The sequence below is a fragment of the Crassostrea angulata genome, chromosome 2 (assembly GCF_025612915.1).
Source record: "Crassostrea angulata isolate pt1a10 chromosome 2, ASM2561291v2, whole genome shotgun sequence".
Classification (NCBI taxonomy): domain Eukaryota; kingdom Metazoa; phylum Mollusca; class Bivalvia; order Ostreida; family Ostreidae; genus Magallana; species Magallana angulata.
The window spans coordinates 19364559-19430349 of NC_069112.1; the positions used below are offsets into that span (position 1 = coordinate 19364559).

Below are 65791 nucleotides of genomic sequence, written 5' to 3' on the forward strand. Positions count from 1 at the left end.
TTATAAAGAAGATATTTCCACAATTTATTGGGTTTTTTTTTAGTATTCTTTCATTTATCATTAAAACCACACAAATTTATTCTTAAAATAGTTAAAAGTGGTTTGATTTTCATGAGATTGAAAATGTTCAATTAAAAACATTCGATACGATTACCTTAAAAAAATACACAAGAAATGCTTCACATTCAAATGGGCATATTAAATTACGTCGATTAAGATAATAACCATAAAACAAAAAGAAACAGCAATTGTTATATTGTAGGCGCATCGATAAGATAACAATTCTGTTGTGAAACCAGTATATTTTGTCTTCATTATCTCTCAGTCGTATATGTATATAGATCTAAGTTAACAAATGACCTATTTATGGTGTCAATAACCTTTCAAAAGCACTAAATGGTTAAAATTTAGACTATCTTTATCTCATTGAAAGGAAGACAGCTGCATCAAGACACTAAAAACTATCTAAATTTAAAAGTTTAAGATATGTTGCTTTTTTTTTACTGAAAGATAGTTTATAGTTTAAAAATCAACTCATTTTGAAGATTTAAAGATCTATGGTACATTTTCGGTCAAATTTTATATAATGATATATTATTACTTTTGTTTTTTGAATGCTTACAATGCTTCAGTAGTACATTTCTTATGATTATCATTTTAGTGTCAGCAGCTGGGTTTAAAGCAAGATACAATATTCACAAATTTGTGTTGTGTAAACAAGGCTCGTGTCATATGTTTGTTAACATTAGTTCAATATATCGGGAAAAACATTTCAAGCCGATTTAATATCTGCTTTGTTTTGTTAAAAAATTAACAGTTTCTACCGTTTGTGAAATTCATTTAAAGTCTAAACCTCGACTATCTTATTAACATTCAAAAAGATGGCATGAGCTTTTTTTACATAACAAAAAATTGTGAGTTCTGTAAATCGCTTACAACTTGACGATTGACACTTGAATTTTGGTTGACTACTAGAAACGTCTAACTAGAGCATTGTAAACCCTTAAATAGATCTGGTAACTAATTTTTTGAATGCATAGCATCCGGAATTGCTGTACATTTGACAGAGTGTTTATTTTTTTTAATTATAAATGCCTCTGCTTCCTGAAAGATTTATTAGTATGCCATTTACAGTCAATTGCAAAATAATAATCGAGTTTTTAATAGATTGCTAAATTGCTCAATAGGGTATTCAATGTGGTCAGGCAGGTGTCATGTGGTTAATCAAGTGTAGTTTATGTTTTCCTTTGAACTACACACCCGTTCATATTGTCCAAAAAATCACTTTAACACTCTCTTTTATTGTTAATATTTCAATCCATAGTATCTTAAAAGAATGTTCACCTGACCAGCACTGGATGTTAAGAACAAATAGGAAAATGTTTGAAAATGTGAAAGACATTTCCAAAGAAACAAAAGAGAAACTTATCAAGTATAAACTTAAAACGAGGGGAACTTTATCCAGGACTGTAAAAAATAAATAATGACATTATAGTACATGTATCAATTTCTTGTACAACATACAGTGCTAATAGTATTTTGTAAGGTTACTGCTTGCTTAATTATATTTCCAAAAAGCTGCTAGGGCTTTATTTACTAGTCAAAGCTTACATTTTGTCAAAAAGCTATTGAAAATCTACCGGTATTCTGTATTTTGCTATACAACTACTATCACTTATTAATTGCAATTTACAAGATTCTGTTTCTACATTATATATTGAATATACGCTAAATATTGGGTTCACATAACCTGTTTGGAGTTCCAGTTGTAATAGCAATGTAAAGATGTAAAATGGTTCAGTTTATGAGTAATTAGTTCACAGTCATCAATGAAAATAAAACAATCTCTGTTTTGAGAAATGTCACAAACAAGCCATCAATAGAATTTCGGTCGCACCATTGGAGACGTACGAGGGGTATCATAGAGTATTTCGGAAACCCGTCCATTTTCAATGACGTCATCACTATCCGATCGAAATGTCTGGTTTTTGAAATACATTTGGCTTGATGACATATCTGTATTATCTATTACGTCACGACTCCTTTGGAAATCTACGTCACTGTAACGTGTGTTTAACCGAGAGACAGAAAGTCTAGGATGATTCCCAGTGAGAACGGGGCTTCCTGGGTTCATTCTAAAATATTAATAAAGAAAAAGAAAGTTTAACCATAGTCTTTAATTAAAATGTCTTTTCCCATCATTACGTCACGTCAAAATTTCTTGATAAAATTTTAAAGGTAAATCTTTTATCATTAATTTATTTTGAAAAATCAATTTGATTTAATGCCAATACCTGGAATTGGATCTGAGATAAGAACTCTTTCTGAAATATAAATCAATAGAATATTAAACTTAATAGAATCAGACTAAAAATAAAGTAAGTTATTGAATTTGATGCATTGGTTTCTGATTATTGTATTGGAACAAACATTTTGAAGAATAAATATTGCTTCTTCTGGTCGCAATATTTAAAAAATAGTCATTTCTTTGTACAGGTGGAGTATGAATTCAACTTAAAAGATTATGATTAATGTAAACATATAAAGGTCTTAAAACACTTCAATTGCAGGTAAGTTTTGAGTACCATTGCATGTATCTAGTGCATTTCTGGACTCAATGCCGACAAAAACACAAACATTCATGCACCACATCTGCTAAACAAATATAGATATCTTACAAAGGTTTCATATTCCTTCTGCATACAAGTGTGATCAGAATGATGAGACAAATAATAAGGATGCTGAGTGCGGACAGAAGAGCAATGACCAGAATCCTCTCTGCTTCCGTCAGGTTGTTTTTATGGGTCGGTATCCCGGAAACGGAAACGTCCTCCGTCATAGTTTTAGTTTGTATGATTTTCCAATCTTTCCGTTGCGGTGATTTTTGGACTGCAGAAGAAAACTTGAGATTAAAACAGTCGTTGATACTTCCATTTTGTTATCTTTGGACGTTGACGTAGATAAGGTCTTCATCAGAAATAGAATAGAAAATGTTAAGGCATACGCAGAATATAAAATATTCAATGTTTCTAAGCCTATATCATTGAGACGTTTCCCCTTTTGTCGTCTGTCGTCTAAGATTTGACAACAAATCTAATGGAATGGAGCTGTACTCATTTTTTTTATTGATATAAAAAATGTATCCTACCATAAGGTAACCCGTCAAAACTCAGTACAAATCAATATTCATTATCCGGATTTCTTTTTATCCGTACCATAAATCTGCCTTTTAAATAAACAAATTTAATTAATCTTGAAGTGTTAAAATATTACACTATGCCATTTAACGAACTGCTTGGCTTAGTGGCTCCACGGAGACCTACTACCTAGAGATAAAGGGGTTCGAGCCACCGTTGCACTATCTATTACAACCTTTTTTTTTTAATTTGGTTTCAACTAGTCTATGTTATTTTTTCTATTTTATTCATCATGGCCGAAAATGCAATGACTTCGTAAAATGCATGGATAACATCTATTTTATTTCGTTTATAACGTTAGAAGGCTAAAGAACATTTTTAGGATGAAAAAAAGACTTTGAGACTGAGGATCAGAGAACCATATAATTTCTTAAAGTTATACAACTTATATCAGACTTAAATCAGAGTACATGACATTATAAGAACAATCTATAGATAAGGTACCATTGTAAATAGACATGTGTTATCTTCTACCATGCAGAAGGCATCGCTATCTGAAGAAGGAATTAAAACATTGGGGTACAGTTTATGTATCCAGTCAACCGAACATGCATAGAAATAATATCGTCTGAGTTATAAATACAATGCTTTGTAGAATTACAATCATATCTTTTAAAATTATCAAGATTATTGACTAAATATTATATCAAAATGAAAAAAAAAATTAAACTAGTTACAACAATATACTTACATGCATGAATGTTAAACCAATACAGCTATAAACAATAAACGCAGTACGGAGGTATAGAGGGTACCTGCATTATCTATCGTGTTGATGTGCATTCTGTCCCGGCCTATTATGTGATGATATTTGGATCAATGCCAAGTTTTAACAACAGGTGTGTAAATACCCAGGTAAAGGTGATATAAAGGTAGGAAATATCTCTCTCTCTCTCTCTCTCTCTCTCTCTCTCTCTCTCTCTCTCTCTCCTCTCTCTCTCTCTCTCTCTCTCTCTCTCTCTCTCTCTAAGTAACTGTACTGTGTAAACAGTTTTCATTTTTTATGGATCTTCGCATTTTGTATATATACGATGAACATAATTGATGAACTTTGTTTATACTGTACTTTTTATAAATAATGCTGTGCACCTAAAGTTAATATAAAATTATCATGATATTAATTTTGCTCAATAACTTTGTACATGTGATATTTGTGAAATAGTTTGTTGTACGTTTTATGAAATCTGTATTTTTTTACTTGAACGAACTTTATACTCACAAGTCAAATAAAACTTTGTAAACACTTGAATACTGTTTCTGCCCATCTAACGGTACCTTTATAGAATGTGTTTACGCAATGAGTTATACATGTATCTACTTGGGTTAATTTATACGTTTCTCTTTAATACAACTTGTATGACTGTTTGTATTTGATTTTTTCAATACATAGTAAACCAACAAACACTCGTTAAAACTTTTTCGAAATTATTGAGTATGTAGTCAGTGGTTTGCTGAATATTTTTAGACGGGGTCACGTGACCCCGTCTATTAGTTTACTGTCAGCCGAAGTCTCAAACCGGAAGGCACGCGTAGAACACATGAATTTGAGTCTGCGCGTAAGAAAATAGTGCAGAAAGTTTTCATGCATTTCAGTAAATATATATTTTAAAAACACGCATTGTGGAATGAGTTACGTAACTGAATGCACAACGCCGTTGACGATTCAGTTGGTGTACAAGCTCATTAATCAATAGAAGAGGTTGAAGGTTGAATCGAAAGTAAAGTAAAGTAAAACGCAATGTGCCATTTTTGAAAAGTCGTGAATTTTATTTCGACAATCTTTCACCTGAATACTACCAAACTTCATGCGCAAGCCGAAGTTCAAATCAGGACGGATTATACAAAGATGTCTTACATATTTAAAAATAGGTGTTTCATTGGTTCCAGTCTACTTGCGGTATGACTGTTGTTCGTCTCTGAAGGAATTTTGTACATAGAAAATAAAAACAAGTCTGAATTTGCCTTCTCGTTCGTTGGCTCTTTAATTAATTTAACTGGATTAAAATTTTGAACAATGGACTGTAAGCAAAATCTATATACATGTAGATTATACATTTTGGGTGACCAATATATCAAATAAAATATACAATCTTATCGACTAAAGAACCAAGTTAAATGTTAATGTGCATGTTGTCCGGTTTAGTTGTAATCAGGCTTGGGGTGAATTACATTGTAAAGTAATGCATTACATTACCATTTTCATGAATTAGGGCATTAAATTACCATTACCATTACTTCATTTTCTTTAAGTAATGCATTACATTACCATTACATGAGTAAAGTAATGCATTACCATTACCATTACTTTGTGAAAAGTCAATAAAGTAATTTAAAAGCTAAATAAAGAGTTTTTGTAGATGTTTCAAAAATAAAACATGCTTAAACATATTGACAGGTTCATGTTCAATATCAAAGACAAATTCAATGACTTATACAAAATTCCTGTTGCACTTGTAGTGCTCAAAGTAAGGTTGGTCCCGTAACATTTACACGCTAATTGCGGAGTTGCCAATCTCTTTTATTTATGTCTCTGATTTTTGGAGAATGATTTTTAATGAATTCAATACCCCGTCTTTCAGTACTCTCAGTGCTTTGATTTTTTTTTTTGGGGGGGGGGGGGGGGGGGGGGGTATCCAAGTTTTTGTATCTGAATTGTTGTTTTAGAACGGTTTCAATGGGTAATATCCGTGCCTATGACGGTCTTCCGAACATCGCAATTTCATCGCACGCAAATCAATGTTTACTGAACACGTAACTATTTCCACACTTATTTAATGATGTTCATGTACCTGCTGTTCAGTTTTTTAAAGTCAAAATTAAGCTATATAATGTTATGTGTATAAGTTGTTACAAGAGCTGAATAATTATATTGAGTGATCAACTGATATAGACAAGAATATAATAATTTGTACAAATCTTCTATTTCAATGGTGCTAGATGGTCGTGGCTATTTTCAGACCTTATTAATCTCCTTTAACAGAAGAACAAACGTTGTATTAAGATACATAAATATATTGAAATATTTATTCTAAAATACTAAAACTTATATTTTCTTGCAAAATTGACTTTTCCGTACAATTTGGTTTTTGAGAAAAAGACATCCACAGCATATAACCAGAAAAATATGATTCATTTTTGAGATGGGCCGATTATGGCCCTTAGAGCCCCTAGTTCTTTGTTGCGTGTATTCTGGTTGAACATAGTAAAGATAAAATTTGAAGTTCAAAAATAAGTTTATTAACACAGGAATGTAACAAAACATATTACAATAAAGCATTTTTTTTTTCAAAAGATAGTCATTAATGGTTTAAGAAAAACAGAGTCAGTCTAAACTGACATCAAAAACATGTATTTGTTTGTTTTTAAACATGCCCAACAGAGAAAGTTTTAGATTTGATAACAGAAAAATTAATTTTACTAAATTGAGAAGCATTGTTTAAACACACTGAATAAGCTCTAATTAAAAGGGAAGCAATCCAGATAAATTTGTTATTCACATCTTTTACTTCATTTTCAATAAATGATGCTTTGTAAACGTTGGGGGAAAAAACTTAGTGAAAAAATCATTGACAAATCAAATAAAAATTGGTAATTATCTGTTATATGTATTTCTGGGTTTAGATTATTACCTTCAAATTATCTTTTTTTTAAAATGTAACTTGTTTTAAATTCAAATCTATTAGAGGAGTAAGTCAGCCCTTTGTTATAAAAAAAATAATAACAGAAAATTTATACAAATGTTGGTATATATAAAAAGCATCCTTTTTTCACAGAGTTTACAACATTTTTCGACCAAAGCATTAAATATTAGATATTGTAATAATAGATGTACCACAATGCAAGGTAAATCCTATAATTACAGTGAAACCTGATTACAATGGATACAGATAAATGGGAACCTGCTTATAACGAACCCTGTGTTATTCCTTTAATATATTGCTCGACAGAAGCATTTATATCGTTATATAAAGATTTTTTTTTCAAAGGAATGAGAATAGTAAAGATACTTAATGTCCATATATAGGAAGCATACAAGTTAAAATAAATATGCAATTTTTACATTCAATATCAAACATATTCAAATAAAAATCTTTTTCATTTGAAGCAAAAAAATGAAAAACAAAAGACAAATAATCTAACACAAATACCTTCTATAAATTCGAAAGAGGCAAATTGGTATCATTAGGTATATTTACATCTTTATAAGAAAGCTATCACAAAAAGGCAAAATTTACAACTGTTGCAAGCACATTTCAACATAAAAAAAACACATTATAGACAAACATGTTTAAAGATGGCAAAAAATTAAAGTTCATTCAGCTAGAGGTTAAAAAACTGATGATTCTTTTAGAAATCTTATTACAAACAATTATCGGTCAGCCTCCAAATTCTGCAACTCTTTTGCTATTTAATTTTTAGTCGATTTTTTTTCACCAAAATTGACCATGATCAAGTTTCTGAATCAACATTCAAATATTCTTCAATAGATTTGTTATACTGTATATGTCAAAATGTTTTAACTGCAAGACTTAAAGTTTTATAATTTTTGGTAATCAAAGTTATCATAAGGTAGAGTTATAAAGTTTCCAAAAAATTACAGTATGCAAAATATAAGACAAAATGATACATAAGTATAATGTAAATGAATCCCTCCTTCCCATACTATCTTAAATCATAGCGACATGTATCCGACTCCAAGACAAATCTCAGAACATTATAAAAATATTATGCAACAATATCTGAACATTTAAAGAAGTAACCAAAATTTGCATACAACAAGAAAAAAGACCAAATCACATACAAAACATAAAACAAAAAGAGAAAAAAATAAGTCAAAAATGGTAAAATTTGTAGCATCTAAATATTGTACCTTTCATACAATGCATATCAGAAAGGATTACACTCAGTAAGCATAAATTCTTCAGCTCCAACAACCGCACAACAAAAATGCCGTAGAGTTTTATCATTAATTAATTTATCATAATTATAAGCATATAGTGGCAATGCAAGCTATAATATTCTGATCGTTATTAATAATAAGATTATAATTTACTTTAGATTCCTTATTTTACATGAGTACTTTATCCGCAATCCTGCCAAATTGTATGAAATAAAATAGTGAACTCCAAATTTTCAAAAAATGATTTCATATGTGGTTTTTAAATATTAAAAAATAATAATAAAATTTTAAATAAATATGGGTGCATCTTACGACTTTACATGAAAGTCAATTCCTTGTGTTTAATAAGGAATCTATAGTAATATTCAGATCTATATTGATATTAAGAATAATATATACATGTTGAATAAACACACACCAAACACCATTTAGGAAATGAGCAGTGTTGTGTGTTGTTCACTTATGGTTGCATCATGTTTTATTCCAGTCAAAATTGGATAAAGATATAACTGATGGATGGAGAGAGAAGTGAATGAATAAATTATGATTATGGATTAAATCACTTGTACATACTATCATTGCACACAGCAAAGAACAATTATGAACTTGATATGTGTTTGATTATGATATTAACTATATATGAATTGAGGTTATGAAGTAAGCTGACAACTAAATAGAATAAATAACTCAGTGAGTTAAAAAAAAACAAAGCTTGCAGTAACACCAGATCTTCGAAAAAAAATTAAACAATGGATGATATGGCTTGAATGTACATGTAGATTGATTATGTTAAGAACCCAGTATCAGTACGTTGTAAGAGCTTTTATTTGAACCATTTGTATATGGCAGAATAATGAAACAATAAAATATGTTCAAACCAAATGTATTGGGTTTTAACCTTTGAAGATTGCAGGTGGAATGATAGATAAATGAAAGATGGAAGATTGAAGCACTTTGAGGCATGGGGCAGACCACTAGATTGAAGATTCAAAAAAATTAAAAAGAAAAAAATGGATGTTATCGTGTTGAAAATATTCACTTCATCATTTTTTATTAATACAACCCTTAAAACCTGAACCTATCAAACAAATTCGCTCAAATTGTGGATCAATATAGTTCACCAACAATCTAACTTGTCTAAAGGTATCAAATAAAACCAAATAGTGTCATACAATAGCAAGAGAATGGTACCAGACCAGACATCGCTAAAGCAATGATTGTTTAGTATAGAGTATTAACACAATAATTGATCAGGTAGGAGTGATCAAAATACTAGTGTTTGTTGATGATGATGATGATGATGATGATGATGATGATGATGATGAAAGTAAAGGATAATAAACATTTTTTTTTTCTTTATGAAATTTCTTTTCTCCAAAATTTAAATAAAAAACAGGGACACACTAAGAATTTATACAGCTAAAAAAAATTCTGCTTGCATTTCCTTGTAGAAGCAAGTTTTATAAACAAAAACTTAGTTAATAAATGAATACATCTACCACAATGCCTTTAAAAAATGATAATTAACAGTGCTTTATCAGACACTGCATACTTTTGAGATGTTTTTGCTATGTTTTGAACCAAAAAACATAAAAAAATTCTTGATAATTAATGAAAATCTCATTATGGTAAATTATTTAAACACAACCATTATATTAGCATCACTTTCACTTCCAAAGAAAAAATCATTCAATGACTGAAGAGTAGAAAATGTCTGGTAGAAATGTGATATGAGCTGATTGATAATCATCCAATCAGATTTGTGGAGACATCCAAATGTTGTTGTCATGTCACTGCAAATCGTCCGATCAGATTAGTGATGACATCAAGAAAATTTTGTCTGTGTCACTGGTAATCAACCAATCAGATTTGAGGTTACATCTAGATGATGTTGTCTGTGTCATCTTCTGTCAGAAGCAGCTGATGCGCTCGATAACGAGATCCGCCACGTTTCATCAGAACCAGAATAATTCCGGCGATGATTGCAATCAACACAATTCCTCCCAAAGTTGAGCCAACGATCAAAGCCGTCTCTGTCAGAAGAAAAAAAAACCCAGACTGAAATAATTTTTAATAAAGGGTCTAAAAATAATTTAATATTTTTACCCATTGTTGTTTCCACACTTACAAAAAGTTATGTCCCTTGGTGGAAAAATATTAGTTAAAAACAAAATCTTGACAGGAAAAAAAAAATTTGATGAGGTTTCATTTTAAGGATTTCTAATTGCTGAATAAACATTAAGGGTGAACTTATGACTGAATATTAACGTTATAACCTGTGAAAAATATGTGTTTGGTTGCATATACTAAGGTATGAGCCTACAACCCTTAACTGTGCACAAAAAAGCATACTAAATAAAGCCCTTTTATTGTTCAGGGTTTGGGATTTCAAGGTTAAGGAGTCAGTTGACTAATATCTTAAGGTACAAGAGTTCTGATTGGTCATTTACTGTTGGTGGTAAGGTACAAGAGTTCTGATTGGTCATTTACTGTTGGTGGTAAGGTACAAGAGTTCTGATTGGTCACTTACTGTTGGTGGGACCTGAACTGGAGCCATTGTCTTGAGGAGCTACTTGGCTGCTTTTCTTAATAAAATCTGGAATAATGTGTTTCTCACACTGTTCTGCAAAAAGAAAACAGAAACACATTTTATATAACCAGTTATAATATGTATTTTATTGAAAAAGTTAGCTTCATCAATAGAGGGAAGTACTTTATTGTACATTACAATCCACTGGGTATATTTCATTAAACATGATATATACACCAATAAACTTGAAAGCAAAATTGGATGTGAAAAGGGGTCGGCAAAATTAAATTCATGCAAGAAGAAAAAGCTCTTATTTTAAATTGTTACCAAAATATCCCCCTTTAGAAATAATGTATGCAGGATTTTTTTTGGCCCCATATTTTTTATCCTTCTATACTTGCAAACAGTTTAGCTCAGTCTTGAATTAACTGAAACACAGTTGTGTTTCATGTAAAAGGGAAATCATAAGAGACAATTGAATTCGCCCAGTCTTGAATTTGCCAGCTGATGAGGGCAAAAGGAGCAACAACAAAAAAACAGGGGAAAAAATGTCTTCCTGTATACAGTTTTCATGTTTGCAATCATATGACATACTAAATGGCTACTTATACCCCAGCAACTGAAGAACTCCCTAGCTTCTAGGTATTAGTCCTACCTTCAGTCTCACAAAGTCCAGTGTACATACACATAGGGTACAATGGGGTGAAGCACTCACACGATCCCATCTTACAGATCTCGGTTTCTCCACACTGATCCACTAACAGTGAAATGGAGCAGTTTTTGCCGTAGGTTGCTAAAAGATACAAGAGGTAAAACATCTCACAATGAAATCCCATGTTCGGATCCAAAATCACTAATTTGGCTAGGGGGGGTCTGAGACCTATTTTCAGAAATTTTACTATGTAAATTTATGAAATTTGAATCCCGATCATCACATACATCTACTCCTGGACCAGTTCATACTGAGTCTCTAATCAACTCTGTAACTACTGAAATCATTGATTACCCTGATTTCCCATAATACAACAATACTTACGTGACTTCACAGTGCTGTGCGGTGGCATCTTCGTAGTGGTAAACAAATCGCTCCATTTAATACCGCCCCCATCAATTGTAGTATTACTTTTCCCCCCAGAACTGCTGCCATTCCTATTGAAACAGTTGCTGGTGGGGGTCGGAGTTTGGGTGACTTTGGTACATTTTGAGACCCGGACCACCGTTTTGGACAAGACGGGAATGTTGGCTGTGACAGTACATCCAAAGGTACTGTAGCACAACTCAGTAGAGAGCTTAGCCTGTAAAAATCAAAGCACTGAAAGTACTGGCACATTCCAATTACTGTAAAATAAGTAACTATTGCAGGGGCTAATTTTCCAGGATTGTCAATTTCATAAAGATTTAGACGCATGCAAAATCAAATCACTGAAAGTACTGATACATTCTGATTACTGTAAAATAAGTAACTTTTGCAGGGGCTAATTTTCCAGGATTGTCAATTTCATAAAGATTTAGAGGCATGTAAAATCAAAGCACTGAAAGTACTGATACATTCTAAATTTTGTAAAATCAGTAATTTTTGTGGGGCAAATTCTCCTTGATTGTCAATTCTATAAAAATTCAGTGGCATGTAAAACCAAAGCACTGATAGGATTAATACTTTTATTCGAATTACTGTAAAATCAGTAATTTTCGTGGGGGCTAATTTTCCCAGAATGTCAATTTCTAAAAGGTTTGAAGGGACAATATTTCGAAGATTTATTTTCATGAAAAATAAACAACAGGCCCACAGGCCTTGATGGAAATAAATTAATATACAATTTAGGTAGAATGATCCATGGACATCTGAACTGTACATTAAGTTTATCCCTACTGTGGAAGTAGATAAGAGGATTTATGAAATCAAATACATTTTCACCAGGCCATCAAAAATTAATTCCTTGGTTGTCAGGCCTACATCCATCTGATTTCACATTGCCCATTTTTATCAATAAATGAATAAGATAAAATTTCGATAACACGCTTGCTTATTCTGGAAAAAAAATTCCGGATTTAGGATCGCATTTTTTATACTCAAGTCGATAAAACACTTGACTTAATATAGTAAGAACATAATTGCAAACATTTCGATGATTCAGATTTAATCATAGCAATTGCAAATGGACGCCAACTAATTACGAGGCGCTGTGTTTAGTTATGATCGCTACAGCAATGATTTTTGTTTTAGTATATGAAGAAGAACATCATTTAACCTGAAATGCATATAGGAGGAGAGTTCCTGCAGCTTGCACTATATTACATATCCAATTATGCTTAAACACATGGCTTTCTCAAGTCTCGTTGTTGTGGTGTTTCTTGAAGAACATGATGACTTATTGATTTCATTATTTATTTTACTTAGTTTGAGCTAATAAATATGATACATTCATTGCAAGGTAACTTTTTATTTGCTTTAAAACATTGCTTTTTTCTGGATTTGTATAAGAGTTGCACACTGAAATAAAAAGAAAAAATTATCACCGCCCAACTGCATCCGTTTTTGAAAATGTTGGCCTGAGAACCAAGAGATTATAATTTTTTATGGCCCAATATGGCCATGTTGATCCCACCCATTCAATAGTTAGTAAATAGGAATTGTATAACACTGAAAAAAACTTTTCTTGTCAGGAAATCATATGCTGCTGGTGAATAGTTTCAATGACTATTCACCATTAGCAGATTTAGCAATGAAAACTACTTCACAGTTGGATAGAACAGCATTTTCGTCATTGTTTAAAAAATATACAGAGATACATAAAAACAATGTATAAATCTTTATAAATCTTACCCCTATCCTGACTGCTGTGGCATTGACTTTCTCTAAGGTTATACTCAGGAACTCCTTCTGAGAAGTACCAGGCAACTTAGGCAAATCTGCAGGTAAAAAATCACACCTGATTTAATGCGGCCAAATAGTCAACAAATTGCCTATCAGATAGATACTTTAGATGTGGTTTGCTTAGGTATAAAAGGTAAAGTACAGAAAACTTCAAAATCTTTTAGCAAAAAAAAAAAATATACAACGCTCTTCTTATCAAGAAGATTAAGGTGGAATAACACACCTTGAAAAAGTCACTCAAATTAACTGTAAATTATTTGATTATGAAAGATATAATGATAAATAAACTATACATATGTCAAAGTAGCGAAAAATTTGTAAATTGGGGATAAAAAATGAATATCTAAAGAAATCAATTCAGTAAGTAACAACAAAAGCCCCTGCGGGATTCGAACTCAGTATGTATGGATCACAAGCCCGACACTTTATCCACTTGGCTATGAAGTAAGTAATATGTTTCAGTCGATAAAATCCTTTTAATAAAACAAAATATAGTTTCAATCAGAGTTTAGCCATTTTATGACGATGTGTTATTCCACCTTTAATATTCTATTCTATAAATGACCACAAATATCCATCCCTTTTAATGTAATAACACATCTCTTTTCATAATATCAAAAAAAATTCCTCAACAATAAAAAAGTTCCAAAAATTAATCTCATTCTAATTTTTAGTACAGCAACTGTAATTTCAATTGAGTATTTGGTGCAACATTTCCGATTTCAATGATAAAAGGGAAATTTCCTCTTAGACTACAAGTATAATTTTTTAGATGATTTTTTTTTTATTTATTTTAGAACAGCATATAATTTCTGAATATTCTGAATATTTTTTCACTAAAGTAAAGTTTGGAGAAAATCATCTAGGTACTCCGACCAGTAATGAAATGTTTTAATTGTACCAGCAGTTCCCTGTAAATATGGTTTCCCATTTCACACTCTCACGAGAACAAGATAAAAGACTGTGTACATGCATTGTAAATATACTGCTGACACAACGTAATTCCATTGATTAAGACTAACAGAGTTATCGTACTTTCGAGTGACGTCACAATGGATTTTTTACACATTGATCCGACAGAATTTTTTGGCGTCAGTAAAATAAAAATACGTAAGGGTAAGGCCTGTTTGTGTTCATTTTTATAATGCTTACATTTTATTTTCAAACAAAATAATCTAGATATTTAATGCCACCTACTATATACACTTGAAAAAAAAATCTTCTGAAATTGCACAAGAATATTTTTGCTCATGAAAGCGTAAAAGGATTTACTTTGCCCAATTTATCATATGTGTAAACGAAAAAAAGATATATACCCATACAAAAAAAAAGCACTAAAAAGTTATACCTATGAGCCCTTAAAAAAGTTACAAAAAAGTCATAACTAAGTTAGCACAATTTGGAACCATCTGATCAATTATGGTTCCAAATTAGCATCAAAAAGTTATACCTATATTGTAACTTTTTGCTTAAGTACAAAAAAGTCATAACTAGAGTGTAACTATTGACAATTTATTTTTTTCATAAAAATAAATAGGTATAAAAAAGTTATCAAAAAGTTATAATAAAGTTATCATTTAGGTACAAAAAAGTTACAAATTAAAGTTACAGAAAAGTTATCATTTAGGTACAAAAAAGTTATACATATAGGTATAGAAAAGTTATCATTTAGGTACAGAAAAGTTATAGATGTAGGTACAGAAAAGTTATACATATAGTTACAGAAAAGTTATCATTTAGGTACAGAAAAGTTATACGTATAGTTACAGAAAAGTTATCATTTAGGTACAGAAAAGTTATAGACGTAGGTACAGAAAAGTTATACATATAGTTACAGAAAAGTTATACATATAGTTACAGAAAAGTTATCATTTAGGTACAGAAAAGTTATAGATGTAGGTACAGAAAAGTTATACATATAGTTACAGAAAAGTTATCATTTAGGTACAGAAAAGTTATAGATGTAGGTACAGAAAAGTTATACATATAGTTACAGAAAAGTTATCATTTAGGTACAGAAAAGTTATAGATGTAGGTACAGAAAAGTTATACATAAAGTTACAGAAAAGTTATTGTTTAGGTACAGAAAAGTTATAGATGTAGGTACAAAAAAGTTATCATTTAGGTACAGAAAAGTTACACAGAAAAATTACAGATGTAGGCAAAAAATGTCTATCTGTATCATAAACTTCAGATAAAAAAAACCCCCAGGTACATGTACAGGTGTTATACTGATGAAAAAAAAGTCCCTAATGTTGACATGAACTTTTCATCAAATTGTTTTTGCTCTTGAATAGGAATTTAAAATCATATCTGTTCATGTGAGCAGAAGAACACAAGTCAATGTTTATGTTAATCAATATGTTTACTGAATTATATTTACATCTAATGAGTATGCTTTCCTCCATTTCTTATGGAAACTTATAGTTAACGCCTTGTTTAACGATTGGTCGAAACCTATAATGACCTTAGAAAAATCATTGAAATAATCAGGATATCAATGCAGACTCACATTCCCATTGAAGACAATTTGGCTGTTTCTTTTAGCTAACGTACTGATGCACATTAAAAATAATATAGTAAATTTAACTTACTCTTTACAAACAATTTATTAATTTGTTAAAAGAAAGATGTAAATATAAACAATATAACTTTCTTTGACGATTCATGCAGGTAATGAAGGGAGCAATGATTGCAGAAAAAATTTACATAACTCGCTAATGCGGGTAATGTATTTTTTCTGCAATGTCGCTACATTCATATCCCGCATATGTCACCAAAAAAGCATTTTATTGTTTACATAATTATCTCAAATCATTACAGACCCTATATGCAAGTTTTTTAAATAAAGCAATAATCTAACATAAAACCATTTGGGATTACATGTGTGTCTAATGTTCTTGCTAAATTTGAATAGAAAGTTTGAAAAACATTATTTTGTAAACCAAAATTTGACCAAAACCTTCATAATTAAAGCATGTTTTAGGTTAAATTCCTAACATATACTAGCATGATTTTGTTCCAAACATACTAGTATGATTTTTAAAACAGTCCTGGTTCTAGATGATACCAATGACCTGCAGTAATTTATCAGCAAACAACTGGATCTGTTTCTTGAATCTGTTGAACTTCCTAAAATGTATAAAAAAGAATGTTTCATTTATATGGCAATTTCTTACTACATGTACTTTCATTGTAACTGTTAAAATCCTTGACAACTACCTTATACTTAAAACAGAAAATTATATAGCATACCAAGTTGAATATATATGTGATCAGCACCTGGCAGGTGAAAACTGGTTTCTGTTTACATGGCTGCATGTATTTCTATGGGAACGGTTGCTCTTGCATATGATCTCTTTCATAGTATTATCCTCGTCCTCCATTAATCTAAAAGAAGGCAATAATATTTAAAACATGATACTGTTTGACAATTTTCAATATATGTAGCATAAATTATTATTAAATATCAGTAAAACTTTTCAATTCTCTGTTGACCTAGTACTCCCCCCCCCCCTCTAAAAAAAAGTCAACATTGATACAGCATGCAGTTGCCATTATATTCTCAGATTTACAATAATTCATTTACTAAAAGATATACATAATATATGGTTAAAAATTTAAAATCTGTATATCTTTACTTAATAGACACACACACTTACTTTTTTCATCTTGTATTAATGATGTATCTTCAATCTGGTGTACAGTCTGCTAGCTGGACTTGGTTGGGATTTTTTCTGCAATATACAATGATACTCCTTTTAAAAGAGTCGGCCATAATTTGATTACATATAGAATGTACATCACTAGATATACATGGCTGCATAGACTTTGATATAGATGATAAAATCATGCACTTCTTATTAGAATTCTAGAAATATTCCAAATGTAATTCATTTCTAAGTGCAAAGCAATAATATAGAAATTGAGATAAGCAAACACAAATGAATTATTTAAAATGACTTGTTTGTACATCAGACTTACCCTGAATGGAAATGGTCATCCACAACTAAAGCCATATCATCCAGGTCTTAAGCATGTCCATCTTTATGAAACCACTGCTTGCAGTTTCATTACTACATACAACACGCTGTGATTCTGCATATTTCTTGAAAAAATCAGGAAAATCTTCACAACAACTTCTGTCTTCTTTGCCCATTTCAAAATTTGATGGCGGAATGGCAATTGTCCAATCAGAATTCACGAAAGTCAAAGTTTGAAATTTTGGCCAATCACGATACAGTCACGATTAATACCGGGATAAATCTTTAAAATTTATTTTGGTTAAAAAACAATATTATTTACTTAATATTATCTTAAGAATTCTGCATTTAATTGAAACAAATTTTAGTAATATTTTCTTCCCTTACAACCTGTTAGTTTATTAACCGATCATCAAAACTCGGCATTTCCGGTCTCAAGAGCCGCCATTTTGAATAATTTGAGGGAATTTTAAAAACTAAATCAATTTAAATACCAATGCATTTTTACAATTGATGAATATGTAAAACCAAAAATTATAACACCTTATTTAAATAAAACATGTTTCCCAAAGTTTATAACACAGTCCTTATAGCTATGTGCTGTTATAAATTACGATGAGAGATAGGCTTGTACTGGGAAAACATACAGATGGAAATAGCAGTACTGTTCTTTGTTAACAGCATGTCTATTAATGAAATATGTGAATAAATATGATGAACCCATCTCATAATAACAAACAATGCTACCACCCCTCCCCAGCCCCCCCCCCCCCTTTCTTCGCATGCATTCGATGTCGTGGGAAAATTCTGAATCAATTTCTAGAAATCTGCTCTATTCCTTTCTTCATGGGGTAGGTCATGAAAAGTTGGAAAAATTTTCAGTGATAATATAAAGTTGAAGCTACCCCTTAGTATTTAACAGTGTTTAAACGAAATCGTAATATGTCTAATGATGTTCAAGAGACCGATAACAAAATAATGCTTGCAGGAGCAAAATAAAAAATGTCTGCTGGTCAAAACACACACATCAACTTTTTATCTAACAAACATCAGTGTCATCACAGCACGGACTAAGCATGACCTCTTTAGACACCCTTTACTGTTAATCTGGGATGTGTGTGCGTTCAGGCGGAAAGTGATTTCCTGTTTCTGCCTTATAAAAACAATACAATTTTGGACAGGTGTTTGTGTTGCAATTGATGGACTGGATTCCCGTTATAATGGTTATGTCATTGTTTTCAAACAAATCTTAGTGAATTTACTACCCAGTGTGTGATCAACCTACATCTACCCCCCCCCCCACCCCCCCCCACCCCCCCCCCCCCCCCCCCCACTTATCGTGATTTTTTATAAAAAAACAAAGATATAACGATATTTTATATTAGTTTTTAGATTTATTGTGATAAAAGTCTACTTTAGACTTGAACCTCTTCGATAAGATTCTCTTAAATTTTTAGTGTAAAAATGACAAAGTCCAAACACATTCACAAATTGACTAAGTTCAATGTAGGTACATTTTAGTTATACTGAAAAGTTTCTAAGTTCAATGTAGGTACATTTCAGTTATACTGAACATTTTCTAAGTTCAATGTAGGTACATTTCAGTTATACTGAAAAGTTTTTAAGTTCAATGTAGGTACATTTTAGTTATACTGAAAAGTTTCTAAGTTCAATGTAGGTACATTTTAGTTATACTAAGAAATTTCTAAGTTCCATGTAGGTACATTTTAGTTATAGGGCAAAAAGTTTAAGTCCAATCTAGGTACAAAAAAGTTATAACTTTTATGTGCCTAAATCTTAGGTACATAAAAGTTACACTTTAGTTACAGAAAAGTTATGACTAAGTGTAACTTTTTTTTGTATGGGTAATTATGTTGTGACATTGAAAATTACATGTATCTTAACCCTGATCAATTTCAAAATAAAGATCAAATTCTACTCACAATTACTTAAATTCCCCACAGGCAATTCATAGCGTTGGTCGTGTAAGACTCGCTGGTCAAAGTGGATGTTGTACTTGTTGGTGGCGATGCTGATGTCCATACTCAATGGGTTATCACAGTGGTTCAGCACCAACCTCCAACAGAACTCTAACGCCCCCACCTGTAATAACAAATGGACTTTTAACCAATGCTGCTGTGTTAGAAATTAATACATCGATGCTGCAGCTTGAAATGATAATGAATAGATTAATGCTGCATCCTGTAATGATACTACATGTGAATGATTAATACTGCTCTGTTACATGTATAACAGTGACTAAATCAATGCTGCCCCATGTAATATGTGACTCAGTATAAATCAATGCTTCCCCATGTAATATGTGACTAAATCAATGCTGCCCCATGTAATAAGTGACTAAATCAATGCTGCCCCATAAAATATATGACTAAATCAATGCTGCCCCGTGTAATATGTGACTATATCAATGCTGCCAAGAGTAATATGCGACTAAATCAATGCTGCCCCATGTAATATGTGACTATATCAATGCTTCTCCATGTAATATGTGACTAAATCAATGCTTTCCCATGTAATATGTGACTAAATCAATGCTGCCCAATGTAATATGCGACTAAATCAATGCTGCCCAATGTAATATGCGACTAAATCAATGCTGCCCCATATAATATGTGACTATATCAATGCTGCCCAGAGTAATATGGGACTAAATCAATGCTTCCCCATGTAATATGTGACTAAATCAATGCTCCCAGAGTAATATGTGACTATATCAATGCTGCCAAGAGTAATATGCGACTATATCAAAGCTGTCCAGAGTAATATGCGACTATATCAATGCTGCCAAGAGTAATATGTGACTAAATCAATGCTGCCCAGAGTAATATGTGACTATATCAATGCTGCCCAGAGTAATATGCGACTAAATCAATGCTGCCCAGAGTAATATGGGACTAAATCAATGCTGCCCAGAGTAATATGGGACTAAATCAATGCTGCCCCATGTAATATGGGACTAAATCAATGCTGCCCCATGTAATATGGGACTAAATCAATGCTGCCTTATGCAATATGTGACTAAATCAATACTGTATCCTGCAATAAAAATGCCTTAACCAATGCAACTCCCTGTGATATCAGTGACTAAATCAATGTAATAATAGTGAACAAATTAATGCTGCATCCTGTTATGTTTTAAAAAATCAAATAAGTATAACATAAATAGAAATTAGATTAATTTCTTGAACAAAAAAATCAATGCTGTATCCTGTAATTATAAGTATTCTAAATTAATCAATGCTGCATCTTGTAATAATAATGCATAGCTGAATGCTGCTTTCAGCCTTTCTGTAATGACAGATTATATTTCAATCCTGCTATCTGCATTGACAGTGATTACAAGTAAATATTAATACTGTTTTGTGGTTTTATTTACAAACAGTGAAAAAATCAAAGCTTCTTTTTAATAAACAGCCACTAGGCTTATTCAAAGCTACTTTTTTTAACAAACGGTCACTAAATCAATGCTAATTTTCTATGAACAGTGATTAAAATAGTGCTGTTTTTTTTTTTTTTACACAGCAATGACTAAAACAATAAACCTAGACTGCCTCTTTGACCCCTTTTTGACCCCTGGTGTACTCACTAAGGGGACGTTCATCTTCCCCACACAGTCCGCCTGTTCACATTTCTCTGGGTGGTATGTACAGTGGAGCTCCATTCCAGATGAGGAGGAAGATGACCTGGAGTAGGCATTCAGACCCTCCACCATCTGTCTCCAGTCTGTGCAGGCTTCATCTTCCACCGCTGACACGACTACAAAATACAGCGACATAATGCACACAACATATTAATTATGAAATCATTTGAATGCGTGCGTGACAGTCAGACCGGTCTGAATACCAGCGCCAGATAGCTTAGCAGTTTGTGGAGCACCTGACTAGAGATTCAGGGGGGCCTGGGTTCGAATCCCAGTCTAGTCCTTCATTATTTCTCCCATCCCATTACATGCAGAAGATTCAATTTGACATACCAGGCCCTGCCTTCGTCAAAATTTTCAAATCATTCAACTCGCCTCTTAGTTTGAATACATTGGAGGGGGAGGGGGGCTATTTTTTTTAACATACTTCAAACACAAATAATACTGTTGAATCATTAGAATTTGTGGTCGCTCAGTTTTCGAGGTATTCATGGGTAGCCCTTCCCCACGAATTTACATTCTCAACGAAAAAAGAATTAGAAAGAGTATTCTTTTTTACTAAAAGTGAAAACTGATGCACCCACGAAATAAAATCCCCATGAACAAGTAAAAAAACAACAATCCACGAAAATTGGCCCCCATGAATTTTAATGATTCCACAGTATATGTAGTGTGAATTCTTTGGAATGCATGGAGGCTTGCAGTTTCTGGAGTGGACACACAATAAGTAAACGTTAGACATTCAGCATCATCATAATTAATATAGATGTTCACAGGTTGGAGTAAGCAATACGTAAGGTGATCATAGGATTATAAAAGCATGTTCTGATGCAGGGAAGAGGAAAGGCAAGCTACATCACTCAAGGTGTACGCCTGACTCTCCCACAATAGACCCCTTCACGGTAACTGCAGTACTGCTCTCTTGCAGGGCAAAATGATGCAATTTGCTGAAGTTTAAGCAGACAGATTATTAAATGACATAAATAATACAATTGACATTACATCATATTTCCCTAAACTATGTCATTTTGCCCTGCAAAGGAGCAGTATCACTGTGAAGGGGTCTACACACATGAGCTGGGGATTGGGAGTGGGGGTTCAAAGTCAAATGAAAATGTCTTCTCTGTTGATTAACATCATTAAGAATTGCAAGTTAAGTAATTCTACAATGACCATCATGGATTAAAAAAAAACCATTACGTTGCATTATGCAATAATTCAAGTGCTGAAACATGCAAGTGAATATAGCTGAATCAATGTGCGCAATTTCCTTTTATAAGGGGACTGTCATGTCTAAAATCTTCTTAATAAATCAATGATACATAAAAATACATGGTTTATTTGTATTACCTGATAAATATAACAACGATGCGATAAGGAATCTCATGATAATTTTAGAGGTTCATTGAGTAAGTTAACTTCCTTCTTCAGTTTGTTGTCATGATTTAATAAATGTCAAAATCGATTTCGATGCATATTTCCGGTTGAGCTGCATCTTTAAAACTTGAAATAAAATAGCAAAACCCAAACAAATGAAAGAAAAAAAGGTAATGAAACATATTTTCAAAGTTTTCCTTTGAAGAATATTTGAACATTAGAGCATTTTGATTTTTCTTTCTTTTTTTAAGCGGAATTCTTGGTTTGTCTGTCTGTCTTCTTTCATTTTCATTTTTGAAATAATACACAATTTTTTTTTAAATAGAACATCGTTCTTACTAAGAATCAGAATCAAATGTTATTGGTCTAGTTTTAAAAGTTTAACACATCACAAGGATTTATCAAACTTCAGAAAAATAGCGAAATAGTTTTTTGTCCAATCAGATTGAGTCGTGTATTTACTGCTCAAATGACGGATGATGACAGAAGAAGGTAGAAGTCCCCGCTCGCCGATGAAAAGATGGATCTTTTAGAGAGGTAATATCGAGGAGTGATTGTGTTTCATGGTGAAAGAAGCACCGAACTGTGAAAGCAGAAGTTGTATTTACAACGCAAGATTTGTCAAGAGGAATTGAGAGCCTCAGGTGCCCCATTTTCGGTCGTTGTAAACAGCTGATCAATGGGCTTTTGTATGCAAATTTTATAGCTCATAATCGTGACCATTGCGTACACATGTGTTCTATAATAAGATTATTCTAAATCAGGACCCAGACGGATATTTAATTGATTTTATTCTGCATTAGTTACTAGTTTTGAGTGTACCGAAATATCACATTCACGTCGCAGTGTACAGATATTGGCATAAACCTTACTTATAGGCCTAATATTTATCTTTTAAATATCGTATTTTTTATTATAGAAAATGTTAAATTATTGTCCATTACAATATATCAGATTTATGGGAATTTCAACATGTTCTGCCCTGAAATATCTGTGTAGACTGATCAGATGTTAATTTTATGTTAAGTGCACCATGCTCTTGATAGAATAAATGCACTGCTAATCCGGTAGCCTGGGGCCAGGTGCAAGTTTTTATATCCAAAAATAACATGATTTTGTTTTAAAATATATAAGTAGCCAGGGGGACAAGATAATATAAAGATTCGTATATGCCTCTGATATTGAAAGAAGAGATTCATATAAGCCTCTGATATTGAAAGAAGAGATTCATATATGCCTCTGATATTGAAAGAAGAAATTCATATATGCCTCTGATATTGAAAGAAGAAATTCATATATGCCTCTGATATTGAAAGAAGAAATTCATATATGCCTCTGATATTGAAAGAAGAAATTCATATATGCCTCTGATATTGAAAGAAGTTCTTAGATATCACATACATAAAAAGTCAGTTAGTTCTGCACCTGACTAGAGATTCAAATCATTTTATTGTCCATCTTCATTTCTCTCAACCATTAATATTTGGTGTTGTGCAAACCCCTGGAAATAACAAAATAATTGATTGACTCCTACAGTGGGTAAAAACCTTGGATTTTGACCTTTGCATGCAAAGAAAATTAGTGGGATGGAGGTGGATTGCATTGGTAAGTCCAGGTCAGTTTTTAGACCCAGGTAGTTCTGTCGATCAGTTATGCTGTTTTTCAATCCATGACTTGGTCTCATTTTTGGTTTTGTCCGGCATTATACAAACCTCTTTCCATTTTGGTATTATCGTCTGCATTTATTTGTTTATATACACTCTTCCTTTAGGCATTTGAAAAATTCGCATCAGGTTAACATTTGAACTGCCCAAGGTTTTTGGATATGATTGTTTTTCGAATACTGTTTTGTATTACGGTAAGATAATATAAAGCAGATAGTATGGGGTATAGGCCACCAACAGTCCCTGTCCATTTCTCCCTGTGCTTGTTGAGCTATATCACTCAGCAATTTTTTTTTTCAAGAATTGTTTAAGTTTCAATGCCAAAGGTGAGAGATCTGATTTTTTTTTTAAATTCTGTTTTATAGGCCATGCAGTGCTGACGATTCCTTTGAGTTTATAGACTTTCCTGACATGGCCAACAAAGCGGAAGAACCTCCCCCAGGGAAACTCCAACCTGACCCCAAAGTTTCTACATTAGAGCCTGTTCCATCAGTGGTAGGCAGCAAAGAAAGTCAGACTGACAAAGACTGCAAATCTGTGAACTTATGCAATGATGATAAAACCTCTAGTCAAAACAGCAATGTGCCAAATGAAGAAGACCTCACCAAAAGCCAACAAGACACCCCTTCTTGTTCCTCATGTTCATGTGACCAATCAGTATCGAGTTTACAAAACAGTGATGATCAAGTGGACCAATCAGAATGCATGTGTTCTAAGGACAAGCCTGTGAGTCAAATGTTAGGCTCATATGCAGCCAAAAAACCTAGTTTTTTATCAGTGAATGTGCATGAACCTCCAGATGATGATGTTGAACATTTACCGACTCCTGTTCAAAGGAGAGGAAATCCTCTGTGTGCAGAAGTGTTCAAAAAACTTTTTGACAAAGACGGCAGACTTGTCGACGAACATGCGTTTAGGAAGTGTATATTCATGGGTGGGGTGGAACCAGATATTCGGAAGGAGGCTTGGCAGTTTCTTTTTGGACTCTATCCGTGCACATCGACATCGCGGGAGAGAGAAGAACTTCTGTTAGACTACATAATGAAGTACCATGAAATGAAGTCTCGCTGGAAGACGATGCTTGTCCTAAATGCGCATCCAGGAGCCACCCTCTTACAGCAGGGTCTTGTGGCTCGCTATCAGATCGAAGACCAGAATAACACTATCCGAAGTCCGGATCACAGCCCCGGAGATCACATATCCGAGTACGAGATGATGGAGAAGATGCTGATGGATGGCAAAATGAAGGCGGAAACTCCAGACTTTAAAGTCCTGTCCAAGAATTTCCAGTCCATTGATGTGTCGTCTCCGGAGATGCAGCAGAAAATGGACTTTATGAAGATTCAAGCTCAGGTGAACTGTTAACTCTTGTGTTTTATTGGGGTTATTTTAAGTTAAAATATGCATGGTACTCTTTGAGATTTCAATGTGATTAAGAGGATATCTGTTTTAAGATAATCTCAACAATTCAACATATTGTAAACTGTTACCTGTAACAATTGTATCTTGACAATATTTGCCCGCTGCAACACAGTGTATTCTGTTATTTTCTTGACAATCAATTTTTTTCCATTTTGTACACAGTTCTTACAGACCTCGATTTAAAAAAAAAGACTAAAGGTTTTTCCCCATTTTGCAAAATGTTATAATATACAAAAAAGGATGTACACATGATACAGCAGTTCATTTGTTTTATTTGGTTTGATTTGTAGGTGTACGTGAACAGACAGAAGATTGATGTGAGAAATCTGTGGAATCACCTCCGGGTCATTGACAAGGATGTTCCCCGAACAGACAGAGATCTAGAGTACTTCAAGTCAGTATCTGGATTTATTAATACAGATAATTACTGTATGCAGGGATATTTTTTGCCCCATATAATTTTTACCCTTCTACAATTGCAAACAGTTTTGCCCCCATCTTGAATTCCCCTAGACACTGCAGTTTGTTTAAAGAGAGATCATTTGAGACATTTGAGTTCGCCCAGTCTTAAATTCACCCACTGACAATGACGGCGAAAGGGGCAAAACTGAAAATAAAGGGCAATTATTTCCCTGTATACAGTAGTATGTGTCTACCTGCCTTTCGTCTTGTCAGTCTTGTCAGTCTTGTCATATAAAATATAGCAAATCTGTATATTTCAACTCAGTATCTCCTCTGATCAGGTCTCGAGATGAATGTGTAGAGCATTCATACGAAGTTCATTTCAAGATATATTGACCAAATTATGTCATATTCACTTCACAACATAATTTGTGTAAAATGCTCTTCAAATTAATTTAATTTTTTCTGCAGATCATATAATATGCATTTCATATGAAATTCACTTCAAATAAACTTTTAATTATGAGAATTTTTTTTCAACCCTGTGTTATTTTCTGTATAAAACTTGGAGAATAACAATAACTTAAAATTGTGTTGTTTTCTATGTAACACCTGGGTTCCCTCCCTTTTCCTACAGAGGCACAATGAATCCAAGTCTAACAGTATTGCGCAACATCTTGTTGACGTTTGTGGCATTCCACCCAACGATTGGCTACGCCCAGGGCATGAATGACATACTGGCTCAGTTCCTAGTTGTCTTTGACTCTGAGGTTTGTTATTGCTCAAGTACTGAGTTTAAAGCTGAACACCACTCATAAATAAGCACTGTCACACAGGTACCTGGTATTATATACAGTAAAACACGGTTATAAGGAAGTCCCATGGATGGGCAAATTTACTTCATTATTCTGCGTTTTACTGTAAACCCTTCGATTTTGTTATACCTGATTGCACACCTGAAACTCATGGCAAACATGTAGTATTCCTTTCGTAGTCTTTGGATTTTATTAATTTAATTTTTATTATGTGCGTATTCTGTTTGTAAATTATATTTTGACCAGTTTGTTTGATGTTAGTATCTTCCTGGCTTGAAAAAAGTGTGTAAAACTTGATAATTTCATTGCAACTGAGTAATACCTTGAGGCAAAGTGTATGTCCACACAGGTGAGACCTCTACAGCGATATACTTTAAACTGTTAAAAGGTCTGCAGCCTATATAGGGGTTGTAGGGATGTATGGTGGTGTTCAGCTTTAACTTAGTCTTTTTTAGTCTATTATGTATTAGTCAGTTGATCAAGTGGTGTTTATTAAATCCACAAATATTTTATTTTAATAACTGTTTTTATGTAAACGAATGAATCATTATTTTACCCATTTTCTGTTTTTCCCCGTATGTTACCTCATGTAGTGTGTAACCCTTGAGCCCCTATGCATTCGATGTTTCTTTGAATTCTGATTGGTTAATCATAATTAGGTATCTTATTACATTGTTAGCGTCCGGCATGTAAACACTGCAAAAAATTGGCATAGTTTTTAAATATTCAATCTTTTACTCATAGTCTAAGGATACTCGATACCCGTGCGGAAATCGTTTTCGGGCTTGGTTTGAGCCGAGAAGCCACCACAAACAATTATCTCACAATGCGCACACATAAGCTTTATACCATTCAATATACAAAATAGTAAAAATCAAATGATACTTATGCCTAGATAACAGGGAATTAACTTCAATTTTTCAGGTGGAGGCTTACTGGTGTTTCCGGAATTATCTCCAAAAAATTCAGCATGAGTTTACCGAAGAAGGAATGGTCAGCAAAATAGGTCAGTTGCTATCATGATGACAAAATAATGAATTATTTAACCTTGTAATAATATATAATTTAGAACATGGATTTTTATTGGTCTGGTATATGTTATCATTACATAACAGTGTTTTTGATTGGTCTTAAAATATGTTATTATTTTGTGATATGAGTTTTCATTGGTCTGATATGTATGTAATTAATATGTAACAGATTTTTTATTGGTCTGTTATGTTCTATTATTATTTAACATTGTTTTTGATTGGTATGCTATTTGTTATTTTGTAACATGGTTTTTGATTGGTCTGCTATAGAGTTGGTGGTGCTGCTTCTACAAGAGATGGACCCCTCCCTGTTAGAACACCTGAGGGCCAATGACCTTGGGGACCTTCTCTTTTGTCACAGGTAAAATACTTGACGGTCATATTTTGTTTTATCATTGAATGATTTGGAATGATGCGTGGACTATATTTTCAGTTGAGAAAAGTAAGGAACTTTAACTAAAAAAAAAATTATTTATTTCTTACTTCTACCCTTCTTTTCTTATTTTATTCAGTCTCTATGTTTCTTCTCAGACTGATTTTGAATGAAGTATGAAAACTACATTTAATTTATCACTTAGCTAGAGTTTGGAATGATTCATTTTACTTTGAAAATGAAACCATTTAGAATCTAAAATTGGCTGACATTAGTCTTTACTGAGAATAAATATAAATATAACAGTTCATTTATTTCTTGCTTTCACCCTCCCCCTCTCTCTCTCCCCCTCTCTCTTTCTTTCTGTAAAATAGAAGAAGAGAAAGAGAGAAAAGAACAGGGGAAAATGTGAAGGAGAAAGCAGGAACAATGGTATACTAGAAAGATTGTTGTAATTTCTGTGTTTTGGTAGGTGGCTACTTCTCGGCTTCAAGCGAGAGTTTTCCTTCATGGAGTCGCTGAGATGTTTTGAGATCCTGAGCAGTCACCATCTTGAGTTGACATCGATGGAGGCTGAGAAGACTCGGCGAAAAGAACTCAAAAAAGAATTCGAGAATCAAGGTCAGAAATTAAATTAAATTAAATTTCACAGAGTCAATGTATACAACATAGTTACTGTGTTTTCAATAATATTCATGGGCACCAATTTTTGTGCATTAAGTAAAATTAATTTTGCAGTTTCAAAGATGCATATATTTGTGAAAATGGTCTTATTAAAACAATATATAATCAGATATTGGACTTCAAAGAACACTGATTTACAGATCAAGTTAACATCAAATATACACAAAAATTGGTGCCCATGAATAATAATGAAACCCTAGTTCTGTTGTTATCATCAGGGGGTGTGGTGTATTCCTCATCATGCTACTTTCATTTTACAAACTGAAGAATTGTGAACAAATAACTAGATTGTCGGTCTGTTTAAACTAGGGGGTGTGCCATTCCTCTCTCTCCAGTAATATTGTTACTGACATCAGAGGGTGTGTCGCATTTCATCATGTTACTTTCATTTTTACAATCTGAACTTGAGTGGTTTTTTTATTTCAACTAGGGGGTGTGTCCCATTCCTCATCATGCTACTTTCATTTTAAAATCTGAAGAATTGTAAACAAATAACTGGATTGTTGTTTTGTTTAAACTAGGGGGCGTGTCACGTTCCTCCCTCCCCACAGACGTGGAGTGTCACTACACCTTTGACCTGTTTATGTGTGTGGCCCTGCTACAGGAGTGTAGGCCGGACCTAATGGAGTGTACAGACACAGCGGCCGTTTACTCTGTCATCAATGGGTAAGTACCGAGGAGTTCCAAACAAGGTTGCTATTACAATCAATGAAAAATACAAAGGGTTGTTGACTGACCATTATGACATTAGATTTGAATATAAATTTGGTCATGATTAGAGATGAAGAAATGGGCATCAAGTTTTTTCTCTGAAATACAATGAAATCATTTGAATTAGTAGTTGACTCAATTTTCATGGAATCTGATATAATTGGCCCAATCCACCAATGAATTTATCTCCTCAGTGAATATTCAAACACTATGTATTTTTTTTATCGTAAACAAATTTCAGATTAACTTGGAAAAAGTTGACAAAACTTGATAGGATTGACCTCAACGTATTCAAATAATTCCCCAATATAATTGATTTACATGCTATTGAATGATGTCTATGTGTGAATATGCCCAGATTAATGCTACTGATTCAACAGTATGAATGATAAACACCAAAACAATTCTCTCGATGCAGGTTGACGATTAATCTAGATGAGATCCTGTTGAAGTCGGCGGACCTGTTCTACAGATACTGTAAGAAGAGTGTGGAGGACAGTTTCCTCATGGTGGAGACCCCACTGTCAGCCCGGGCTATCCGGGCACGACTCAGGGCCGGGTCGGATGTGGGGTAGAAGGTCAAAGGAGGGGGTGAGGGGTAGTGTGCTGGGGAGGGAGTCGGACATGGGGTAGAGTTTTGGGAACAGGTGAGGGGGGTAGAGTGTAGGGAGTTAGATAGGGTGTAAAGAGTCTGAGGGTGAGGGATGGGAGTAGTGATGGTTCACTGGGTTCAAATGTAGTGATGGGGGTCCAAGGAATCTGAAATTGGAGATATTTTTAGTAATGTATAGATATTAGAAAGAGAGAGAGAAAGAAAGAAATGAGAGAGAGAAAATGAGATAACATTTTCATATCGGAAACTGTTTTGAGTACAGGCTTGATGTGAGTGAGAGAGTTTGTTCTGTCTGATATTGATAAAAGTTCTTTTTAAAGCCAGACACAGATTGGGTCTGTTGCTGGTATTCATTTTTTTTTGTAAGAGTGAACACTCTTTCTGTAAACAATTGACTTTTAACCTTTTTTTTTTTAGATGTGTTTAAAAGAAGCAACATGTTTCAAGTGTTAATTATTCTTTGATCAAATGCTATAATATAAACTCTACATTCAGGAAAAAAATTACTGTATAAAGTTTGTTTTTTTTTCCTGTATTTAGTTTGCAAGTTTGGAATTACCTTGAATTCCTTATTGATTGAATAGAATATGTTCATCATAGATGTATGGCATTTATAATTCGAACATTTATACTTTTTTATCTTTGGTCATTTTTTCAAATCCATTTAACATGTTCATTTAAATGCAGTTCCCTTGTTTTTCGATCAGAGATTCATGAAATATTTACAACAGAAGTTGGTGTGTAGAAAAGAAACATGTTTTAAAAACATATATATAGTTATATAAATTTTCAATTAACACCAGTTGTTACTGTACATCATAATGCAAAATATTGGTTGTTTCCTTATGTTGTATTTTACTTGGTATATAAATACATATGTACTGGTATGTTGCCAAAATTTCTTGTAGCTCTTATCATCTAATGTATTTAAAATTGTCTTTCTGAAGACTTTGGGAGAACAGTTGAGTATACATGCAACCTTAAGTAAAATATTCTTGAAGTCATAATACTGAAACTATGTGTAATAAAGAAGATGGGGGAATAAGATGGCATAACTGCCCATTTGGTTTAGTCGTAAAATACAACTTCAAATTTATCATTTTATTGAATTAAATATATTTTATATGTTATAATACAAGTTTACAAAAGGGCAATTTCTAACTATATTCAGTTTGAAATATTTCAAAAAACGATAAGAAAAAAAACCCCTTAAGTCTTGGTGGTATTGAACTCACAGCCTAAAAACTCAAGTTCTATAATTTACCTTATGTCTGGTGCTCTAACCACTGAGCCATTTCATTCACAACAAAGTGTGTTGTTTAAATGCTATATGAGACGTTGGCCACAAATTCACGGACTTGTATTATTTTTCTAAAACTTTCAATTGTTGGGCTACAACATGACATTTTTAAAGTATAGTGGGTCATCTCTCCACATTTTTATTGATTAAAATCGGTTTAAATTCCATTAAACCTCATTAAGACTATAACAAACATATGGAGCTCAAACCCACTCTATAAAAGAAAAGATAATGAAGTTATAAAAAATGACACTATTTGGAGGTTTTGACACGCATACGCCAGTTTAAATCAACCTATTGCAAGTATTTAAAATATTTAAGGGTAACAAACCGATTTTACGTTAAATATACATTGTTTTTAATAATTTTTAAAAAAAAAATATCAGATTTAATGATATTTTAATTTTGCAGTTTCTAATCATCCTCATATGGGGATTTTACACGCCTTATTCACCCATCTTCTTTTTGAAAGTACATGTACATATAATCAAATGTTTAAGTTACTTTATAAATGTTGGAGAAAAGTTTAGTTGACCTGTTTTGTTATACTGTTAATATTTGTAAAAATCTAAAAAACAAAAATAGCAAAAAGGTGGAAAATAAGGGAAAACCAGCAATTTCTTGAAGAGCCATATTACAACCAATTTAGTCTATATGTTTCTTAAACCGAATGGATGTTTATTTCCCTCAGACAATATCAATGGTACATGAGGTACAAAAAACCCAAAATATTTATAAATGTACAAATGCAGGGTCAAGTTAGGTAGAGGGGAGGAATTTTAAAAAGTCTGGTGAATTTATTGAGTATAATTGTGCCATTTGTAAATGTGAGTACATTGTTTATTCATTTTAAATGTGCCATTAGAAAATGTGAGTTTAAAGTTTGTTCAGTTTTATGAATTGTGTAATTGAGAACATATAGTACATGTATGTCTAGTTTAAATGTGCCATTGTCTTTCAGTGTTCAGAGATTAATTAGAACATTTTAATTACAGAAATTAGTTAATTTGAAAACCTTTATTGTTTGAAAAATAATTTTATGTTATGTATAATCAGAAATCGTAATATGTTGATTAAGCTTTGAACAATAAAGTTTAAATTGTCGCCTTGAGTTTTAATCCACTATGTGCATGCATCTCATACTGCATAGAAAAATGCTGTCATTTTACCCCCAAAAAAGGTTATATGAACTAAAGGTCGACTGTAACATGACATGAAGTTCCACGGAATTTAAAATAAAGAAGTGTATATGTAGAATACCTAAGTTAAAGTCAGGTGCCTGATTTTATAGGTGAGACAAATGAAGTTTTATGAGGTTTAAGAGAACCGAATGGTAGTGACCATTTTTAGACAATATTTTATCATTTTTAGACAAAGAGCTCTATTTTAAATACATGTAGATCGATCAAAACATTGGAAAGGACAAGAGCGTACAAAGTCTGACAAATCCCCCTTACCTAGGATTTTGAAATGGCATATGAACATATCAAAATCTTTATAATTAAAACTGTGCATCGGTACATGCACATGTATAATATAGAACTGCATTCTCTGACAAATAAATAATATACAATAATACATGTACTTGGTACTTATCTCCTTTGTTTAATTTGATGCTTTCTAAGCATTACAGCATGATCTCATGTCCGTGTCTGTGCTAACGCTATTTTTATCCGACATTGTATGTACATAATATGTACATTGTGTAATTGTTGTAATTATATAAATGTTATTATATATATCTTTTTTTTTTATAATAATCCAATAAAAAAGTAAAACATGTTTTACTAGAAAGCAAATGAATTAAGAATAATAAATCTCAATGGAGAAGGATGGACAACGAGCCTCCGCTAATCACAGTGAGCTACGTTGACAAATTACAATGTAGATTGCTGGATGATAAATTTAAGATGTGCAGCTTAATTTGGAAACATAATTAATATATGTCGTGTTTATACATGTAGAATGAAAGCACTATATTGAATTCCATCATGAAATTTATAATAAAAACATTACATAGAAGTCAAAAATTTATATTATAACTTAAATTGAAATTCTTTCGTCTTCATTGCTCTGAGTGGGGGATATACAACGCCTTGTACGCCCATGTTCTTTAATCTAAATTATTTGGACTGTTTTTTTTTACTAAATAATAATTTCAAATAGAAAAAAAATCGTATTTAGATAAAGGCAATCCGATTGGTTATACGCTGACCGTCAAGTCTACATAACTCACCATTAAAAATGAGTATGTCGTAATATAGACCCTTTTTTTCTCACTCATACGTATCAAATTTTATGTTAAACTTAAATTACAAGGTTTTGCTTCTTTTACAAAGCTCATGTAACAGGCTTGGCACCACAGAACCTACGAAGATCTGTAATGTCATTGATCTGCGAGGTTCCGGTCCCTTCATTTTCAAAGCATTTATTAATGTCAAAAATGTCGTACATGTACTTGTATTGCTTTTAATAGTTCTGCGGTGATCTTTTGGATGTCATGAACTGTGAATGTTACATGTTACTTTAATCATACTTTATCACAGAAAATCATCACATTAAGGTCGACGACATAGGTACACCCCCCTCTTTATAAGTAGTTGGCTAATTGTTTTATTTACTGGATTTGAAAACCTTAACAAAAAGGACCGGGTTGCTCAAAACACGGAATTTGATTAAACCATCAGTTAAATCTCTTATCAAGTGGTTAACTTTCGACCTTTTAGTTAAACTATGTTGCTCAAATGTTAAACGTTGGTCAAGTAGCTTAACCTATGGTCAACTTTTAGCCGAAGTTAAACCAATGTTTTGAGCAACTTGCTTGCTCCTCCTAAGCACCTGATCTCACCTTAATCTTTTTTAGCCCGTGTATTCTCTGCTTTGAATTTAGTATTTCGCCAAATGGATTGTTTAGACGTTTTTTAAAACAGTTTATTGACGGAAATTTTCATTTAATTCTATTACATATGATAAATTTAACATATATTATATTGTTCCACTTCGTATTTTTTTGTTATGGTTGTAATGCTTGAAAAAAAACCATAAGACAAGTCATATGATATATGTTATGAAATCAAACTAATTATACATTGTCAACAAATGTTTTGTTCATTCCATGTTAACCCTTATGAAATTGAATCTTTCTTAATCCCTCTCAATACCATAAGATCAAATTATTTCTTTGACACATATTGAAGTTACTTTTATGATAAGAGGGTGACAAAGCACAGAAAACAGAATGCAGTTCAAATGTTTATGATACTACAGTTCAAAGCATGAAGGTAATAATGAACACGTCCAAAATTAGAAATTCTACATGCACACGTCAAAACAACTCTGGCGGAGACATCGTCATTGTCGTATAGATTTGCATGGGGGCTGGTCAATAAGATAGCAAGTTAACTCCCCGGTGGTCAAGGGAGTTCTAACCTCACGAAGGCCTACCCCTGGGAGGGTAAGGGATCTAATGCGGGTCTATAGTCCAGGGAAGGCGCCCTGAAACTGACCGTAAACGTACTGATCCGTTGAATACAGCACTCCACTCTTACAAGTACCATACACTATTGCCAATCGCAGTGAATCACGGTCTAACAGCAATGTCCCGGGAACGAGAGCTACACAATTATTGGCTGACGTTTAAGACAAAACTATTTACTTAAAAATTATCCTACAATTAACAATCCAGCTTCCAATCTATTCATATTAACAAAAAACTAAAAAAAAAAAAAAAGGACGCTGTGATTTTTTTTAAAAAGCTCTCAGATCCAACACGTTGGATAATTTTTTCTTCTTTTTGGTGTATACGTGTCATAACATCCCATTGTTAGCCTCTTCAACTTGTGTCATATATTCAATTGATCTCTGTAATTCCGTTGTAGTTTCCTGTAGTCTCTTTACATCTAATGCAAGTCTTTCGAGTTTCTGTTTACGTAAATATTTCTCTTGAGCGCCTTGGCATTGATACATAATCATTTTTAGGTAATTTATCCGTTTAGGTATCAAGTCTTTAGTCACTTTATCTATAAGATCCTGAATGACAAGGCCATAGCTTGATCGAAGATGGTTACAAATCGAGCTTCGAATTAAACACAGATTATGGTCGTACATTTCGTCTATTAAGTTTTGTTTTTTGTCATTAGTAAGAAAAGGAAACAGAAAGTTGTTCCAAGAAAGAGGAACACCAACACATGTGAAATCTGGCAGGCACAATGGTGATGTTTCAAGAGCTTCACAAACATAAACCTTGCTTCCCCGATCATAAGTCCACTCATTCTCCATTTTAGACAGCTCCAAGGAAGTATTATGGTAAAAAGAGACAATTTCTCCTCTTATTCCTTTGAACTCTTTTAAAACATCCGAAATTCTTAAAAAATTGTTTACATATTGCCTTACTAACTCATTAATTTCAAAATTCACGTCAAATCGACCTATTTGTAGAATATGGGGACGACCTGGTGAGTTTAAGATCATGTCTTTTCCCTCATCTGTTGACATAAAGTCGTAACAGGCCTCGGCTGTTTCTTCCATTGTTTTGTTGATTTCTTTTTGTAACGTTTCTCTGACCTACAATGTAAGATCTCGAGATTGAATGTTTTTCTTTAAAGTATAAAAAAAACTTAATGTGATGGTATTAAATGTATTTCTATATGTGATTTTTCTTTCTATTTATTTTGCATGACACGCTTCCTTTTGAAAAATGTAAAGATTTTAAAGCCCTTTTTTCTTAAATATCTTAGGGATACTATTTATGATAGTATTTCTGAGCAACATCCAAACACCCTTACAGTCCTTATTGCCTCCTCAGTTTTGGGAATAAATTCTTTGCATTGTTGGAACGTGAAGTCCTTTCCGTCCATTTGTTTATGAATAGCAGTCAGTGCCTCGGAGAGTACATTGCTAGCTTCTAAAATCACACCTAATAAATATCTGAAAAGAACGAATGTCATCTATTTAAAACGTCCAAATGTAAGTTTAAGATTAACCAAACAATGTGATATTAGAATTAATTTACATACTTTGCATATGTGTGAATTCTTGTATTTTCCTTCCTTTTTATCAACTCATGAATCGCATCATCAAATTGTTTAAATTGAGAATTGTGCTCTGAGAAATCGTCTCTGAATGCCTGAAAACAATATAAAGTGTGATGAAACTTTAATTTGATGCTGAAAATTTTGAGTGAAACAATATTAATATAGATATTAAGGTAAACATGTAAATGCACAGAAATACCAAACATAAGCTATTTTAAAAACATGGACCTAACCGTGTTAGACGTATTGGAAATGAACCAAAACAAAAACAAACCAAAAAATAGAAAAAAATAGTCAGATACAGATATCAAATTAAATTGATTGGCAAATAGGATTTAAGTGATAAACAAATCAAACATCGAAGAATTAATTCAGACCTTCCCGAAACCTAAATCAAAAATCTGGCTTTCTCTGACCCATGGCCATTTTGTCTTCATCTGATCAGTTAATTTCGTTTTTAACAAATCTCGCTTCTGTTTCCCAAAATCTAAAATAACATCCCATCTGTTTCTGACAAACAAAGTATCTTTTAGGTCAAAGCATTGCTTGGTTGCCGCACTACGTTCTATTGTTGAAAACACTGACGATACCTGAAAAAAAAAGTGCAGCATGTATGCAAATACCGACCTGTATCTTGAATTATAGTCTGTCCTAAAATATATATGCAACCCAATTTCATGGTTTTTCATAAAATTACACAGACCTGTGAAAGAAAATGTATTCCATGAAAGGGAAACTTTTCAAAGTATATTGAAACATTATAATTTTTCACTCGAAAAATGTCACAAAATTGAAAGATTTCTTACGGAGATTCGTAATGGGGAATGTTGACATGTTTTCAGTGAAAGTTATATATATATATATATATATATATATATATATATATATATATATATATATATATATATATATATATATATGTGTGTGTGTGTGTGTGTGTGTGTGTGTGTGTGTGTGTGTGTGTGTGTGTGTGTAAGTCACTCGAAATACGTAGCATAACATTTCAACGTTATCAACCGGGTACATTCATCTGGCTTATAATGCAAACGTAGACTTTTTATTTTTAACCGTATATTGAAACCTGAAAAGCTAGAGATAGTGTTTTAAAAGAGAAAACATAGGATTATTTCATATTATCAAATGAACATAATTTGAACCTGGAATGTTTATTAAAATTGAATAATAAGTGATGGGGACTTGGACACGATTTTAGATTAAAATTTTCTTTTTTTATGTATAAAATGGTTTACTTGCTCAATTTCAATGATTGACCAAACTTTAATGTTAGAAATTAAGTGAAAAGAGAGATACAGGGGTAAGAAAACGTTGTTATGTAAACACAGCTCGAGTCTTATATTTGCTTACAAATAATGTAAAGGATGGAATTACCATTTTTTTTCTTGACCAAATGACTCGTAGCAAGCAAGGTAAACTGATTTAATGTGTTCATTAATAATATGATAAACAGTAAAAAGCAACGTTTGATTGAGACTTATACCAATAAAACACATATGTAGACTGTAACAAATCTTGGGCTTTGTTTACAAAACAAAGATTTTCAAACTCTGTATCTTGCTTAAAACTCAATATTTCACTTTCAAATTTTGACACAGCAGTAAAAGTACCAACTTTAACCATTCTAAACATTAAGATTGGAAAAATAAAATTTTTAATTTTGAGCTCAATTCGTTTCCAAGTCCCTTTAAGGAAAAATACTGCTTAATTAGCTTGAAAAAGGGTAACGAAAGATATCTTAAAAGGGCATGGTGACGATGTTGGTCAAAAATTGGGTTTTTTTATTTTAAAGTTTACAATGCTTCAGTAAGGCATTTTTAATAGGCAACCAAAATTTGATTTACAATTGTTGAGTTATAAGCGAGTTACAGATCTTACAATTCTTCGCTATGTAAACAGAGCTTTTGTTTACATTTTGAATGTTGAAGTGAAAATTTCAGTTTTAGACCTCAAATGAATGTGTTAATAACTGTTTATTTATGCTTAAAATGAATTAAAAAAAATAGACAAATGATCAGCTTGAAAAAGATTTTTACTTGTATATTGAACCTATGTAAACAAAAACAGGGCACGAGCCTTGTTTACATGATGAAGAATTGTGAGCCCTGTATCTTGCTTAAAACCCATTGACTGGCATCCAAATTTCATTTGATAAATAATAGAAACAGAAAAATAGAATTTGACCAAAATCGTGACCATGCCCCTTCAAGAAGAAACTTTCAACAGAGAATTCTTTATAAATTTGCTTTTAAATACAAAAACAGATACTAAGTAATATTCTAGAGTAAATCAATGTAAAATGCCGATATGTATATTGCTTCTGGCGTTTTTATCTAGAGATATGCTTTAAGCTGTCTGTTATGTATAGGTGTCAATTCCGATTTTTACCAAGATAAAACAAATAGACATCAAACGATAATTTCAACACAAGTGTTTCACGAAATATTATCTTAACCATGTATAGGTGTTTTAAAACACGATCTGCATAAAAAGTTTAAAATATTTTTAAAAATTATGAAAGTACAGTACTACGTATAATCCGAGGTTTTTCATACCTCGTCTGTTTGTAAACCTCCAGCTCTACACATATCTATGACAATGACGAAGGCATCAGCGTTTGGAATGCATTCCTCCAGCATTGTTCTATACTCTATTGAGTCACTGATCCCAGGTGTGTCCACAATGGTGACGTTCCCATTCTGTTCTCAACACGAATCGTTAAATGTTTTATTGATTGATAATATTTCTTTACAAAACAGCCCACAAAAATTTTCCTGATGTCAATGAAAAAAAAAATGGTGATTGATTTTTTACCTGTATTTTGAAAAATGGCAACAGAACATCTACTTGAGAAATTGAGTTGTCGTTTGTATCTCTATATTCTAGATTTCGAAGCAATGTGTGCAATTCTTCAATATTGTTAAAAGAGTGTTCAGTGGGTTCTGGACAACCACTTCGATATGCTTTTACTCTCATCTTTTCGGAATGCATGACTCTGTAGATTCGTCCTGTTGTTTGAAAAATACCCGTAGCTAAAACATCATGTCCTAAAAGTTTATTGATCAAAGTGCTTTTTCCAGCACTCAGTTCTCCTGAAAATGCATGTAAGAATTTACTCGAAAAATATATATTGTTTAAATTAAACTTATTTTTTATCACCATACGGATTTCATCGATTGCTTGTTGTTTTCCATGAAAATTGGTTTATTATCGCATATATTTTGCATCTTGTACGATTTGGGCCTAGGATCATGATTCAGTCTTGGCTTTAGTCAAATACACTATTTTATTGTCATTTGATTGAATGCATTGAAATAACAACATGATGTTTAAATGTGTCTCTAAACTAGCCGACAATTGAAAACAAATTCTGTAGGTATTGTTATGTTATATTTATATAAAGGATTCAAATTTGAACATAAATCTAATACTGAATCATGACTAAGAGAAACAAGAAGACAAAATGCAGCGACCGAATTCATGTCGGCTTTAACCTTAAATATAAATAAGACGGTGAAAGCAATCAATTGATAATGACACACTAATACTCTTTCATATATAGATATCTATTCCCCTTTATTGAATTGTTTTTCATGACCTCTTAAAATGTTTTGTTGGCTTTACAAATGATTTTTGAATAAGATAAATGAAGATTCAGACATTTATTCAAGAAATGATTTTGCTGTTTTTCTTTCTAAAAAGGTAATTTTTTCCAAGAATGTAATTAATTTAGAAAATAACATACCATTGCATTTATTGTTTGCAATATGAGCGATATATACAATATTTGATAGCATTTTTAAAAACTTATTTTATGTAAAGATTGTGTATGATATTTCATATTAAAATACCACCGAAAGCCATACCTGCTACTACAATTTCACAGTCACGTTTTTCAAGATCTTTCATCCGCTCTTTTAACAATTCTTTGATCCCTGGGTACGTCTTTTCAATGCCTTCACCAACATTATTCCAAAATGCATATTCTTGGATTAGTTTAAGTACCTCTTCAAAATTGCTTGATAATCTTTTCTCAAGATCTAAGCTGTAAATGAAATTAACCATCTAATAAATGCTGTAAATACATATTAAAATGTTAACAGAAGCAATAGAAATCATTTTTGGTAGAGATAAGTGCGAATTCAATGTTTTTCTTTAGTTTTGTTTTGTTTTTGGGAAAACTAAATCATATATATGTAAGTTTCACGTCTTCTTGATCTACTTGAGGCTCAGCTCAGACTTAGGAATCACCAAGTCCAATTGTTAGTTACCAAGCAGTATATTAACAAGCGCGATCGTATAGTAAAAATTACAACACCAATTAAAAGCAGCCCAAATCCAAGATCTCAAATCAAATTATAAATCTAAATCAAATTAACGAATTTCACATCTAATAAAATTCCTTAAAAATTCTAAGCCAAAAAAATATCAGATCTTTATTAGCTGAATCAAAACCCAAAATAAAATTCTATCTAACATCATTTAACCGGAGATAATGTATCATTTTAGTTATGATTGACAATTCCGACTAGTTCGGCCCATCTAAGGTGATCATGAGTGAACATTGATTGATCAAATGCCAGAGTTGCATTTTATTTATAAATAAAGCAACAAAACCGTCAGAACTGTCTATCAAAGTGTATGAATGAAGGTTTTGAGTACCCGAGTCCCGAGTCTCTGAGTCCCCCACCTGGGTATTGTGCATCGCTTACGCATGATACATTCATTCATACATTGCTTTAAGGTTACAAAGGTTAAATAGATGAAACAATCATTACATGGCTAATTTGCAGTATCAGGGCCTTTATTGCAAACATAGGATCGCCAAATATGACAATTTGTTGATAACTTGTTTTTATATTTTTAATTTGGATTTTCCTGTGCCCGAATTGACTAAGATTGTTGGGATGCAGGCTTTGAGTCTCCCGCCTGAGTATGAAAAATCTCTTACGTACAATATGAAAATGTCATAAATAAAAGTACATGTATACATAAGTTTATGGTTTAAAAGGTTACGAAGAAAATATATATAAAACATGCGATACATGTCCCAGTATAGAGTACTAGAGCTATTGATGCAGACACAGAATCGCCAAATATGGCAACTTATTTATAAACTCCCAATTTGGACATCATTGTGCCCGCATTCTGCACCTGATTTTGTACAACATTATTTAGGAATAGTACGCAGTGCTACAAGTTCACAGAGTTCATTTTGTTAGTTATCATTACCACAATTCATTGCGCAGTATCTAGGTATACATAAGTATCACAGTGACCAATTTGGTATATTAACAATTCAAGGTCATAGCATGGCTATCTGTTAACACATAGCATAACCAAATTTTTAGATATAGCCTAATAAACTTTTTTTTTTAAATCAGCTTTCATTTATCCCTTTTTATGCATGTAACACAACATTAATATCCCAGTGCATTGCAGAAAAAGCACATAATAAAAAACTAGAAGAGTAGGAGAAGGCACTGAAATGAAAAATATTATTATAACATAATTATCTTAACGATCTGCTTGTAATGCATTTTGAGAAATTCAAGACAAAAGAAGAAAAGATTTTTACTAAAAACACTGTATTTAAACACTAACGTTTCGTCAAAATCATTGCAAGGTGTTTCTTCTTTGCCAGCATTTGTTGCATCCATTCTTTCTTCTGTCAATCGGTATCTATAACCAGACTACAGTTCTTTAAAAAAGAAAACAAATATCAAATTTTAAAAAAGGGTAATTAAGCGGCACAACAGAATGCAATTCGAACCAGTCAAAAAATTAAATAACTTTGTAAAACGACAACCGACAATGTTTGCAACAGCGTTTGACCCCTATACCTCGCTGACAATAAGAATAAAGATGCAAAAGTTCTCTCACATTAAAATGTCAAACCTTGAAAATATCAAACACGTGGTCCACCATTCAAAATGGCATATGTGTTGTCGACTGAGAAAGATATGATTATAAAAAACCTAATAATGTCGTGCTTCGTAAAACAAGGGTATATCAAATGTCAACAAAGGATGCTTGTCGTTTGAAAGCATTGTTTCGTAGGTTATAAGAATTTTGTTAAAAATTATCAAAAATTAAACAGATCCTAATTGTAACAAGTCATTTAAAAACATCTAGGTTTTTATAGATTTTTTTAAACATTTAATGCAAGATTTTTTGTTGTGGGAGACCAGTGAGGTGTTTAAACATACATTGAATTACATTTTTTTATTAAAAACAATTATTTCTTTTAAAGGAATGATCGGCATGTAATATCAATGGTCTGCTCTGTTACAAATAATGTACTACAAAAGCATTACGCTACATGCAATAAATATTGGATATCACACTGTTGTTTTGATTTCGGCCCAGCCCAAGCGGTTGGTATCGGCCCAAGCCCGAAGGGCGCAGGCCGATATCATCAGAGAGCTGATACTTGGGACGAGATCAAAACAACAGTGTGATGTTGTTTATATCATATATCTAAAATCAAAGACTTTTATTCAAATTCAAATTCCAAATAAGGAATATAATTTATCATGAAGAAGCTATAAATTTTTCGGATTTACGAAACTCGTTCGTTTTATTCTTTTTTATATGTGTTAAGAACTGTATGAGTTGTCGGATTTCGTTGACAAACTATATGTCGTTTGAAATATATAGTAGAAGAGAGTCTATTGTCTGAAATAAAGCACTATCTATTATCGAGAGAGAAACTTCCATCCTTTGCAACGTCATAATGATTCAAATTCCTTCACTGGGATTTCGTAAGTTTCCTGTCAGATTCCATTCATAAAAATCCATACTGTTAGACTTAGCAAGTTGTTTGAGAACGTTCATAAGTGCGTCCACTACTTTAATCACTTAATTTTTACAGTCTAATCTCTGGTTTTCTAAGATTAAGTCTCGTTCCATCCTTCTCTATTTCCTCCATAATTTAAATGTTGAGATATTAAATATAGCGTGCTATTGTTCTGAAAACAACCGTTGTGTAGGTTACCTCTCCTTGCTTAGATACATATCACTCTTTGGCGCTATTATTTGAATTATTAATTATCAACTTTCAGCAATAAATAAAAATATTCAGACGTGTAAGGTGATGCTTTGTATTATTTATTTGTTATTCTATCGTTATTTAACAAACTAGTCTTAATTTAAAGCAAAGATATTTGGGAATTAGCGATTTTAAATTTGAGGGCAATATACACCCCCTTGACGACGGGCTGAGACAGAGAAATATCAGCCCCGAGGGCGATACATCCCTAGCTTCCAGCTGCTGTCTCACCTAGTCAATAACACGTGTATCAGGGCTGATACACTACTAGGTATATGATATACTATATATATCACTGTAGCAACCTCTAATGATACAACGTCCACTAATGATATAATGTTGCATTAGTGGTCAGGATGTTGACCACTAATGATATAATTTTATCATTAACGAACAACCTAACCGTCCGCTAATGATATAATTTCAGATTTGTATCATTAGCCGTCAAAAACCGTAACCTCTAATGATATGGGGAAAAAATGAGAAATAAGTACTACCTTGACCACTAATGATACACATTTGCACACATTTTCAATTGCACTAGTGGATGGATTTGAAACCTTTAATGATATAACATGATAAAAGATTCTATATATATATATATATATATATATATATATATATATATATATATATATATATATATATATATATATAATATATATATATATATATATATATATATATATATATATATATATATATATATATATATATATATATATATATATATATATATATATATATATGGGTTTGTTAATTATAGATAAGAACAACAAGGAATATCAATTAAATTTGGTTGAATTAAAACTACTTAAACAATAGGGATCATGTCGTTGTAAAAAAGAATATTAGCCCAAGTTAAAAATTGGCCCGCGTTTCATTTTTCAACATTGATTATTGATTCGGGGAGGGGGTGGGGGCGGGGGTGGGGGGCTTTTTTAACGTTGAAAACTGAGACCAAAAGTCGTAAAATGTATACCCGGATTTCATTTTTCAACATTGATTATTGATTTGGGATATTGGGGGGCGGGGGGGGGGGGGGGGAGGAGCGGGGGCTTTTCTAACGTTAAAACTGCGACCAAACGTCATTTTTCAACAGCTCAAAAAAGGTTTTTTTTCTAATCTCTGATGACCTCACAGGTTGAAAATTGACCAACTACAGGTTTTTGAACTGTCTCTGAAATGGAACTTGCTCTACCTAATTATTTTGTATCTGATAAAAAATTTCAGCTCCATGTTTTAATTCCTAATATTGTCCGATATTCATGCCGATATGGATTTTTAGCTCACCTGAGCTGTCCGTCCGTAAACTTTTCACATTTTCAACATCTTCTCAAGAACTACTGGGCCAATTTCAACCAAACTTGGCACTAATCATTCTTAGGCAAAGGGGATTCAAAATTGTGAAAATTACGGGCCACACCCGTTTTCAAAGGGAGATAATTAGAAATTAATGAAAAATGTCGAGAAATTTTCAAAAATCTTCTTCTCAAGAACCAGAAAGCCAGGAAAGCTGAAACTTGTGTGAAAGCATCCTCAGGTAGTGTAGATTCAAAGTTGTTTTACATAGGAATATATAGAGTAAATCTTTAAAAATCTTCTTCTCAGAAAATAAACAGCCAGGAAAGCTGAAACTTGTGTGGAAGCATCCTCAGGAAATGTAGATTCAAAGTTGTGAAATTCATGACCCCTGGGGGTAGGGTGGGGCCACAATGGGGGGTCAAAGTTTAACATAGGAATATATAGAGTAAATCTTTAAAAATCTTCTTCTCAGAAACTAATCAGCCAGGAAAGCTGAACCTTATGTGGAAACATCCTCAGGTAGTGTAGATTCAAAGTTGTGAAATTCATGACCCCTGGGGGTAGGGTGAGGCCACAATGGGGGGTCGAAGTTTTACATAGGAATATATAGAGTAAATCTTTAAAAATCTTCTTCTCAGAAACTAATCAGCCAGGAAAGTTGAAACTTGTGTGGAAGCATCCTCAGGTAGTGTAGATTCAAAGTTGTGAAAATCATGACCCCTGGGGGTAGGGTGAGGCCACATTGGGGGGGGGGGTTAAAGTTTAACATAGGAAAATATAGAGTAAATCTTTAAAAATCTTCTTCTTAGAAACTAATCAGCCAGAAAAGCTGAAACTTGCGTGGAAGCATTCTCGGGTAGTGTAGATTCAAAGTTGTGAAAATCATGATCCCTGGGGGTAGGGTGAGGCCACATTTGGGGGGGTGTTAAAATTTTACAAAGAAATATATAGAGTAAATCTTTAAAAATCTTCTTCTCAGAAACTAATCAGCCAGGAAAGCTGAAACTTTTGTGGAAGCATCCTCAGGCAGTGTAGATTCAAAGTTGTGAAAATCATGACCCCTGGGGGTAGGGTGGGGCACAATGGGGGGGGGGGGGGGGGGTTCGAAGTTTTACATAGGAATATATAGAGTAAATCTTTAAAAATCATCTTCTCAAAATCTAATCAGCCAGGAAAGCTGAAACTTGTGTGGAAGCATCCTCAGGTAGTGTAGAGTCAAAGTTGTGAAAATCATGACCCCTGGGGGTAGGGTGGGGCCACAATGGGGGTTCGAAGTTTTACATAGGGAAATATAGAGTAAATCTTTAAAAATCATCTTCTCAAAAACTAATCAGCCAGGAAAGCTGAAACTTGTGTGGAAGCATCCTCAGGTAGTGTAGATTCAAAGTTGTGAAAATCATGATCCCTGGGGGTAGGGTGAGGCCACATTGGGGGGGGGGTGTTAAAGTTTAACATAGGAATATATAGAGTAAATCTTTAAAAACCTTCTTCTCAGAAACTAATCAGCAAGATGATTATTTATAATTGCAAAGACGTTGGCTCCAGGACAATTCTTCAGCCTCACAAGAAGGTTCAGAGTTTGATGTAGCTAAATATCCCATATATAAACAATTGTAAAGGATCTTTTTGAGAACTGCAATACTCAACATGTGATATGACTATAAAATTGAAGCAGGCAGCTATTTTATCATTAGAATCTTTTTGTATTACTGTATTGAGTTATTGCCCTTGATTTATTGATTCTTGATTATTTTAATTAATGCATCCACTGTTAACCAATTATTGTGATGATTATTTTTATACAATAATAAATATTCAATGAAAATAAGTTGTTCTGCATAAGTAGTTTTGGGTTAGGCCGGATTAGTTTGTTTATTTTTGATTTCCAATTTTTAGAGCGACTGTCTGGGGTTAACCTTGAACAGGTATGGAGAGATTGAGTATGTGGACATCCCTGCTCTATCTAATCTTCGTGTTTTCTAACCTACGATACAGAGTGTGCGGTCATTCCTGCCCTGTATCGCATTAATTCAAGTGTGTGGTCATACCTGCTTGCATTGGTGGTGGTTGCGGCGGAGCACTAGTGTATGGTCATCCCTGCTGGTGTTCTGGCCTTTCTAGCGCAAGTGTGCGGTACTCCCTGCTTGCGTTAGGTTGAGCTGTTGGTGCAAGTGTGTGGTCATCCCTGCTTGCGTTAACGTTGGTACCTGTTGAGTTGCGTAGGTGTGCGGTCATCCCTGCCTGCGTAACGTTGAGTCCCTATATATGTGCAGGAGCGGTGATTAAAGTCTGCTCTTGTAAATAATGGCAACAATCAGGGCTATCCGAGTTCCAAGGGGGAAAAATGGATTTTATTTATACAGGATCTACATGTATTATTGTACATTGTCCAGATTGTTTGTATTATGACTCCATTAAGCCGACTTTATCATACCTATTGTTCCTCAGGTGAGCAATGTGGCCCATGGGCCTCTTGTTTTTGTTTTTGTTTGGGGGTTTTTTCCCGATAGCAACAGTTTGTTATTAAGACTAAGAACTCTGTCTCTTGTTGTTAAACTGTGTAGATAGAGCTAAAAGGAATATATGTCAAACAACATCGTCTCAAGCCATGGTCCGGTGTCCGTTTTTATACACACCTCACAGCCTACTCAATATTCAGGGTCATGAACCCTGGGGAGCATTCATTATTGTCCCCAAGAGAGACAACTCTTGAAAACGTGCATTAACTATAGTCCATTTCTTAATCTTATTAAAATAAATAAATTGAGAAAAGTTTTCAAAGTATTTTAATTATAAATAATACATATAACAATGAGTAAAAGGCATGAAAAAGGCATGAAAGAAGTACATTTATTTATCAAATATAGTAGGCTGGTACATGTACCTGGTGAATATTAATTGTATATTGCTTGTAGGTACATGTATAAATCTACACAACTACATTCAATTAATACACTGTGTTATGTAAACTGAAAAAAAAATACACAGGTTGTAAGAGATCTTTTTTAAAATGAATTTTCTTAAAATGAAAAATAAATTAATGAAATTGCATATATCATTCTAAAAAAATCATAATACTAATTTTGAAAGTCAAATACTGAGTTAAATGAAAGATAAAGAATTAAATATTCTTTGTTTTAAAACAAAGCGCGGGTCTTGTTATTATTTACATATGTGTTTTATTGGTGTAAGTTTCATTCAAATGTTGCTTTTTTCTATTAATAATATCCTTTAATATCATTTATGATCACATCGAATCAGTATGGTACATGTAATTTCATACTTTATATTATTTGTAAACAAACATAAGACTCGAGCTTTGTTTACATAACAATAAATTCTTATCCCTGTATCTCTCTTATAACTTGACTTCTAACATTCAAATTATGGTCAATTATTCAAAATGTGCAAGTAAATCATTTTATGCATAAAGAAACTCAAAACAAATTTTTGATCTAAAATCGTGTCCAAGTCCCTTTAAAAAAAACTTGTATAAAATAGTAAGGCTAAATTCCAATTTAAAAAAAATAGCTGTTTCCAAAAATGTTACATGTATATGAATATGCTACATAAAAACATATGTTAGATGGATGGGTAGGAAAAATACAAATTAAGTGCACTCGATAAAAGGTTTGCTGGTATTCATCATGTGAACACAATTCATCCAGTAACATTTAAAGTTATGCAACATAAATAAGAATGTTATGAATGATGTGTATAGAACAAATTCTTCTGTGGTTGGCTCCATAAAAAGGAAGAATAAGGTTCCATTCTAATCCTCATGCATTCCATTCAAGAAATATTCATTAATGTCATGGTCTGGAAACTAAAATAGAATAAACATAAAGTGTTAAGAGAATTACATGTAATTTTTGCAAACATTGTGCACTCATCAAATACTTACATGTATATATTCAATGACGTTATCTATGGAATGTGCAATTACTAACAATGTAATCTTTTCTAATATTGTACATACATGTATTACATCATTTTGCCACTAATTTTAAACCCAGCTGACAGTTTCTTTTTGTTATATATGCAGCGTCAAAAGATAGTTGCATCATGTGCATGTACTTTCAGTAATTTTAAAAGCCATAAAAACATTTTAGTACTACAAAACACTTTAAATTTGTCAAATGATTTTACAAATGAAATATGAACTAATATACCAGTAAGTCACAAGTGATATATACTTTTTAAAGCAGTACAATGTATCACTTATATGACAACATGAGGAAACCTGGCTCAATCAATTCTGCACACACATGATAAATGTAATGAATGTGTAACTTCAATGTTGTAACTTCAAAGATATTTAGATATCCAGTAGACAGAAAGATATTAAATATATTGAACAAAGATCAAAGTCATAAACACTTATGTAACACTTGTGTAACATATGATTGTCTGTATGAGTTTCAACTATCAACATTCTATGTAGTACACCAAAATATGATTGCGTCAATAACAAAAACTAATCTGAAAAACATATTTCCAGCATAAGAAATTCATGGGATTTCTGCAAATCCCATTTTCTCAGAGAGTTTTAAACACATCTCTTAAAGTTTATAATATTTTCAAACTCCTGGTATTCCTTTCAGAGGTTCCCACCCCTTAAAATACAGAAAATCAAGCAGATTTGCAAAAAGATGCCCATATAAACCTTTCCTTTTTACACAAGACATTGTAGCTATTTAGATGACTTTGCTTGGCTTTCAATCAGCTTAAACCAAATATATCTACATATGGAAAACAAGTTGTAAGTTTATTACATGACAAAGAAGTACCTTCTGGGCTTCAGCAGACTTGACTGGGTCATTAGCAATATCAAATTGATAATATTTTCTATATTCCCGATCTTCAGATCATCTGGAAGACGCAGGTAAATCTGTAGATTAGAAGAAAAAAGATACACTAGCTATCATTACAAAGCTAAATGCTGTCATTATCAAAACAAAAGGGTGTGTCCTAGATTACACTTTTTTGTGGGCACATGCAGTATCTGAGACATGGTCAAAACATTACCATGATAACAGCTATAACAACTCATTAAGTGGGAAATGACATATAACTATAAAATTTGTTTTGGTTTTTCATACTCTCTCTCTCTCTCTCTCTCTCTCTCTCTCTCTCTGATCTCTGATCTCTCTCAACATCTTTGTCAGCAATATTTCTAGTGAAATGCGGCATTATTGAAATATATATATATATATATATATATATATATATATATATATATATATATATATATGGTTCATGGAAGCAAGGCAATCAATAACAATTACATGTACACTGTAATTACTCTCTCTCTCTCTCTCTGAGTCTATCTCTCTCATTCTCTCTCTCTCTCTCTCTCTCTCTCTCTCTCTCTCTCTGAGAGTCTATCTCTCTCTCATACTCTCAATCGTATAATGTTATAATTACATAACAAATTCAGACCCTTGATTCATAAACACTCTCTTCGTTAATAGATAAATAAGACATAAAGTTAACAGTTTGAATGAGATACAGATATCAAAACCACGTGTACAGTGTACATGTACATTGTACGCGTCGAGGAAATTCTGTATGGAAATGACTGAAAGCAGGCATGATTGACACAAACTCAATATTCTAGGAAAAACATACTATATTTTTTAACGTATGCTACGTAACAATATGTGTAAAAACTGACTATAATACACCTGCATACACATTTCATACTAAAACATGTCTTTCAAGTCACATTTCACAACGACCATTTATTATCGACATTTTTGTAACATGTGTACTAGACTTAATGCATTGTAGGCTTTTAAAAATGTAAGTAAGTATGTTCTTACCGACGAATGACTACTCCTTAGCACGTTTTAGATTGTTGACAAAATCGAGGATTGCTGTTCAGACTGTTTCATGCTGAACAAAATTTAACGAGATAAGGCTAATCACCCCAAACTTCGACTTCACATTAATAAACAATTGTTCTGCTACTTTAAATAATTTAAAAGCTTGCCAATATCAGAAACAAAAACTTTTACTTACTTTTTCCATTTAAACTCCTCTCTCGATTTTCACGAGTATGAAACTGGTCACGTTAAAATCCCGAGATATACGAAGTTTTGACTTTCTCGGGTTTTTTCATTCTTTCGTGAATATAAAAACCAGAAAGGTTCCGAATATGCTAATAAGGCTGTGAGGTGTGTTATATATCTCTCTCCACCATGATCGTTCATGTTGACCGTGGTTTGCTAAGATTGTCAAACCAATACCGGCCGTTTATGTAATATTTCCGGCAAATCGCTTCAACTTTAATTTATTTTGAGAAGTCATGATAATTAACTGACAGCACAATAATGAGCAGTTTTCATATTTTTATCAGACAAGTCGCGATCAGTGATTATTTAATTAATTCAACTTAACAATAACTTTTCTTAAACTTGCAAGATTAACAAAATTATGAATAATAAGCTAAGTACTGATCTTGATTTGACAGAAAAAATATTGTGTTCAATACAGATACAAACACTACACAGAAACTTTTCGTGGGTGTGTTTAGGGAGTATTGGACATTTATGACGCATTCGCCGGCGTAACGAGGAATCTTGACCCGGGTTGAAATTTGACCCGGATATCATTTTTCAACGTTGAAAAATTGATACCAAAAGTCGTGAAATTATACCTGGGGTCAGTTTTCAACAGCTTGAAAAATATTTTTCAAACTTCTAATGACATCGACACGTTGAAAACTGACCCTGTTGAAAATTGACTCCAACTTCAGAGTTTTGAACTGTCTTTGAACAAAAGTGTAACTTGCTCTTCACAGTTTAATTGTACATGTGTGTACTTAAAAGTTTCGGTTTCAAACCTTTAACTCTTTCATACTATCCCCTATATTTGCCGTCTTGGGTAATTTGACATTTCAAAGGTTGATTTTTCTGACTTCAATCATTTAATATTTCATTTGACTGAAAACGTGGTATGTAGCAACCTCTATTATTATACTTTCATGTTAAATACTGAAATCTGATTGGTTTAGACGCAGTTGATAATTTGTTCTATTACCCTCAGCGTTAGCAACACACTTGGCAACGTGTAACACAACGAATTGTTACATGCGCGTAAATTATGCGCGTACAGTTCGCCGTGGAATTCACGTCATTTCTATACAAAAGCAGTAAACATTTCTCTAAAATTAAGACATTCAGTATAATAAAATAAATAGTGCCTATCTGGGAGGATAACAGTTGAAATTGACACCCCTCGAAAACCATTGTCAACCTCCGCTTCGCGTCAGTTGACAATGATTCTCTCGGGGTGTCAATTTCAACTGTTACCCTCCAAAACAGGCACTATTTATATAATGATACACCGTCCACTTAAACGACATAATGTTGCATTAGTGGACAGAATGTTGACCACTTATGATTTAATTTTATCAAACCCGGGTCAATTTTCAACCCGGGTTAATATTTTTTGTTACACCGACATAATCACCATTGTTGAAGTAGTTGTAATTCAACCAACATTAATTCATATTCTTTGTTGTTCTAATGTATAATTAACAAACCAACATATTCAACTTAACAACAAATTTGTGATTCAATTGTGCTACAGACCATAATAGCACATAGTCTTGTGTTGTCTATGGTTAAATTTTAAAATTCTTCAGAAATATTTTTTTTTACAAGCTAACCACTTTGAGTTAAATATACCCGGTAATCATTTTTGGTACAAGTTAACTATATCTGGTCAATCACTCACTTCCTGTCAGCCTTACTGACCAGTCCGGTCTCACTTTGTCAATCGTCTTCAATCTTGTTAGATGCGTGCCTCAAACCACTAAGTAAGTCTTTTTTATTGAAGTAATTGCTCAAATTTTTTAGTATTAAATTGTATTTTTGAAGTATAGTTACAGATGGAAAATTATCTTACAGATAAAACATTCTTAAAAGTATGGCACACCATTATGGTCGTAAAAGTAATTTACAGTTTAAAGTTATAAAGTAAGATTCTATATTTTCCTATTTAGTAATTTGTTATTTCTATTTGTTGTAGTTTTTTACCAATATTATTCATGACGGCAACGTTTCCAAACAAAATAAAATATGAAACCCGTGTGACTTTTGTTTGCGTTGTGCAAGGTTAGCTATCTGCCTGCACCAGGCAGAATAAGTCTTATGAATTGGTCCTCTTTTTATGTAAATAAAATCCCGCTAAAAGTTTATCAATAATTTTTTAATATCGTAAAATTGCTTTTCTTCGAACTTCTTCAACTAAAAATAGTTAGCACAACTCCTTTTTTGATTAATGATAATCAATTTGGATCTTCAAGTAAACAGACGAAGTCATAAATTGTATTTATTTTGTCTGTATACGACTATTTCAGTTCAAGTAAAAAGACAAAATATCAGGGGCAATGTCAGAATGGTGTATTTTACAATAAAGGACTATATACATGTATATGATCAAATAACTGCCCCCCCCCCCAATTTTAACCAATTCTTATGCAGTATCGTATGAAAATCAAATCTTTATCCAACGTTATACAGAGGTTGTCTAACATATCAGACTCAACATTAGTCACCATTGTCCATGACCTCTCCATCTATGACGTCACTTAAGTATTTTTTTTCCAAATGTAAATATCGTCATTTTTCCTTGATACTTTGCTTTTGTAAGTATATAGCTCAGGTATACTCAAGTACGATTTAAAATTTCTAATATATATAGATATATATATATATATATATATATATATATATATATATATATATATATATATAATTTTATATTAAATTATATCATATCATATCATTAAAGGTTGCAAATCCATCCACTAATGCAATTGAAAATGTGTGCAAATGTGTATCATTAGTGGTCAAGGTAGTCCTTATTTCTCATTTTTTTCCATATCATTAGAGGTTACGGTTTTTGACCGCTAATGATATAAATCTAAAATTATATCATTAGCGGACGGTTAGGTTGTTCGTTAATGATAAAATTATATCATTAGTGGTCAACATCCTGACCACTAATGCAACATTATATCATTAGTGGACGTTGTTTCATTAGAGGTTGCTACAAAGCTCTATTATTCAAGAGTCCCAGCAAACTGTAATTAAGGTTTCCCAATCCTCAGTCTTGAGGTATTTTTTTATCCTAAATTTTGTTTCAAACATTCCCTCTTTATAGAACTTTGTTTAAGGTATCCGATCCATATTAGGACCAAATTTTTCCAACCTTGAATATCCATCATGTATTCAATACTTTGATATCTATTTAAAGCATTTAAAAAAGATTTACCGAGAAATTGTTTTTAAAATATTATTAACTGAGCAGTAATTAATTAATGAAGATTGCATTAAGGTCTATGGAGACAAGCATATTTTTTAAGATATAAAAAGTAATTACTAGAAATGTCAAAAAATGCTTAGGTGGAAAGATGTATTTTATCATTTGGAATACTAAAACTATTGAAAATAAATTTTATACCGTGTACATTTTTTTAGAATTAGTTTTTATAAAATAAAAGCAAAGGGGGACAACTCTTCAAAAAAGGAAAAGGTCATTAATTAGGACAAATTCCACACTTACATATTGATACTTAAATAGGAAAATTATGTCCAAGTATTCTGAGTATTAAGCCCATACATACCTGCTATGCACCCAGATTCATTGAATCTGAGGCTATTATGGATCGGATACCTTAATAGGTAGCAGGACCTTATATTATAGCCCAAGCAAAGGTCTTAATATTCTTAATAGAAAGCGAACATTTTAAACATTTCCCCTTTTTAGAACTTTGTTTATAAGTTAGTAGGACCTTATATTATAGCCCAAGAAAAGACCCGCCTTAATATTCTAAATAGCAGAAGAAAAGTAATATAAACATTCCCTTTTACAGAACTTTATTTATTAGGTAGTAGGACCTTATATTATAGCCCAAGAAAAGGTCTCCCCAAATAACCTTAGTAGAAAACGAAAAGTTTTATTCACCCCCCCCCCCCCTTATAGAACTTTGTTTTTTGGGAGGAATTCCATCCTCCAGCCGATCGTATGTACATTCCAGTTCCCTATTTACACGAGCCCCTTACTAGAGAAATACCATGTAAATCACGCCCGGATTCCCGCTGCGTCTCACCATCCATATCAGAATACGACATTTTTGACATCTTCATATTATATCAGTATATTTGATGATGATACATGTGATGATTTTTTTGAAATATTATAATAAACCAACACCAGCTATGATGTTTCTTAAAGTTGTGTAATGTATATTAACATTTATATAGTCAGCAACCTAGGATGTTTATAATTGTGTGTTTTTTAAGGATCATTGTCATCTTTTTACCTTATGCCAAAATAAAACACAATGAAAACGAATTATATTGGACCGCATCTTTTTGAAATATTGCAAGTTTTAGAGACGAGTGAGTTTTAGACGCGTTGTCTTTGATATTATTAAAACTCTTTCACCGAGAGCTACAGACTTGTAGGTAGTCAGATCAAAGCTACACAAACGGTTTATTGCCAATCAAAGCAACCACATGATAGTGTTAAACACGCCTCTCAGGTCATGTTCCTATGATGGAACCATTGAGCCATACAAACTAAAACTGATTGGTTGTTTCATCACAACACAGATAGAGACACAGGAAAACTTAAATGTTGAGAAAAAGAATGCACAACTCTTATCATTAAACAAGAAAGTTCGTTCTATACGCGGCTATGTTAAGGCTGTCCGAAGCTAAATATATATCGAAAAATGATACTATTTTAATTATCGAAAAATGCTCAATCGACAAAATATATTTGATGTATTTTTGTGACGTCATATATTTTTCTTAAGCACGTGACGGGTGTATTCTAACACGGTAAATAATCTATAAAAATCGCATCGGCACAAGTGAATAATGACATTAAATCAAAAATATTTTTATGAGAAATCCTTCGATAAGTAATGTATTTTGCATTTCTTGCTGGGGGTTCATATAAATATTTCGTTTATTTGAAATATTGTCAAAACATTTCGCACCGCCATCGAAATTAGGCATATTTTTACCTTTTAGGCTCGATTTACACACAATCGGGTCAATCGGTAGGTTTCCCCCAGCAAGATTCACAGTGGTACTTATTTTCTCTCCCGATTTCACGTAAAATATACTAAGATTGTTTTTATCTTTCATTTGTGGCAAGCCGTTTTTTATATGCACATACATATCACCATTCATTAGATTACACGTAGCAGGGGGAGTCTCAAAACCATTAGTTTATGAATAGTTATTTACCTATTACGAAGCTTTAAAACTGTTGATTTTTTTATACTCCATATCGGTGATATTGAATTTAGTATCACTAGTATTTACAACAGTGTCTATGTAAAGGAATGAAGCGGTTTTATTATGCACAATGAAAATCACTTATTACGTTACGATACATTCCCTAAGAACGATCGAAAGGAATGCAGATCGTGACGTCAAAGTTAACTATGACGTCATATCTTATGAAGTACAGACAAGTGAATTTCTACATAGCGCTGTGAAATTAATCGGGCAGCCTTAACATAGCCGCGTATATTACATACTAGCCCCAGTGCATCCGAAGTTTGTGAGTCTTCATGACTTTGCCATAATGTACAACTGTTACAGAACAATTTTGCTATTATGAATTTACATGTTCATCTTAAACTTTATTTCATATAAAAACATTTTTTACAGATATGTTTACGATTCCGTCGTATTTATCACATACGTTATATAACAGTTTACAATTTGTTCTAATATGTTTATCTTTTTATCATTATAGGAGTATGATGCAGATAAGTACCAAGTGGAAGCAAGTGATTGTGGCCTTTGTAATTGTGAGTATCATCATTGGCTTACTCAGTTCGTATCGGCTCCAAACGGATGTTTCTGTTATGAGAGAACCAAAACAAGGAGAATGCAGAAAAACTTCATCATTGGAGAACATCACTTGCCGTTTAGATCCCATCGTAGTCAGACCTGAAAGCATTACCCTAAAGATGCCACCGGAGCTTGAAGAAGTGGTTCCACTATGGCCAAATACAAGAGCAGATAAATGTATTGGAAATATCAAAGCAAAACCAATGAGAAAACTTTCATCAAACAAATACCACAATCTTTCCAAATGTGTTGAAAGAAACAAAGTAATGCGAGCTATAAGAGACAACTCTTTGAAAACGCTGGATCGCTCAATAACCCATGCATATTTTAAAGACCTGAAAAAGAAACAGGGGGTTACCATCATCGAAATTGGAGGTTACCTGGGTGTGTTGCTACCAAAGCTGGTGGAAACAACTGGAACGAAACAGTATGTCGCTCTAGAGCCCGTTCCTAGCTTCTATCAACAGTTATCCAAAAGGATCGAAGACCTCTCACTCCAATCAAGAGTTGCTACCTACAATTTCGGTCTAGCTAAATCTAAGAAGGAACTCCAAATAAGTCTACGCAAAGACGCAACTTCTCTGCTGAAAGACGACAAAAGAGAAGGGGTTCAAACGGAAACTATCAAAATATTCAATGTGGTAGACTTCTTCATACAGATTGGTTTAGGGTGTAATTCATTGAACCTACTGACTATTAATTGTGAAGGATGCGAATTTGACGTCATAGAAATACTGACGTCAACATCGCTGATTGATAACATTGACTTCGTACAGTTTCAGCCCCATTTAATTGTGTTCGATGACGATCAAAAATATGTCTGTATGTACTGTCATATAAGGGAACTCCTTGCCAGGACACACGAAATAGCTTACGAGTATCCGCACATCTGGGAAACATGGAAGAGAAAAGGACTTTTATAAATATGTGCGGTTATTGTACATTTTTTTTATTTTAAATTTATATATGTAATTAGCATATACAATTAAACCGCATAAAGTATATTTGCATTGCATTTTATTTACAAATGTGAAGTAAATCATATAGATTAAAGTCTGTCCCAAGTTATTGCTTCCATCGCTTTTTGATGATTTTTAATAAAATTACACATACTTGTGAAAGAAATACAGTTGAAATCGTTATAAGAGAATATATCCAAGATATCTTCATTGAACAATTATCCCTTTCCACTCGGAAAAATTCACAGGAACGAAAACAGATTCCTTACGGAGATTTAGAATGGGGAATGTTTACATCTTTTCTCCATTCGGAATACACTCGGAATACATCGCGCAATTTTTTAACGTTATCATCCGGGCTTATTAATGTCTGTTGCAATGCAAAATCTCCGTAGACTTTCAATTTCGGGATGTGTATTGAGACCTGAAGCGGTAGAGGGGGCGTTTCAAAACAGATAATCTGGACATTTTTTATATTAGTGGATGAACTTAGTTTGAGCACAAAGGTATTTACTATTATTGAAATATCAAGCAAAAAGTGGTGGAAGCAAAAACTCGGGACAGAGTTTAAGATAATCCTTTTTTCGGTTTAAAAATTGGGGGGGGGGGGGATACATTTCTGAAAGGGTGAACAACCTGATATACTGTGGAATGATTTAAATTCGTGGGAGCCAATTTTCGTGGATTGTGGGTTTTGGGCTTATTCGTGGGAATGTAATTTCATGGACGCACCGGTTTTCGGTTTCAGTTTCAAAGATAACTCTCTCTAAATTTGTTTTCGTTGAGGATGTAAATTTGTGGAGGAGGGCTACTCACAAAAACCACGAAATATAAGCCACCACGAATTCTAATGATTCCACAGTAGGCCGTCTTAGTAACAAGAAAATTGAGAGTTTAGTGTATTGCATCGTGTTTTGTCTACAGCCGGAAAGAGACCACAGTAATTTAATGCAAATATTTGTGTGGTGTTTGGCCCCGATTCACAGGAAATAGATATTGTAGGATGTGAAATGAGACTGAACTACCCTGGAAAGGCCCAACCTCCTATGGCCCCTTGAAAGTTGTTATAGGAATTTTTGCTGCGTACTAGCTTTGCTGGAATATCGAAATTTAAAACATAAGTGGTTATTTTATTACTTATGGGCGTCGATAATATGTTATGAACAAATAAAAATAAGTATATTTAGTTCTAATAACAAATGTTCAAATTATGTACTTTTTTAATATGTATATTTTTATTCAATAAATTACATAGCAAGTAAGGCATTTCATCATTCATTTATTCCTCATTTCCTCTTTCCAGAGATTTTAAGCACATACACAACAAAAATATATTAGTAATATAACATCATACAATATATTAAAGTTAATCTATATACAAGTATTAATATTTATCTCATACGTGTGGTGTATATTACCCGTGTGATAAACCTTTGCTATATCACACGGGTGATGCTATATCAAATACTTCCGGTCGGAACTACTTTTGACACAGCCCCTCGCTTCAACGCTTCAGTGACATATTTTCAAAGATTTGCTAGTACTTTCAACATAACTATATCTACTACAAAAATTAATATAAAATTGATTTTGTTGAAGATTTAAATTACAAATACAGGAAAACACATAACTGCGTAGCACAGGCGTCGGAACCGGGGGCTATTTTTTGCAAAGTTATTCATAACCGTAACCACAAGACCCTTTTTTCTTGTTTGTCAAGATTTTTGATAAATTTAGCCCACTTCCAACTTTCAATTTGAAGTTTATAAAACTACAAATTACGTTAACTATCAAGGAGTTCATCCTGACAACGCGATGAAAACAGAGCGTTCTGGCGATCTGGTAGTGTTTATATACAAGAACTTACCGAAATAATGTTTCATGAGACTTTTATTCCACCACCAGTAAGCATCCTTATTCACTATTTTCAATTTTGAATCATAAGGCTAGCCTAGTGTTTGTTTTATTAAACATCATGCATCAACAACTGTTCCTTGTTCGAGTCAATTCAAACTAACGTGCATTCGCAACATTGTGTATGTCAACAAACTTGATAATTCAAGTATTCTGATCGGTATTTCCATTTAATCAAGTGAATAAGCTCCAAGACAAATTATTTAGAGCTACAAAATCATTTCAAGGTTTATTTCAGTGATACTTTACATTAAAACAGTTAGATTTATCTCAGAAATGACGTACTAAATTGTATTGCGCAAGGTCACAATAACCGGATAACACAACGTTGCATCATCGTTTTTAATCTTTGAAAAAAATCAATTTGGGTCATATAAGGGACTGTCTCAAAAGCTTCATAATATAAATCAAACTGTATGAGATAAATAGAACATCTATAATTTTGTAATTTTATATTTGCTTTATCCAACTCGTTGAAAAGGTTATATTCGCTCGGCAAGCCTCGCGAATATATACACCATTTCAACTCGTTGGATAAAGCAAATATAAAATCACACAATATAGATATCCTCTATATATCTACACACAGTATGTAAATAAATAAGAAAATAAGTAATTAGATATTAAATAGATAAATATCTGAGATTTGTTCGAGTTGCTGACCTTGTCAGCGGACGACTCCTGATATACATATACATTATGTAATCACTCAATTATTAATCATCGAAATGAAAACATGGCTTTATTGTGTTGATCGTGTTCTCGATTTAAAAATACAGACCACTTACTGTTTTCCTGTATACACATTACTAGTACATGTAAGTAAGTAAGTAAGTAAGTAAGTAAGTAAAGTAAGTAATTGTTTATTTAAGTGTCACAAGCCAATATTACAAGTAAAATTTCATATAGTTACAATACATAAAATATTGGCACCCTGCCTTTAAAGGAGCATGGTCACGATTTTGATTAAATTCAATTTTTATGTTTTTGTTATTTACAATGCTTCAGAAATGCATTTCTAATAATCAAAAAAAAAATTTGAGAGTCATTCGTAGAGGTATAAGCAAGATACAGAGATCACAATTCTTTGTCATGTAAACAAGGCTCGTGCCCTGTTTTTGTTTGCATAGGTTCAATATACCAGTAAAAAATCTTTTTCCAGCCTATTTGTCTATCTTTTTATTTGTTTTATGGACAGATACACAGTTCCTAATGTTTAACACATTCGTTTTAGGTTTAAAGCTGAAATTTTGACTTCAACGTTCAAAATGTAAACAAACGCTTTGTTTACATAGCGAAGAATTTCAAACTATAGCTCAACAAATGACACTCAAATTTCGGTTGCCTATTAAAAATGCCTTTCTGAAGCATTGTAAATATTAAATTCGGAAAAATAATTTTGACCAAAATCGTGACCATGTCCTTTAAAGACATATGAGACACTTATATATTCGGCCGAAGCTGATCAAAATAAACGATAAAAGACGTAATGTTTAAAAAAAAAAGACATTGAAGGCATACGCTATTCAAATCTAACATTAATTGTAATAGATTGTACAAAATTTAAAATATGCATAACGTCAAACGGTTTGACGCTATTCTTATTGCTATACATGCAAAGTGAAAACGCTTTATAACTTATTTATAGTAGGTAATGATTAACAACCTTTTCGACGCAGATTAAAATCGAGTACTAAAAATTTGAAATCAACAAAATGATATGATTAGTTTGAAGCAATAAAATGTTTTATTACGGTTTTATAAAACAAGATATAAAACTAATCATTTGGTAGGGGTACACTGTTAAGTTGTTAGCTTCCAATTCCCTATATTTTCGTTCTGCCCCCTCCCCCCCCCCCTCCCTACACACACACACACACACTTTGTAAAGCGATCAAAATATATGAGAGCACATATGTACATTTTTTTCATCAACCACTTACTAGTTATTGTATTTAAAAAGATATATAATAATAATTGTTTTTTATTTAAAATAATCCTACATGTATAGATGTGAAAAAGAAAATTGTACCTCAATGTGCTCAATTCCTCAAATTAAAAACATTCAAAAATTTAACTTGTCTTCTCCATCATAAATAAATGACTGTTATTTACCTCGCGTACAAACCAGGATAATCTTCCGCTGTGATATTTTCTTAGGAATAGCAATAATTACTTTATCCCCGCAACAGAAATGTGTCAGAACTATGGAAACCGTTTTAAAGATGTAGTTTTTATTTACTCGTGTCTGAAAAACTATCAAAATTGATTTAGATTTCACATTATTTATTGTATAAAGAGGGGGCCCCAGAGAGTAGGTATATACAGAATATCATTCTTTTATTTTGTTTGTACAAGTATTTAACATTTTCTAATTCATATAGAATTTCTAATGTTCAACCAAAATTTCAGCGTCAATCGTAGAATTATAAGCAAGATACAGAGCTCACAGTTCGCCTAGGTTTGAGTCATATTTTGTTCACATGAGTTTATTACATTCAGCCTAAGATTTTTAACTTGCTATTTCATATTCAGCATTTAAAATGGAAAAAAATGGCATTAGATTTTCAATTTTTTTATTCACTCAAGACTAGTTCACTGGTATTTGAGGTTCAAAATCAGTTTATACAAATGTACACAAACACAGTCAAGGATCACATACATGTACAGTAGGAGTAATACTGACGAAAAAAGGTTAAGTAATTTACAATACAATAAGTTGTTAAAGTTGGTTTCTGGAAGAACATACTTTGAAAATTTTCTTTAAAAATATTGACAAATTTTTTACTTTTTTAAAGTACATAGAATTTACATAGAATTGTGAGAAAATCTCTGTATCTTGCTTATAATCCGAAGCTTAACACTCAAATATGGTTAGTAATAGAAATTGTAAACAATTAAACACAAGAAACATGCACTATAACAAATAAAGAACACAAATTTTTTTTTCGAAATGAATCATATATATACATGTATATATACCTACATATTTCCGTCAGCGGTATCAAACTCTATTTAAACTTAAAAGACTCGAGAAAATGCCGAGCATCTTAACAAAACCTATTGCATTAATCTACCATTACGCAAAATATAATGCCGAATTACCGATAGAATGAATTGTATTCCAGTACTTTTTTGATACATCAGATTTTGCTTATTTTGCGCAGGTAAACAGTTAACTGTTTGATTTACCGAAGTCTCTGCTTGATTTGATATGTAAAAATCATGAAATACAGATGATTGTTCCCAGGTTACAAAGCATAAATAATGAAAACGAAACGAAAAACAGAACAAGCTAACACCAACGTCATGTGTGAAAACTGTCTATTTAGCCTCAATTTACTTCACAAAATCGTTACCAATATATTTTGCATGTTTCAAAAATTTCCATTCATACGCGAACTGTTGCACAACAAGCAAATTCATCATAGTCAGATCGACCCCTTTTCGTATAATGTCATGGCTGCTTTAAACAAAGAACCTCGTATACGAGTCTTGGTAAAATGGGTATGCAAATCCGGGCCGTGGCAAAATAAAAGCTGGGGCAGATAGGCAATCGTCAATTCAAAATACGCATTATTTTGCAGCAATATCTACAGCGAATACAAATATATTGATCCATCAAATATCCAGAAATTTTAATAAGATTGGCAGATTAATAACTGCTAATCTTTTGTTTTGCCGAGGCCAAGTCTTGCCTACCCATTTTACCGGATGCCGAACCCTATTAAACTGATTGAAACACGCATTTCCTTTATTAATATTTTCGTAATAACTCAGATTTGAAACAAAATTATTCCTTAATTGTCGCAATTTATATTTTCCTTCCCATAAGGATTGTTTATGCTAAACTACGTTGAATTGGACTCAGTTGTTCTTGAGAAGAAGATTTTTAAAAATGCACCCCACTTTTTCTACAGTTTCAAGGTTTTCTCCGCTTTGAATACAGATCGGACTTTCATTTCTGCAATTTATAGTGCCCCTCCCATAAGGATGCTTTGTGCCAAATTTGGTTGAAATTGGATAAGCGGTTTTAAAGAAGAAGTTCAAAATGTAAAAAGTTTATAGACGGACAAACAGACGGACAGACAGACGGACAAACTGACGGCCGGACAGACGGACGACGGACAAAATGTGATCAGAATAGTTCACTTGAGCTTTCAGCTCAGGTGAGCCAAAAATACCACCATGATTATTTCATGCAGTCAGTAATTTTTTAGGTTAGAGCAATCAGTAAACTTTGCTCAATCGGGTAGCTATTCGCCCTGTTTCTATAGCGCTGTGAATTACATTCGACTTGCTTAAAATATAGAAGAAAATACAGAGTGAATGTAAATATATGTTATTTCCATAAAATATAACAAACCTGTATAATCCAAATGACCCAATGTGGCGGAAATAAGTCCTACCTTTTCTTGACTGTTTATCCATGTATCTGCAAGGCCAAACGATTATATCAGACATTAAATATAGGGCAACAATCGAAGGCATAGATAAACAGAGATTAAAATCGTTTTAAGGCTTGTGGTATGCTGGATTTTAAACGATATTTTCTCAAGTTTTGATTAAACAAAAGATACTGATGCACTTACAATTCAATCACAATGAATATTTACATCAATCAGTCCTAATATGTATAATAATCATGCGCTTTATATTGAACATCGGTAGGGAATTGGTATTTGAAAAAAAAAGTAAATTAAACGAGGCCGGATCTATTTTTTTCTGCCCTAGATTTTTGAATGAAAATTTTGACAAGAATTTCTACTGATATAATTATTTTTTTAAGATAAAAAAAAAGACATTTACAACACCGTTTGTTTAAGGGGCCATCTCAAAGTTTGTTAATTTTTAACATAGGATCCTATGGGATTTTGCTTTAAATGTACCAATTTGGCACATTTTTTAAAATTCTGTCCGAGGGATTTTTTTTGTTCTACATATTAAAGTTATTGCTAAACGGCATCAAATGGTGAAATAAAAAAAACTTTTACCTCCTGGTTTGTTCCAGAGGTCTTATCAAAGTTATTTTTTGTATGCCCAATTTCCCAGTTCGTCAGTTTTACTATTTTTTATTCGACAAAGACGGAAATGGTGATCTTTATTGCATTATTAAAAGATTCAGATATATTTAAGTAATAAATAATTATATAACATCACATATTAAGGGTCATTAATATAAAATACATGGCTAATGTCTTGAATAAATGAATTAAGCGGTATTTAGTCGGGTTAAGAAAACGTGACAGAGGGCTAGGCTTGCTGAACCCTCTTCACGTTTTCGACCCGAGCCCAAATATAGCTTATACTTCGAGACATTTATGTTTATTCCACATATAATATCAATTTTACGCATCAAACGAGCTATTTTCAACAAATTTCGCTGAATATCTGCAGTTGAAACTATCACGCCATGGCGTCAACAAAGCAAAAAGATGACGTCACAATACAAATGAAACGCTGCGCGAAATCGTGCGTATTCGTTCTGTACTCGGCCTCGTTAAATTCTATTGAGATTTGCTATTGATTTTTTCTCATTTTATTTTTTGCTCATTAGGAAACATTAGCTGTCTAGAACTATTAATTTTTGCTATGTTCTATATTATCCATTTATGAAAATAAATTTACAAAGACAGTCGTGTTTTTTAAGGTCAAAATTAGGATAAACACACTCTAGAAGACAAGAATTGACAGAGCAATTGTTGACAGTCCTTCGATGAATATATTTAAAAGTCAATATTTAAGGACGGCGGACCCAACTCATTTCTACAATAGATCTTTTATTTAAATCTTTATATAATGTTAACCAGTTAATGGTGAGTGAAAATAATTTTTCCTCTACTAAATATATCTAGCACAAATCATTTTTGTTTAATGATGATCAATTTGGTTTTTGAAGTAAACAAACGAGGTCATAAATTGTATGTATTTTGTCTGTATGCAACTATTTCGTTTCAAGTAAAACGGCAAAATGTCAGGGGCAATGTTAGAATGGTGTATATTACAATAAAGGACACTATAAATGATTAAATAGCCACCCCCCCCCCCACCAATTTAACCAATTCTTATGTAGTATCGTATAAAAATC

General features: G+C 32.6%; 4 protein-coding genes, 2 long non-coding RNA genes and 1 pseudogene across 7 annotated transcripts; 2 read left to right on the forward strand and 5 right to left on the reverse strand.

Moving 5' to 3' along the window:
* Window positions 1-707: 707 nt before the first annotated feature.
* On the reverse strand, window positions 708-3980 carry LOC128173987 (uncharacterized). Its single transcript, XM_052839638.1, has 4 exons — window positions 3953-3980; window positions 2679-2889; window positions 2295-2324; window positions 708-2135 (listed from the first exon to the last, which is right to left on the reverse strand). The coding sequence occupies exons 1-4, from the start codon at window positions 3978-3980 to the stop codon at window positions 1877-1879; spliced, it is 528 nt and encodes a 175-aa protein (XP_052695598.1). The 3' UTR covers window positions 708-1876.
* A 2431-nt stretch (window positions 3981-6411) lies between these two features.
* LOC128171193 (uncharacterized) lies at window positions 6412-22634 on the reverse strand. The gene is made up of 8 exons (XM_052836914.1): window positions 22497-22634; window positions 21093-21262; window positions 19429-19588; window positions 13452-13537; window positions 11664-11922; window positions 11283-11420; window positions 10628-10720; window positions 6412-10130 (listed from the first exon to the last, which is right to left on the reverse strand). The coding sequence occupies exons 1-8, from the start codon at window positions 22531-22533 to the stop codon at window positions 9979-9981; spliced, it is 1095 nt and encodes a 364-aa protein (XP_052692874.1). The 5' UTR covers window positions 22534-22634; the 3' UTR covers window positions 6412-9978.
* On the reverse strand, window positions 14822-18252 carry LOC128171194 (uncharacterized). The gene is made up of 4 exons (XR_008242034.1): window positions 17487-18252; window positions 17165-17239; window positions 16785-16892; window positions 14822-16634 (listed from the first exon to the last, which is right to left on the reverse strand). It is a non-coding gene; the product is annotated as an uncharacterized LOC128171194 (long non-coding RNA).
* Window positions 22635-22888: 254 nt separating the features above from the next.
* LOC128171192 (TBC1 domain family member 15-like) lies at window positions 22889-32120 on the forward strand. Its single transcript, XM_052836913.1, has 9 exons — window positions 22889-23060; window positions 24553-25540; window positions 25900-26003; window positions 26649-26781; window positions 27751-27832; window positions 28128-28218; window positions 28703-28851; window positions 29436-29580; window positions 30044-32120. Exons 1-9 carry the CDS (start codon window positions 23044-23046, stop codon window positions 30198-30200), a joined length of 1866 nt encoding a protein of 621 aa, XP_052692873.1. The 5' UTR covers window positions 22889-23043; the 3' UTR covers window positions 30201-32120.
* Window positions 32121-34548: 2428 nt separating this feature from the next.
* On the reverse strand, window positions 34549-42246 carry LOC128173988 (mitofusin-1-like; annotated as a pseudogene).
* Window positions 42247-47710: 5464 nt separating this feature from the next.
* On the reverse strand, window positions 47711-50022 carry LOC128173279 (uncharacterized). The gene is made up of 2 exons (XR_008242468.1): window positions 49733-50022; window positions 47711-48768 (listed from the first exon to the last, which is right to left on the reverse strand). It is a non-coding gene; the product is annotated as an uncharacterized LOC128173279 (long non-coding RNA).
* Window positions 50023-52640: 2618 nt separating this feature from the next.
* Window positions 52641-58982, forward strand: LOC128170757 (uncharacterized). 2 transcript variants are annotated; one of them, XM_052836531.1, is made up of 3 exons: window positions 52641-52767; window positions 56733-57883; window positions 58362-58982. In XM_052836531.1, exon 2 carries the CDS (start codon window positions 56737-56739, stop codon window positions 57751-57753), a length of 1017 nt encoding a protein of 338 aa, XP_052692491.1. In that variant the 5' UTR covers window positions 52641-52767; window positions 56733-56736; the 3' UTR covers window positions 57754-57883; window positions 58362-58982. The 2 variants fall into 2 exon arrangements, with proteins under 2 accessions (XP_052692491.1, XP_052692490.1); XM_052836530.1 differs by lacking the exon at window positions 52641-52767 and having other exon boundaries at window positions 56624-57883.
* Window positions 58983-65791: the final 6809 nt, after the last annotated feature.

Coding starts and splice junctions, on each gene's coding strand:
- LOC128173987 (XM_052839638.1), bottom strand. CDS start 3,980: ATGCACATCAACACGATAGATAATGCAG. Junction 2,325..2,678: donor AGAAGGAATATGAAACCTTT/GTAAGATATCTA, acceptor TTTATATTTCAG/AAAGAGTTCTTATCTCAGAT. Junction 2,136..2,294: donor TATCTCAGATCCAATTCCAG/GTATTGGCATTA, acceptor TTAATATTTTAG/AATGAACCCAGGAAGCCCCG.
- LOC128171193 (XM_052836914.1), bottom strand. CDS start 22,533: ATGAGATTCCTTATCGCATCGTTGTTATATTTATCAG. Junction 13,538..19,428: donor TGTGGGGAATTTAAGTAATT/GTGAGTAGAATT, acceptor TTTTACCTGCAG/ATTTGCCTAAGTTGCCTGGT. Junction 11,421..11,663: donor GCACAGCACTGTGAAGTCAC/GTAAGTATTGTT, acceptor TGTATCTTTTAG/CAACCTACGGCAAAAACTGC.
- LOC128171192 (XM_052836913.1), top strand. Junction 26,004..26,648: donor AGAGATCTAGAGTACTTCAA/GTCAGTATCTGG, acceptor CTTTTCCTACAG/AGGCACAATGAATCCAAGTC. Junction 29,581..30,043: donor GTTTACTCTGTCATCAATGG/GTAAGTACCGAG, acceptor CTCTCGATGCAG/GTTGACGATTAATCTAGATG.
- LOC128170757 (XM_052836530.1), top strand. CDS start 56,647: ATGTTTACGATTCCGTCGTATTTATCACATACGTTATATAACAGTTTA.